At 42.2% G+C, this 60,948-nt stretch overlaps 15 protein-coding genes across 15 annotated transcripts; 7 read left to right on the top strand and 8 right to left on the bottom strand.

Annotated features, from left to right (window-relative positions):
* The first annotated feature begins 2,664 nt into the window (after positions 1-2,664).
* Positions 2,665-3,096, top strand: LOC133448410 (histone H2B-like). The gene has a single exon (XM_061726909.1). The coding sequence runs from the start codon at positions 2,666-2,668 to the stop codon at positions 3,038-3,040; it is 375 nt and encodes a 124-aa protein (XP_061582893.1). The 5' UTR covers position 2,665; the 3' UTR covers positions 3,041-3,096.
* Positions 3,097-5,376: 2,280 nt separating this feature from the next.
* LOC133448358 (histone H2A-like) lies at positions 5,377-5,830 on the top strand. Its single transcript, XM_061726804.1, has one exon. The coding sequence runs from the start codon at positions 5,377-5,379 to the stop codon at positions 5,761-5,763; it is 387 nt and encodes a 128-aa protein (XP_061582788.1). The 3' UTR covers positions 5,764-5,830.
* Positions 5,831-7,688: 1,858 nt separating this feature from the next.
* LOC133443681 (histone H3) lies at positions 7,689-8,099 on the top strand. Its single transcript, XM_061720861.1, has one exon. The coding sequence runs from the start codon at positions 7,689-7,691 to the stop codon at positions 8,097-8,099; it is 411 nt and encodes a 136-aa protein (XP_061576845.1).
* A 2,190-nt stretch (positions 8,100-10,289) lies between these two features.
* Positions 10,290-10,956, bottom strand: LOC133448030 (histone H1-like). The gene has a single exon (XM_061726519.1). It carries the CDS (start codon positions 10,954-10,956, stop codon positions 10,342-10,344), a length of 615 nt encoding a protein of 204 aa, XP_061582503.1. The 3' UTR covers positions 10,290-10,341.
* A 4,332-nt stretch (positions 10,957-15,288) lies between these two features.
* On the top strand, positions 15,289-15,607 carry LOC133448548 (histone H4). The gene has a single exon (XM_061727178.1). The coding sequence runs from the start codon at positions 15,296-15,298 to the stop codon at positions 15,605-15,607; it is 312 nt and encodes a 103-aa protein (XP_061583162.1). The 5' UTR covers positions 15,289-15,295.
* Positions 15,608-16,411: 804 nt separating this feature from the next.
* Positions 16,412-17,888, top strand: LOC133443753 (histone H2B-like). Its single transcript, XM_061720989.1, has 2 exons — positions 16,412-16,450; positions 17,478-17,888. The coding sequence occupies exons 1-2, from the start codon at positions 16,412-16,414 to the stop codon at positions 17,820-17,822; spliced, it is 384 nt and encodes a 127-aa protein (XP_061576973.1). The 3' UTR covers positions 17,823-17,888.
* Positions 17,889-20,791: 2,903 nt separating this feature from the next.
* On the bottom strand, positions 20,792-21,202 carry LOC133448329 (histone H2A-like). The gene has a single exon (XM_061726752.1). The coding sequence runs from the start codon at positions 21,198-21,200 to the stop codon at positions 20,814-20,816; it is 387 nt and encodes a 128-aa protein (XP_061582736.1). The 5' UTR covers positions 21,201-21,202; the 3' UTR covers positions 20,792-20,813.
* Positions 21,203-31,419: 10,217 nt separating this feature from the next.
* On the bottom strand, positions 31,420-46,642 carry LOC133447918 (histone H1-like). The gene is made up of 2 exons (XM_061726511.1): positions 46,118-46,642; positions 31,420-31,539 (listed from the first exon to the last, which is right to left on the bottom strand). The coding sequence occupies exons 1-2, from the start codon at positions 46,640-46,642 to the stop codon at positions 31,429-31,431; spliced, it is 636 nt and encodes a 211-aa protein (XP_061582495.1). The 3' UTR covers positions 31,420-31,428.
* On the top strand, positions 34,757-35,126 carry LOC133448550 (histone H4). Its single transcript, XM_061727192.1, has one exon. The coding sequence runs from the start codon at positions 34,764-34,766 to the stop codon at positions 35,073-35,075; it is 312 nt and encodes a 103-aa protein (XP_061583176.1). The 5' UTR covers positions 34,757-34,763; the 3' UTR covers positions 35,076-35,126.
* LOC133448381 (histone H2B-like) lies at positions 36,394-36,772 on the top strand. The gene has a single exon (XM_061726841.1). It carries the CDS (start codon positions 36,398-36,400, stop codon positions 36,770-36,772), a length of 375 nt encoding a protein of 124 aa, XP_061582825.1. The 5' UTR covers positions 36,394-36,397.
* LOC133448318 (histone H2A-like) lies at positions 39,961-40,418 on the bottom strand. Its single transcript, XM_061726724.1, has one exon. The coding sequence runs from the start codon at positions 40,398-40,400 to the stop codon at positions 40,014-40,016; it is 387 nt and encodes a 128-aa protein (XP_061582708.1). The 5' UTR covers positions 40,401-40,418; the 3' UTR covers positions 39,961-40,013.
* On the bottom strand, positions 43,059-43,440 carry LOC133448467 (histone H2B-like). The gene has a single exon (XM_061727029.1). It carries the CDS (start codon positions 43,431-43,433, stop codon positions 43,059-43,061), a length of 375 nt encoding a protein of 124 aa, XP_061583013.1. The 5' UTR covers positions 43,434-43,440.
* A 5,886-nt stretch (positions 46,643-52,528) lies between the features above and the next one.
* On the bottom strand, positions 52,529-52,903 carry LOC133448475 (histone H2B-like). The gene has a single exon (XM_061727041.1). The coding sequence runs from the start codon at positions 52,901-52,903 to the stop codon at positions 52,529-52,531; it is 375 nt and encodes a 124-aa protein (XP_061583025.1).
* A 2,899-nt stretch (positions 52,904-55,802) lies between these two features.
* Positions 55,803-56,121, bottom strand: LOC133448570 (histone H4-like). The gene is given in 2 exon segments (XM_061727232.1): positions 55,803-55,991; positions 55,993-56,121. Coding segments are annotated over 2 exon segments (312 nt in total). The 5' UTR covers positions 56,116-56,121.
* A 995-nt stretch (positions 56,122-57,116) lies between these two features.
* LOC133448347 (histone H2A-like) lies at positions 57,117-57,516 on the bottom strand. The gene has a single exon (XM_061726777.1). The coding sequence runs from the start codon at positions 57,514-57,516 to the stop codon at positions 57,130-57,132; it is 387 nt and encodes a 128-aa protein (XP_061582761.1). The 3' UTR covers positions 57,117-57,129.
* Positions 57,517-60,948: the final 3,432 nt, after the last annotated feature.

The following is a 60,948-nucleotide window of genomic DNA, read 5'->3' on the forward strand; positions in this document are numbered from 1 at the left end:
AGTTATTTCCAAAATGTGCTGCTATATGAGCAACCATGAAACAGCGAGTTACAGTTTCAGGTTCAGTTTTGCAGAAGGTACATTTGTTATCGATGTCAAGGAATTTTGAGATATATGTGTTTGTGGCAGGGTGGAGGAGCTGCAGCCACTCAGGCTGATTAGGGCACAGGTGGGCCCAATCAGCCTCTCCACCCTGCCAGCCTTCATAAGGCAGAGCTGGACAGCAGCAAAGGGGCCGATGGAGCTGCTGCTGAGGAGGAGCTGTGTGTGCTTCGGCACTGTGTGTGGTGTTGGTGAACTGGTGTAATAAAGGGTCTGCACAAAACTCCATGTCTCTCCATCCTTCGGGCGGGCCCCCGTAGCATCCACCCTGCTACATCTGGCACCCAACGTGGGGCCCGAAGAATGGACGAGAGAGGCACGGACCGGGCCCTGGACGTACTCGCCCGGGCCATGGCGGGCATGGCGGCCGCCTTCCGGGACCAGGGCGAGCGGCAGCTGGCCGCCATAGAAGCCCTGGTGGCCGCGGGGCGACCCACCCCTGCACCCCGTCTGAGGGCCGCCGCAGCAACGCGGGAGGAGCTGGCGGCGCCGCAGCTGAGAGGCCGGGAGGCAGAAGCTGCGGGCCGCCAAGCGACGGCTCCCGAGGCGGGGGGACCCGCGGAGCGACCCATCCCTGCACCCCGTCTGAGGTTCGCCGCGGCGGCGCTGCAGCCGACCGGCCGTGAGGCAGTCGCTTTGGGCCGCCAGGCGACGGCTCCTGGGACGGAGTCGGCGACGGAGACGGAGGGGGAGTTGGCTGGGGAGGCGGCTGCGGAGGCGCAGCCGCCAGCGACGGCGGGTCCCGCGGAGACGGGGCCGGACCTGCGGCCAGAGCAGAGTGTGTGTGTCCGCCGCCGTCGTCAAGAAAGCTCTGGCCGCCGGAGGATACCAAGTGGACAAGAACAAAGCCTGCGTCAACACCGCCATCAGGAGCCTGGTGACCAATGGGACCCTGGTCCACACCAAGGGGACCGGGGCCTCCGGCTCCTTCAAGATGAGCAAGAACATTGACACAAAGGCCAAAGCTCCCGTGAAGAAAGCGGCTCCTAAAGCCAAGAAGCCCGTCGCCAAGAAACCCGCAGCAGCGAAGAAGGCGAAGAGCGCAGCAGCCAAGAAACCAGCAGCGACCAAGAAGAGCCCCAAGAAGGTGAAAAAGCCTGCAGCTGTCAAGAAGACGGCCAAGAGCCCCAAGAAGGTCGCCAAGAGCCCCAAGAAGGTGGTATATAAAAAAGCCATTCGCAAAGCCAGAACAGCTTATTATTCAACGTTGATAGAGGATAACAAAAGTAACCCACGTTTTCTGTTCAGCACTGTAGCCAGGCTGACAAAGAGTCACAACTCTGTGGAGCCGTGTATTCCTGCAGCTCTCAGTAGTGAGGACTTTATGAGCTTCTTCAACAGTAAAATCACGAGAATTAGAGAAGAAATCAACCAGCCGGTTGTGGGCGTTTCTTCAGCTTTAGCGACTTCTGACTTAACTCTAGACTGTACGGATTCGGGGGTTAAACCAACTAACCGTTTCAACCAAACAACGGCCCTTTTCAGGGCCACCCACTACAACCATAAGGGCTCATATACCGCTATACTTTAATACTTTATAATATTTATTACATCGGAATATGGTCGTCTATAATAAACATCAAACACGTTAAATTACATCCTCTGGCCCACTATAAACATACGAACTTTGTTCCTTTCCAAGTGCTCACGGCAGCACTTGTGTAACTTCACCACACGAGGCCAAGCAGGTAGAAAGATACTGGTCCTGCAGCGGCGAGTCCAACTCCACAAACCATGACTGACTCTCGTTTGAACCAGCAGTTCCTGGTTACGATGAGTTTAGCACCAAGTTTGATCAGCATGTGACACAGTCAACCAAACACCGCTGGGTCATTTCAGTCCATTTCCACTTTCTCCACATCCTGTTCAGTCTGGCTCTTTACATCTGCTGATTTAAGTATTTACTGTTTACTGATCTACGTTAGGAGCACAATGTCATTAAAATAGAAACTGCTCTGATGTAATGGTCCAAACATCACATAAAACTGAAAACGAATAAAAGTCAAATGAGAGTAAATACAGTATAAAATAATTAGGAAGGCGTGCAGGTGTTGTATCCTGGAAATATTTCATTTAGATTATTATAGTTTTTCAAGTGTTGGATAAAAATACTGAGAGTATTTTATTCATTGATTTAATGTATTTTCTTTGTCCACGCTATGAGGGTTTACATCAGTGAATAGCAGGAAAAGAGAAGAAAAGAGACTGTAACGTAACGGTCGGTTGTGTGTCGATACCCAGCTGCTCCAGAGAGAACCGTAAAAACAAATACCTGCAGCGTGGGGCAAATAAAGTTGCAAAACAGAAGACGGAACACACTATTAAAGTATTGTGAATAAAATACATATAAGTTAAACATACTAGGTGTGATAAAAGCAGCAGCTTCGATAGCGGCTGTGCTGCGTCACCTCCCCATCTGCCGCCGTCCAATCACCGACATGCTGAACAACCAGCGGAGTCTCGACCAATCACAGAGGAGCGACGGCGCAGCGCGGTTTGCCTGCAGCTGCATAAAAGCAGCCTCTCTGACCGAAGCAGTTCACTCGTTTCTGAAGGAGGAAACATGCCTGAACCCGCCAAGTCCGCGCCCAAGAAGGGCTCCAAGAAAGCCGTGACCAAGACCGCCGGGAAAGGCGGCAAGAAGAGGAGAAAGAGCAGGAAGGAGAGCTACGCCATCTACGTGTACAAGGTGCTGAAGCAGGTCCACCCCGACACCGGCATCTCCTCCAAGGCCATGGGCATCATGAACTCGTTCGTCAACGACATCTTTGAGCGCATCGCCTCTGAAGCGTCTCGTCTGGCTCACTACAACAAACGCTCCACCATCACCTCCAGGGAGATCCAGACCGCCGTGCGCCTCCTGCTGCCCGGGGAGCTGGCCAAGCACGCCGTGTCCGAGGGAACCAAGGCCGTCACCAAGTACACCAGCTCCAAGTAGACCAACACCCAATACAAACCAACGGCTCTTTTCAGAGCCACACACCCAATCTGGAGAGCATAAAACTTCCTTCAGCCATTTAACATGAATAGTAAATAATCATTAGTCTGGGGTTTGTAACAATTTGCTACATACATATACGTTCATTGGAACTATTATTTTACATTGCCAGAGAGTTGCTACCATGCATGAACAGGTTGGGCTGTTATCTTATTGACTCGTGTGTTAAAACTATAATAAATAATAAACTATAACCCACATGGGTTGAAATAAGAAATTCTGTAGTCGGTGACTCATGAAAGACAATTGTAACAGGGTTAAGAATAAACTCTAAAATTATAAATCCACAAAGGTGCAAGTAATGCATGACAGAAATAATTTATTCCATTCAGCATTGTTAAAGCACATCAAATAACTTCTGACATGGTTGAGCTGAATGATTCTAATTAAAATAATTGTACCGGACAGTAAAATTCATTACTTTTTTTTTTTCAAAAAAATTGTAAGATGGTTTATTTGTTGAACACCAGCATTAATTTGTATAATTTTAAGTTACTTAAAAATGTCTTAACTCCAATGACTGCTTGACTAAACTGTTTGCGAGGTTGGACTTTGTTCCCTCTGAGTCTAATTGAAATGTGTGTTTAGGACATACCTGTCAAATCTCCCATTTTGGCCGGGAAACTACTGTATTTTACCTCTTTCCCACCGTCCTCCCGTATTAGTAACTTCTCGTTTTATAATATTTTTAAAGAGCATTCCTGTGCCTCTCCTAACTGAATTGTAACCGGCCACGTGACAACTGCAACCTGCTGTAGTTTGGTTCTGGCGAGGTTAGTGGCAACAACTCAGAGATGGATGGATGTAACCAGAGAAGGCTAGTGCCAAAAAAGCGAAGACTTTTTTAAATATCTCTGAAAATGGGATACCAAATGTACTTCCTTAAAGAGGAGCAAGATGGGGCAGAGAGCCACATGAGTTAAAATGACAAATTAAAAATTAAGTGTTTCACTTGAAGACAATCAATGTGTATATTAATTGAGAATATTTAAAATAAATAAATGTGATTTAATTCCCTTTGGTGTTTTCATTTTGGCTCTATTACAGGAATAAGAATGTCCACAGCATTTCAGTGTCAACAAAAGTCGGCCTATCAGGCTCTGAGCACATCATTGTAGTTTGTAGATGTTTGACAGGTCGTTATTTTAGATTTCTTATAAACCTGTCTCAAAATGTAACATACTGGACCTCTGTTGGGATGGAGGGATTGCTGGCAGTGGAAAATGTCCCTTATTTTTAAATCCAAAACTTGACAGGTATGGTTTAGGATGTGTAAATACACGCGTGCACACAGACGGCTTCGCGGCGGCGAGACAGCAGCAGCAGCTGCCTGACCCGGTTCTGCACAGGTAAGCATCAGGACGTTTGGCGCTGGAGTGAACGGATGAAAGACTTCAAAGCTTCCTGAAGCTTCACCTGCCCATCACAACCAGCATCTTTGCTGGTACCGTATATGGTATATTTGCTGTGTCGTATTGGGTTCAACCAGCAAACACAGAAGCCCCCACATCTCCATATCAGTCTTAGTTTAGTTCTTTCTTTTCATTAAACGCATGTTTATTGATCCATTCATTAAGAAAAAACTTATGTCAACATGACCACCTTTTCCCAGTATGTTTCTATTCATTTTATGAAATGTAATTAAAACTTTGGAGGATTTGGCACAGAAAAACAATCTTGTAATCCAGTTTTGATTATTTTCCACTGGACCTGATAGAAGGTGGGATGGGAGGAAGTTTCCTTTTACATTTTTAAAAGAGAAAAATGTTTCACAATTTAAAAATTGTGATTAATATATATATATTTATTTACATAGGAGACTGTCACTTCCAAATTCAAGATAACCAAGCAGTTATATTTAAAACAAAAAACAAAAAAACAGGCTATATCCACAACTTTTCTTCTCATAGAATGGAAACCAAGCAAGACTCAGGTCTTTTATTTTCTAAACATGATGAATTTTACTGTCGATTTTTTAACCGTATAAATTAGTTTAGTTACTCCAATCCAAAGTGTGTGACTCGGTGACGCGGTTCAGACCTCTGCTGCTCCTGATTGGTGGATTCTGCTCTGCAGCGAGGCCCCGCCCCCATGAGCGAGGCCCCGCCCCCCATGCTCGCTGTTTATTGGATAGAATCTTTTCAAAACTCCCGCCTCGTTTCTCTCTGTCCTGATTGGTGCGGCAGGACTCGTCCTGCGCTCTCCGGTATTTAAGGAGGTTTTCCGCTGCTGGAGACAGTTTCTCTTGACACCAGTTCCATACAGACATTATCAACATGAGCGGCCGCGGAAAGACCGGAGGGAAAGCTAGAGCGAAGGCCAAGACCCGCTCCTCCCGTGCAGGACTGCAGTTCCCAGTGGGTCGTGTCCACAGACTGCTGCGTAAAGGCAACTACGCTCAGCGCGTCGGTGCCGGCGCCCCCGTCTACCTGGCGGCTGTGCTGGAGTATCTGACCGCTGAGATCCTGGAGCTGGCTGGAAACGCTGCCCGCGACAACAAGAAGACCCGCATCATCCCCCGTCACCTGCAGCTGGCTGTCCGCAACGACGAGGAGCTCAACAAGCTGCTGGGGGGGGTCACCATCGCTCAGGGCGGCGTGCTGCCCAACATCCAGGCGGTGCTGCTGCCCAAGAAGACCGAGAAGGCCGCCAAGGCCAAGTAAAGCTGCTGCTGCTGAACCCGAAACACAACGGCTCTTTTAAGAGCCACACACTCCTCTGAGAGACACGATTACCGAATAACAATTTATATGGGATTTTTGTGCTTGTTGTTTTCACACATGTCGCTTTGGATAAAAGCATCTGCTAAATGACAGTATAATACCACTAAAGATCAATCCACTCATACAACGAAACAAACTTTAAAGCACAAAAGGTTGTATGGAGCAGTAACATCTGCTGTTACTGGAAACTAAACTGTCTCAGAACAAACGACCAATAACTACGTCTAGAGATGCGAGATGACTGAGTGCAGATTGTTTAAAAAAAGAAACATTTTAACATTTTCGATTATAGCACTAACTACTTCATCGGTTGTTTGCTGGTTGAAGTGAAGCTCTGTAAGTAATAAATGATTTTCAGAGGTAATTAAATATATGTGTGTGTATGTATATATATATATATATATATATACATACATATATACATACATACATATATGTAAATGGCGGTAAATTGTTTTCACTGCCACCTGGTGGTCAGTTTTCACCAGTGTGGTTTAGTGGAGGTGCAAAGGTAGAAAGGGGAGGGGATGATTCTGCTGCGTAATCTCCACACCTGCTGCATCTCAGCTGTTGTCTCCCGTGGGTCGGTTTGGCGTCGTGCTGCTCCGTTTCTTTTGTTTGTTTTATGACCTTTATTCAAGTAAGTGTGAATTTGATGGCGGGTCTTAATTAAAATGGTACTTATTTTATGGGTTTTCTTTCTTTGACATTAATCTGGGTTTTTTGTTGTTTATTTTCAAGTTTGATTGTCGGGATGGTTCCCTGAAGGCATCAATCACTGACACGTTCCAAACAAGCACCCTTGGTAGTGGAACGAGGTATTTGTATTTTAAATCTTTCGGATGTTCTGTTTAATTAAAGGATGCTGCTTTTGCTATTTTTCTAATATTAATAAATTTAGAATTTTAATAGTGGTCATTGATTGCGTTCTAATAAATGTATCTTTTATATTTGTGTTCACGGATGGCATCATGGAATGTGATGTATGTATGTATGTGATGTTTAATTGTGGAATGTTTGTTAATTTACATTAATCCCCCCTTTTTCCTTTTTTTTTTGTATCTTCCCGTCAGTTTTCATGGTGCCCGGTATGGAAATAAAATTTGAGCACCCGTACGAATCTCTCCGCCTTTTTATTGGAACCAAGGGTCCGCTATATATATATATATATATATATATATATATATATATATATATATATATAGCTATAGCATATAAATAGCATTTTTGTGAAATTATTTACTTTCTCTATAAAGGAAAATGTGTTCACTGGTGTTGCTTCAGAAACTTAGAAGTGACCTTTTAAAATATAAAAGTCTGTCTGTTAATCTAATGTGGAAGTACGTAATAGCTCTTTTTTTAAATAGGAACTGATAAAAGGAAATTATTAAATATATAACTACCGATTTTTCAGCAGATGGCTCTAACACACTGAACAACAACATCCATTAAGGTGGAGAAAACCCGTCCCTGTTCTCTAACACATCCTCCACAAAAAGTACACATTCTTTTTTCCTTACCAGTTTACACACTATAACTGCTACCCAGCTACTGGGGGTTGGTTTATAGTGATTGGAGTAAATAAATTAATAAATAAAATGGATAAATAAATTAACTAACTTACACAACCGGGACAGAGAGACAGCAGGGGGCGGGGCTCCGGACTAGGCGGGAGTTTTGAAAAGATTCTATCCAATAAACGGCGCACATTGAGGCGCGAGCTCGCTCCCGGGGAGGGGCGGGGCTGCAGAGCAGAATCCACCAATCAGGAGCGGAGGTCTGGACCGCGTCACCGAGTCACACACTTTAAGAGCAGCGAGTCTCGCTTCTCCCAGCATTATCGTCCTGATCTAGAACCAGTCGCCATGGCCAGAACCAAGCAGACCGCTCGTAAGTCCACCGGAGGCAAAGCCCCCAGGAAGCAGCTGGCCACCAAGGCCGCCCGGAAGAGCGCCCCGGCCACCGGCGGAGTGAAGAAGCCTCACCGCTACAGGCCCGGTACCGTGGCTCTGAGGGAGATCCGCCGCTACCAGAAGTCCACGGAGCTGCTGATCCGCAAGCTGCCCTTCCAGCGGCTGGTGAGAGAAATCGCTCAGGACTTCAAGACCGACCTGCGCTTCCAGAGCTCCGCCGTCATGGCCCTGCAGGAGGCCAGCGAGGCTTACCTGGTGGGGCTGTTCGAGGACACCAACCTGTGCGCCATCCACGCCAAGAGGGTCACCATCATGCCCAAAGACATCCAGCTGGCCCGCCGCATCCGCGGGGAGAGAGCTTAGACCGTCTCCCCTGCAACCACAACGGCTCTTTTAAGAGCCACCAACATCACCACTAAAGAGCTGCTTCCAGCAATCTCATTACTGTAAAAGTTGATACATTGTCACTAAGCAGAACATGATTCCCGCAATTAATAGTTTATCTCCTCTTCCACTAATTATTCAACATCTAATATGAGCAGTATAAGATCTTAAAGGTATTGTGACATCATTTTTAACATGCTTTTAACACTATTAAAAGTCTTGGCCAACATCCCTCAAATGTGTCTAAAAGAGTGTAACAAGAAAAACTTCACTCTTAGTACTCCATTCCTGGCTTTTTATTACAGTGTTTTTTTGCGCCGTGAAAAATGCTTCCTTTTGCCCCTTTCCTGTCAATCATTGCTCCGCTCCTCCTCCAAACCTCCTCCTCCTCCAGCCATACGCTCACAGCGGCGTCGGAGCGACAGGCGAAGCATGCACGGAAAAGCAGCACGGCGAACCACAGCAAACAATCATAAAAATAAAGGCATGCAAGCAGCAGTGTCACCTTATCTTAAGTCCAGTCAGTGGCCGCGGGTCTTCTTAGCAGTTTTCCTCCGGTGATTAGAACAAAGGAGGCTCTAAACAGCTCCATGTTAAGCCTGATTTATGGTTCCGCGTTAAATCGACGCAGAGTACGCCGTAGGGTTCAGCGTACGGTGCGCGTCGCCGCGTAACCCTACGCCGTAGGCTCTGCGTCGGTGTAACGCGGAACCATAAATCAGCCTTTATGGTGCACTGGAGAGGAGAGGAGACAGGGAGCTGGGTGGAGGGGGCGGTGATTTAGCGGATCGTTACGTAACGATCCGCCACCAAACCACATGCGCCGTTTTTGCATAGTTATGCGGAAAATCCCAGAAAGCACACAATACACTGAATGTTAAAAGTTCGTTGTTTTTTGGGTGTAATTGATGTCAAGACACCCAACAAAACACAAAAAATCAAGAAAAATGTGTTTTTCATGTCACAATCCCTTTAAACATACCCTAGTATAGTTAATTTTTATAACCTGTATTCCCTGCATCTTCCATCTTTCAGCCCTTTGGAAATTTCCTCTCTGGGGGACTATTAAAGGATTTCGTATCTTATCTTTGTTTTACATATTTATGTAACAAAAGACATTTTCAAGTTTTAAATTATGTAAATTTCACATGAAAGAAATATCAGAATCATAAAAAATTTACATTCATTTGAGTTTAGTGGAATTTATTAATAATTGGAGGATGAACAATAGTGAAAAACATTTTCATGTTTATATTTATCCATTTTTATACCATTCCATCTTTCCGAAACCTTTTTCTTTTCCCCTCTACACACATGTACTAATCCAGTAGGTTTCCACTGCTGTACTCTGACATTTGGGTTAAATAAACTTTTTTTTTTTTAACCAAAACATTTAAAAAGTACAAAAATTGACTACATTTGATTCAAAGTGCTCAAGATATTAAGACACTGATGGACTGTTTCAAATTTATGACTTGAACTGTAATCAAGAAAGAACAGGAAATATCAGCGTTGCAAACCAAATGACAACTGACAGGATACATAACTGACTTGAACTTATAAAAATGTAATCAATAACACATTTGCAGTTGCATGAGTACCACAATATTTTCTTGTAAGAAAACAATATTTCTTATCTGACACAATTTGCCTTTTAAGGAAGATGTGGTGGCTCTTAAAATACTGATACTCTTTAAATACTAAGATACTGCAAAACGTGTCGTTATCTGTTAAGCAGTTAGAACACACAGTGATATTGAATAACTGCCAGATCTTGAAAGTTGAAGTTATCTTGGGAAAGGAATGGGCAGGAACACTGATTCTTTGCACATTTGGCAATTCTACAGCCATAAAAATCAAAATAAATCCAGGCGGCTTGAATGTGATTACAGTAGTAAAAGGGTTTATAAACCACATTAATAAATTCTGAAGCCCATGAGTGAATTATTGATTAAGATACTCTGAAATGTAGTGGATTAAAAAGTCAACTACAAATAAAAGAGAAAGGGGTTGAAACCTGGTTCTTGTAAATTGTTTGAAACTGTCACTTTACTTTTGTGTAAAATAAAATATAGTACTGTTCCCTTGAATGTACATTTGATATATTGAGGGTAATTGTGCAATTTATTGTTAAAAAACCCCAAACTGATAGGAAAACAACTCTCAGGACGAGGTGGTGGCTCTTAAAAGAGCCTTTTTGATTTTGTCCAGCAGTGATGCTTCACTTCTTCTTGGGTGCTGCCTTCTTGGCTTTGGGCTTGGCCACCTTCTTGGCGGGGGACTTGTTGGCTTTGGGGGCCTTCTTCAGCACCTTCTTGGGGCTCTTGGCGACCTTCTTGGGGCTCTTTGCGACCTTCTTGGGGCTCTTGGCCGTCTTCTTGAGCGCTGCGGGCTTCTTCACCTTCTTGGGGCTCTTCTTGGCCGCTGCTGGTTTCTTGGCTGCTGCGCTCTTCGCCTTCTTCGCTGCTGCGGGTTTCTTGGCGGCGGGCTTGTTGGCTTTAGGAGCCGCTTTGTTCACGGGAGCTTTGGCCTTCGTGTCAGTGTTCTTGCTCATCTTGAAGGAGCCGGAGGCCCCGGTCCCCTTGGTCTGGACCAGGGTCCCCTTGGTCACCAGGCTCTTGATGGCGGTGTTGACGCGGGCTTTGTTCTTGTCCACGTCGTATCCTCCGGCGGCCAGAGCTTTCTTGACGGCGGCGGCGGACACGCCGCTGCGCTCCTTGGACGCGGCCACGGCCTTCACGATGAGCTCTGCCGCGCTGGGGCCGGCCTTCTTCGGCTTGGACACCTTCTTCTTGGCGGCTTTGGCCGGAGCCGGAGCTGGAGCTACTTCTGCCATGTCGAGCTGCTGCGAGAGTCACTTCTAATGATGAGAAGCCGGAGCTCCGACGGAACTTAAACACACCATGAGAACCGTGGAGACTCAACCCGCAGCGCCGCTCCCGTGTGCAGTCGGCGGAGTCCCACTTGTGTTTTCTCCTCGTCCTTTAACGGGTCAAAAATCTGTGTTGGAGCGTCGTTTCAGGCTGACAGAGGAGAAGCTGACAGCGGACTAGTTTCTCTTCGTGTCCAGATACTCTGGAAGTCCGATGTTCTCCGCAGTTTGTTTGTGGGGGTTTAAAACTTCGTGGAGTCGCCGCGGAGCTCGGGGCCGATCAGCAACTTCCCCCTCTTCTTTCTCTCCTAAAATGCTTTAAAATACACAAACTTTCCGAGAAAAACACGTTTATAGCTGAATCATATGTTTGTTCGATGAACAAAAAGAACAACAAACATCAGTTGACCCTAATGTTTCGTTAAAGTGAAGATAATGTGGCAGCAGCAAACACACTGATGGAGGAGGCTCTTGTGGCAGCGACTTCCTGTCAGGTTTCTGCTGAACTACAATGTGGTTCAGTTGTTTTTTGCAACTTCTTAACTTCAAAATCCTGAACTTGCACTTATAGATGTTGAAGTTAAATATATCAAGAGCTGTTTGACACGAAGCTCATTTTAAAACATTTCATACGCAGGTCATTATTCAATTCTTAAATCCAAATGTCCAAACAAGCATGAAACATAAAAAATACACGAGAACACAACATAAGACCAGCCCAAAGCTGTTGAAATAAATGTCTTATGTTTGCTACTTTGTAAGAAATTCAATTGTGTTAAAGCAATGTATAGAAGCAGGCAACGTCTTCAACAACCGTGGGTCTCCTGCTCTGATAGCATGGATGTGCGTGTCCCCCCCGCCAGCCTTTCACTAGGTCACCTGAGACTGTGAAGGGTTCAGGTGGTGGGGAGAGCTAAAAGGTCTGAGATGTTTGCAGGATAAATAATATGCATAAATAATACCACACTCAACCAGAAGATGGGATTCAGGAATAGGATGGTCTGTCTGAATGTCTCCAACATAATATGTGAACAAGGTTCCCGGCCTGGTAACGAGCCCTCATTTAGAAAATAGCGTCATGGCTTTGTTACGCCCACAGAGTGCAAGCTGACCCATAGGGTGACATATTTTAGAAAATCCTTTATTCTGAAATATTAAATAAAAACAGAAATGTGAGTCGGCTGATCGTCAGTGGCTTTTACTGGTCCCAGTGTTAACTGCAAACTGAACTTATTTGGACAAATGACAATATAACAATAACAATATAATTAAAAAAATCACAGTATTATATAAAAATCTCAATATTTCAAAATACGCTAATAACAATACTTTCACTAAATATTTTCATTTAAAATCAATAGGCTAATAGAATCACAATAAACATAATATAGGTGGTTATGAATAAACGTGGGCTATTAAAAATGATCAATTCTATATAAGGGTAATGAAAGTTCTCATCTTATATTTATATTATCTACAATTCTTATTATTATCTATATAAAACAATTATATTATTCCTGCATGGCTTTAATTACACAACAATTACATCAATAATATAATATCTCCCATTTATCATCTTATATTGAATAATTAATTTACTTACAATTTTAAAGTTGGTACTGCCAATACACCAAAGAATTAAATATTACCGATGTTAGCTAAAAGAAGAACAGGTCCTCTGTCTTTGGATACACAGAAAGACGTGGAAATGCTTCCTAAATAATATTGTTTAACAGAAGTAAGACACCTTGCGTGGCTATGTAAGATGTGGGAAATAATGAAGTAAATGAGGTCCTTACCGTCACCACAAAGTCCTTTGTAATAGCAGATAGAGAATTGTCCAAACTTCTGCAGACAACCTGGCTGGCTGCCATACCACTCCTGCATCAACCAAACAAAACTTTGGCTTTAAGTCTTAAAATAAATGTTTAAAAAAGTATATTCATTACGAAAAAGGTTTCCACCTTGATCATATAACCGGAGTATGTAATCAGTACACACACAATTATTATGTTTCAGTAGATTTTAATTTAGTTTAAGATAAATGTGATACTCACAAAATATGTGTTTTGTTAATGAATTATTACTTTTGTTGACTTTCGAGTCAATTTTTGGTATTAAAATGGTATTTTATCTTATTCTGTCTAAATTTATAATAAGCAATTACAGAGAAGCACACAATGACATGCGGTTTCATCTGGGACTCATTACTGGCGCAACAGACATTGGGCTCATTATCCAGTTGAATGGAGAATGAGCAACTGTTTTACTGCCTCACTGATTTTTTAAATAATATTTTCAATGTTTCCAGAAGATTATCAATACATCCGCCAGCGGAAACTTAACAGTGGACTGCTACATAAACAAAAAAAATAAATACTCTTTCAGTTTCCATCGAGGTATTATATTTTATTTGTATAAGAAACATTTGGGCCAACTTTTAACACTGCTCAAAAGTAATGGTAGAAATACAATTGATCAAGTAATACAGATGTATAAAATTACTTGATGTTCCCCTAGGTGCATAGAATTGTTAATTTTTTTTATTTTCTTTATTTTTCCTACATTGTAAGTTCTTGTTTTATCTCTACATATTTTCAATTTCATACTTTTGTTGCATGATTTCTGTATTGCCATAGTTCATTCCACATGATTGGTCAGTTTCAAATTCAGGTGTTCAGGTTGGGAGTCCTGGTTGGTTTTAACTTAGTAGACCAATGCCCTAAAATCTCCCCCTTCTTTTTTAGGGTTTAGGCCCAATCCCAATTCTCCTTCACTCGCCCTTCTTTTCTCCACTCGCACTTCTTTTCTTCCCTAAGCCCTAAAAAAGAAGGGGGAGATTTTAGGGCACTTGAGATCTAGGGCACTTGGCCCAGGTGCCTGTCCCAATTCTCCCCCTACCCCTCGTTTTCATTCCCTAACCTGATCAGGAAGCAGAGAGCCAAAAGCTGTTTTAATTTCAGCTGTAGCGCTGTTAATATGGCACTTTATTAAGTTTTAATATTTTTTCAGGCATAAAGGTAACCTTAAGATCCCCAACCGGGGCTCAGTTTATCCAAATAACGCCTGTTAAGAAATTTGACCCGATGTTTTCGGAGATGAGAAGAGCCGCCGGCCCCGGGGAGCAGCCTCAGCTCACAGCCCGAGAACAGACGTGTCCGCCGGCTCAGGCTGCTCCGTCAGTCCCGGGAGAGACACTCTCTCCCGGGACGCAGCTCTGTTGAGAATCACGCCGGCTGAAATAAATCATTTAGGAATATGTTGGTTTAATAGATGAAATCTAAAAGTTGTAGCTACGCCTGTTAAGAAATTTGCTCCGAAATTTAGAGATTTCTGTCTGCCGGGTCCGGAGCTTGGGTCCGCGTTAAATCGACGCAGAGCCTACGGCGTAGGTTGCGTAACCTCCGCCGTAGGATCTGCGTTGGTGTAACGCGGAACCATAAATCCCTTTATTCTGGCGTGATCTTCCGCAACTTTATCTGAAAGTGTGTAAATTACCCAGATAACAGCTGGATTACTTTGTGGTTTCTGAAGACTATTATATCAGAAACATCCAAAACAAATCTGACGAGTCACAGGATTATTTCTCTCTATTTCTCTGAGACCAGTCTGCCTGTTTGCCTTCGGTCGGCGAGTCAAATCGACGCAGAGCCTCTTTTTTTCATACCCCCTCGCTCGCCAAGTCAGCATCTGAAATCCCTCGATTTGAAGGGGCTATTCTCAGCCCCTAGCCCTCGTTATGCCCCCTCCCCCTAGGTGAAAAGAGGAATTGGGACACCACTACCTTCACGGGAACGCGCAAAAGTTAGGGTTAGGGAAGAAAAGGAGGGCGAGGGGGAGTATTGGGACGCAAAGAAAAGAAGTGCGAGTGGAGAAAAGAAGGGCGAGTGAAGGAGAATTGGGATTGGGCCCAAGAAGACAAAAGCTTGATGATACCTCCTATAAATTATTCCTTCACGGGAAATTGATATAGATTTTCGAAATGAAATGCTTGAAACTTAATAAAAGTAATGTATTTCTTCATTTGAAAGACCACTCCAAACGTTAAATGTACCAGATAATAAAAAATAAACAAAAATTATATTTGTTGAACGCAGCCATATCAGGATTTAAAATGACATGAAGTTACTAACTATTGTGTCCCAGTAAGTGGCGCTATAACACAGAACGATCTGGTATCAGCATCCTTTAATGAGTAGAAGAATATTAGGCCCGCCCCTGTCTTCAAACACGTCCTCAGAAAGGAGCTAAATAATTGGTGACCGTAGTTCCAGCTCAGTTGTTGACTAACTTCATATTCAACATGAGCGGACGAGGAAAAGGAGGAAAGGGTCTCGGTAAAGGAGGCGCTAAGCGTCACCGTAAAGTCCTCCGTGACAACATCCAGGGAATCACCAAACCCGCCATCCGCCGTCTGGCTCGCCGCGGGGGGGTGAAGCGTATCTCCGGTCTGATCTACGAGGAGACCCGCGGTGTGCTCAAGGTCTTCCTGGAGAACGTGATCCGTGATGCCGTCACCTACACCGAGCACGCAAAGAGGAAGACGGTGACCGCCATGGATGTGGTGTACGCGCTCAAGAGACAGGGACGCACCCTGTACGGATTCGGGGGTTAAACCAACCAAACACCAATCAACGGTCCTTTTCAGGGCCACCCACCTGATCTGAGAGCAAATTACCAACATTTCTACGCACATGATTTTGGATAAAGGTTGTCTTGATTCATTTATTTGATCCCAGGAAACAACCAGGACAAACATTTTCTATCAGACTTGATCAAGTCTACCTCTTAAATCACTCGGGTATGTTGAAAGATAAGCATCCAAATGGGTTCATTTTCATTGTCTTTGCATCTATTGATTAAATTAAAGCGATTCACGATCGACAAGAGTTGTGACTATTCTGTTGGTCCACGAAGGTTTACCTACTTTTATCTGCTTGTTTACAAAGATTCATAATGTGGAGTTGCTACAGTGTTTTAAATGTTGCGTTTTCCAGTGCAGGTGGTTTTAAACGGCTTTATTCAGTTAAATGTAATAAAGGACAGTTAAACAATGAAACTCCTTTTTTGTTGCTCGTTCAGCCTGGTCATATTAACGAGCTCTGCAGTACAAATGAGACTCTTAAACTCCATGGATTCATTTGTCACTTTTTCACAACCTTGTGAAAACAATCTCACAATACAAAGATTGTATTTATAGATGTATTTGCTAAACAAACGGCGCCTTACGACAGTTTCCCGCTCGTCTTTCTCTCCACTGAGAGCCGCCCACCAGTTTAAATGAAGACAAACTCAATCAGTGACGTCAGAGACACTGGACCAATCACAGACGGGAGACTGCGCTGTTGTTTTTGCATGTGAAGGGAATGAAATCAGCCTCTCTGACCGAAGCAGTCCATTCGTTTCTGAAGAAGGAAACATGCCTGAACCCGCCAAGTCCGCGCCAGTGTTGCCAGGTGTACGATAATTATCGTATTTGTACGATAATTTTGCCCTCTGTACGATGTACGATCAATAATCCCCAAAAAGGCCAAATATACGATAATTTGACCATTCTGTGAATGTGTGTATGTAATCGGTTGTAATCAGCCTTTCGCAACTGTCTGTCGGATTTATTTGTGAACCCTGAAGGCATCTCTGTCCATGTGACAAGTTTCAAGCCAATCCTGCGGTTCTAAATGTGAGCTTGCTTCAGAACAACGGTAATTGGCTGAATAGTACGCTGCGCCCGCCCCATGAGTGAGGAAAAGAAAAAAAAGAAAAGAAGAAGCAGAGCCGGCCCAGTCTGAAAGAAGCGCGGAAAAGAAAATAAGAGAACCTGAAGGGGAAGGAGGAGAAGGAGAGGCTAAGAAAACGGCTTATTATATACCCAGGTTATATATGCACTTTATTTTATTTATTTTTTCCACAATATCTTTGAGTTTTAAGCAGGATAGCAAAGAGAAATACTTTGAAATTCAGAACAGAACATACGGTAAAACAAAAAAAAATCACAAAGAAATGCACTTTATTTTAAGTTGCAATTATACCTTTTCATAAGTCATAAGTTTGCGATTTTTTGTTATGAATTGTTGTCATTTTGAGGACAGAGATGTTGTTTCCCTGAAAATAAAATTTCAATATAGAGCCAGATCTTCATTTTATTTTCAGTTATCATGAATACTATTTACCATTTAACCCTATCCTAACAGTAGGTGGCCTCCAGGCCTCATGATTTAGCTCATTAGTTCCCACCTGTCATTGTTTGTGGGGGACACGTTAACCTAACACAACTGTGGGGCTGCTGATGAATCCAGACGTTCTTTGATCCCTTCTGTACTGACGCAAAAGCCGTGAGTCGCTATTCAACACTAGAGTGACCACCAATAGACTTGTTAGTTTGATTATGACGGGTGTACGATAATTTTCCTCAAAATACGATAATTTTATGTCTCTGGTACGATAATCCTACATTTCCCACCTGGCAACACTGGTCCGCGCCCAAGAAGGGCTCCAAGAAAGCCGTGACCAAGACCGCGGGGAAAGGCGGCAAGAAGAGGAGAAAGAGCAGGAAGGAGAGCTACGCCATCTACGTGTACAAGGTGCTGAAGCAGGTCCACCCCGACACCGGCATCTCCTCCAAGGCCATGGGCATCATGAACTCGTTCGTCAACGACATCTTTGAGCGCATCGGCTCCGAAGCGTCTCGTCTGGCTCACTACAACAAACGCTCCACCATCACCTCCAGGGAGATCCAGACCGCCGTGCGCCTCCTGCTGCCCGGGGAGCTGGCCAAGCACGCCGTGTCCGAGGGAACCAAGGCCGTCACCAAGTACACCAGCTCCAAGTAGACCAACACCCAATACAAACCAACGGCTCTTTTCAGAGCCACACACCCAATCTGCAGAGCATGAAACTTCCTTCAGCCATTTAACATGAATAGTAAATATTCAGTAGTCTGTGGATTGATAATTCTAAGGTTTATTCTTAAACCCAAAGTTGTGTGACTGAATCATTTATTCATTAAAATAGCTTCTGACATGGTTTAGCTGAATTATTTTAATTAGACAATTGTATCAATATCACAGTAAAATTCATTTGTTTATCTTCAAAAATTGTCCGATGGTTTTGTTTTCACAACAGCATTGAGTAATTTTTATAAATTTTAAGAAGTTTCAACTTCAATGACATATTGTTGACTGCTTGACTAAACTCAAATATCCTGATCTGACACCAACGCGCTTGACTCATCAAGCATACAACCAGTGAGTTGATATTTATGAGAAAGTGAATGTCATTTTCAAGCATTCTTATTTTTTTTTAATTTTCTGGTGGCGTTTTATCAAAAGTGTTTCATTTACATGGCAACATGTTTTTTTTTGTTTTAATATAATTCTAATTCCCGGACCCGCCACCCCACTCTACGTCACATTAACTCACATCCTAGGTCACCTTTGTACAGAATCACTACTCCGGCACTTTAAAACCAACATGTACATTTTTTTTATTTTAACATTATTTGTTCTTTTGCACAATCACCACAACAAATTCCTTGTGTTGTGTGTACTTGGCATAAACGTCTTTCTGATTGTAATTCTGATTCTGTAATATACCCACATTATTATTATGTATATGTTTAATATTACTTGCATTAAGTTTAGCTCATGATTGTGTTGAAAATATGTGTGTTGTCTGATAGGAAAAGGTTCGTTTATTGTTTGACAAAGGTGGTGCTGCAGTGTCTAACTCTTGTGTGTGTGTGTGTGTGGTGTGTCAGAAGAGATTTGCCGTTAGACAATGTTTGATGTTTAAGAAATATATGTTTGAGAAAAAGCAATACAGAACTGGACGCTGATTAAGGAGCATCGTGTCTGTGTGTCTGTTTCACACCCCCTTTTTTAGGGGTATAACATATGTAATGCATTAATATAACTTTTCCATCCACTAGACATGAACCAAATATAACAAATAAATGAATAATATCAAAATAAGATTGTACAGGCGCTGACTGGCTGGGCTTTACAGGCTTTGTAAAGAATGTTTAATCGTTGTATTGCTCACTGATCGGGTTTTGATTGGTCGTGCCTGCACTTCCCGTTAGAGGTGGAAACGCACTGTTTTCATACCCCTTTAGAGGGTATAACAAATACATAAGTTAAGATAGATACGTACCGTAATTGATTTGGTTAATGTGATCATTTTGGTAGAGATTAGATTTTATGTTGTATTTGTGGCACACAGAGTCATCAGTAGGATGATCTACATTTATATTATTTACATGTTTAATTTATACTTTATTTAGTACAGCTCAGGTCCAGTTCATGTGATAGTTAGATAGTGTTTTCTGTTAAGGTAAGAGGTTGGTTTATTTGGTGAATAATGTAGTTATGTGGCAGTACCATGTCTAAGTCTCACCAGCAGTCGCTACACGGTGCGTTCAGGGACAACAGAAGTCTGGCGTTAATACTCCAGAGAAGAAGAGCACGCACTTGAGTGTAAAGTTGATGTTTGTGTAGAAAACTGTGAAGATTAATACGACATCAAAGAAAGTTCATATTAAATGTGTGGTGGAAACTGGTTCAGAAAACATAACGGTTCAGAATCAGCTGGTAGTACTCGTTGCCTAGCAACCACGTAAGACTGGAGAGAGAGCTATTAGCCGGTTTGTAGAGCCCAGACTGCTCATTTATAGTTAATAAATAAATAAGTTTATATACATAATTGACTGGTCTGAAAATACAATGTAACTGTTGTGATTATTGTTTAAATGTTGTGCAGATGTTCCTAATTTATCTATCTTATCTTATATTACATTGTGAGAACAAGAACACACACTTGAAGTGAAGATGTGTGACGTAACGATGATAATGTAACGACCGAGAAGAAAGTGGCAGATATCGCTCTGTCAATCAACTATAGGACTGTCTCAGAAATTAGAATATTGTGATTTTCTGTAATGCAATAACAAAAACAAAAATGTCATACATTCTGGATTCATTACAAATCAACTGAAATATTGCAAGCCTTTTATTATTTTAATATTGCTGATCATGGTTTACAGCTTAAGAAAACTGAAATATCCTATCTCAAAAAATTAGAATATTCTGGGAATCTTAATCTTAAAGATTCTTCCCTCTGAGTCTGATGAGTCTTAATCTTTCACATATCACAATATTCTAATTTTCTGAGACAGTCCTCTAATCACAGGTCCAGTCAGGCTGGGCTGGTGTGGCATGTTGGGGGCAGACCAGGGGGTGCATGAGGAAGTTTGCCAGCTTTGACTGTCATGAATGAGTATTTGTGCCCAATAAAACAAAAAGGGCCGCCCGGCAACTGCCTGTCTCAGACGCCTCTGATTATCCATTATAATAAGATTTTAGCATTTACACAAACAAGGTTTGAAGCAGTAAAACTATTCTTATAAAGAACACAGAAAAAATGTTGAGCAAATTAAAATGATACAATGAGATCTAATTTATGGATAAGTGAATAAATATTTCTCACTATGGAATTGCTTCCATCTTACTTTTCATAATGATTTTAGAACAGCAGGGATCACCTTTGAGAATCTGTTAGTCGGCAGAAACCACGACAAAATCATACAGCAACTAAGCGAAAAAAAACAGCCACACATTTCCTAGCAACCCTCACACACAGTCCGCTCCCTTTCTTATCCACTCACACACAATAGTCACAATTGAGTCTAGTTGCAGGAACGCTACAATATATAAATCATTTTCTCCTCAAAACTTTGTTTACATTGTATAAAGACGGATCACAGCTCTTGAAGACAGATGTGTGGCTCTTAAAAGAGCCGTTGTGTTCCGGGTTCAGCAGCAGCTTTACTTGGCCTTGGCGGCCTTCTCGGTCTTCTTGGGCAGCAGCACCGCCTGGATGTTGGGCAGCACGCCGCCCTGAGCGATGGTGACCCCCCCCAGCAGCTTGTTGAGCTCCTCGTCGTTGCGGACAGCCAGCTGCAGGTGACGGGGGATGATGCGGGTCTTCTTGTTGTCGCGGGCAGCGTTTCCAGCCAGCTCCAGGATCTCAGCGGTCAGATACTCCAGCACAGCCGCCAGGTAGACGGGGGCGCCGGCACCGACGCGCTGAGCGTAGTTGCCTTTACGCAGCAGTCTGTGGACACGACCCACTGGGAACTGCAGTCCTGCACGGGAGGAGCGGGTCTTGGCCTTCGCTCTGGCTTTCCCTCCGGTCTTTCCGCGGCCGCTCATGTTGATAAAGTCTTTCTGGAACTGGTGTCAAGAGAAACTGTGTCTCCAGCAGCGGAAAACCTCTTTAAATACCGGAGAGCGCAGGACGAGTCCTGCTGCACCAATCAGGACAGAGAGAAACGAGGCGGGAGTTTTGAAAAGATTCTATCCAATAAACAGCGAACATGGGGGCGGGGCTTCGCTCCTGGGGGCGGGGCCTTGCTCATGGGGGCGGGGCCTCGCTGCAGAGCAGAATCCACCAATCAGGAGCAGCGGAAGTGTAGCTACAACGGTTCAACAAAGGCCACGATTCAAACTGATGTCTTGATTTTCATTCTTTTATTCTTCTCCTCCGATAGCAAAATCATAGAACACTGTGAAAACTACAAAAAAAAGCAGAGAGTCCATTGTTACTAAACACTGACCCAACGTCAACAAATAAACCCATGAAGTGTCCACTTTCTGCTCAAAGCATCTGTACACAACCACAAAAAAACACATGTAAAATAAAACACAATTACCGTTTGCGCCTCTTGAACGCAGTGTAATTATTCCATCACGTGTCACGCCTTCCTGCCTCCATTGTCTGTGGTCCCGCGTTTTTCTATTGAACCTCAGTTGACCTTCACGACAGACCAGGGGATGTGACCACAAACTTTCAAAATAAAATATCCTAAACTCTCTTATTAATCAATTTAAACACTTCATGAACTTGGATATATTTGTGTTTTTTATAAAATGTAAAATGTTATAAAATGAACTCTGAACAATGAACTCTGTGTCACAGACAGTTACACTCCTACCAATGACTATGATTTATGATCACCTTTGATCCACAGCACCTTTTGTTTTCATCACTGTGTTTGATTTTTCTGACTCTTTTGTATTTGTGATGAACACATTGGCTTTTGTCTGCTTCATGTCTCTGGAAGGTCTTTCTTCAAGTGATTTCAATGCATAGAGGGATGTTACAGGGTTGCATGCTACATTTGCCTCATGAGCCAAAAACTTGGCAAACTATTTGAAATTGTTTTTGTCTGTTGTTTTATTCTGTTAGTTTCCTATATATTGCTTTCTAGACATACTTTTAGGAATTTATCTTATGTAATACTTTTTAAACTATTTTAGTGTATCTTATCCTGCTTTAGTGTAGTTTTTAGCTACAGTGTTTCCTCATGGGGAGCCTCCATGCTGGGAGTGACTCTGGCCTGCAGGGGGTCGTTCTGGGGGTCGTTCTGGCCTGGATGGGTCTGGAGCTCTGCACCACGGCTTCACCGCTGTGGTGTGGACTCCTCTATCCGTCCGGGCCGGGATGGTCTCTGTGGAGCCCCCTCCCCTTGTACCTGCGGGTTATGAGACCTCCTGGCGTGGACGGCTCCCTGTTCTCGTTTCCTCACCTGGATCCTCGGTGCTCAGCCATGTCTACACCGTGTGTCTGCATGTGTGTCTGTGTGTAACTTGGGTGAATTGTGATGTGCTTGTGTCTGTCTGTGTGTGTGCAGGGAGGGGGGGAGGGCGCAGGGCATTAATACGTTTTATGTTTGTATTGGTTTTATGTAAAGCACTTTGTTCTGCATTTCTATGCATGAAAGGTGCTTTATAAGTTTGATTTGATTTGATTTGATTTGATTTGATTTGATTTGATTTGATTTGATTTGATTTGATTTGATTTGAAACTCAGATTTTCATGTGTTTCTTGCAGCTGTTTTGTTACATGACGATTCCAGCGAGATGTCACCCAATCAGGGAGTTTTTGTAGCATCCTCTGATTTTCTTCCCAATCATTTAACACTTGAAGACCTTTAATGTGTGGCATGGCATTGCTGCAAGCAGTCAGAAAATCACTGTATTGTCTGAGTTTAATCAGAATCAGAATCAGAATCAGAATCAGAAAAGGGTTTATTGCCAAGTTTGTTAACACACACAAGGAATTTGTTGTGGTGATTGGTGCAATACAATAAAAATATAAAAACAAACAAATATATAATAGATAAAATAAACAGAACAGAGATGTACAATATGAGGTTTTAAAGTGCCGGATATGAGTCTTTACAAAAAGTGACCTTGGATGACTTAGGACAGATAACGTGTAGAAATGTACAATATGGGGTTTTTAACGTGCCGGATATGAGTCTGTACAAAGTTACGGGATTGGAATATTTACGTTAATGTAACGTAGAGTGGGATGGGGGGACAGTCCGTAGTAGTCGGGGGAGAGGGGGGACCGGGGCCTTGTTGATGAGGACAGCTGCAGACGGGAAAAAACTGTTTTTGTGGCGTGAGGTTTTGGTCCTGATGGACCACAGCCTCCTGCCAGAGGGAAGAGTCTGGAACAGTTTGTGTCCGGGGTGGGAGGGGTCTGCTGCAATCTTTCCTGGTCGCTTCAGGGTCCTGGAGGCGTGCAGGTCCTGGAGAGATGGAAGATTGCCACCAATCACCTTCTCTGCAGAGCGGATGATACGCTGCAGCTGCTCCTGTTCTTTACAGTGGCAGCAGCGTACCAGACGGTGATGGAGGAGGTGAGGATGCACTCAATGATGATCAGTCCCACAGACTGATGACTGGAGGTGCAGCTGTTGGTGTACAGAGAGAAGAGCAGAGGAGAGAGAACGCAGCCTTGAGGGGATCCGGTGCTGATGGTCCGAGGGTCAGAGACATGTTTCCCCAGCTTCACCCACTGCTTCCTGTCAGACAGGAAGTCAGTGATCCACCTGCAGGTGGAGTCAGGTACGTTCAGCTGGGAGAGCTTGTCCTGGAGCAGAGATGGGATGATGGTGTTAAAAGCAGAGCTGAAGTCAACGAACAGGATCCTGGCGTAGGTTGCTGTGGAGTCCAGGTGCTGGAGGATGAAGTGCAGGGCCATGTTTACAGCATCGTCTACAGACCTTTTGGCTCTGTAGGCGAACTGCAGGGGATCCAGTAGTGGGTCGGTGATTTTCTTGAGGTGTGGCAGCACAAGGCGCTCAAAAGATTTCTTTACCACAGAGGTCAGGGCGACGGGTCTGTAGTCGTTAAGTCCTGTGGTCCTTGGTTTTTTGGGGACAGGTATGATGGTGGAGGTTTTGAAGCAGGCAGGCACATTTCATGTCTCCAGGGAGGTGTTAAAGATGTCCGTGAACACGGACATCTGCTGCTCTCAATCCTAAATACAAAATGCTCTCCAGGCCCACAGTTAAAAGAAGAATCGCAGAAGCTGCTGCTGAAATGAAGACAAAGTTGATATCACACCTTGTTAACATCAATCATGTTGCTACTACCACCGATTGTTGGTCTGCACACCAAAAAAGCTACATAGGTGTCACGTGCCATTGGATTGATGGGGAGACTTTCGAGAGAGGATCTGTCGTGTTGGCATGCAAGAGGTTAAAAGGGTCACACACTTTTGATGTGCTTGCAGGTGTCCTGGATGATATCCACTGCCAATACAAAATAAGAGGGAAAGTGGTTAGAACCACCACAGATAGTGGCTCAAATTTTGTGAAGGCCTTCTCTGTTTTTGGTGAGCAGAGCCAGTCGGAGGATGATGATGCCGGATCAGGTACAGACCAAGAAGGTTCAGAATCGGATGATGATGTTGAGTTCCAAGACACATTCAGCATCCTAGAGCAAGACAACGGCCTGGAGTACCAGCTCCCCAAACACCAGAGATGTGCATGCCACCTACTGAACTTAGTTGCCACGACAGATGCTGACCTTGCTGAAAAGAAGAACGACACCTACAAGAGGCTTTCACGTGCTGCCTTTGGCAAATGCCAAGCTCTGTGGAATAAGTCAGGTCGCTCGCACACTGCAGCAGAAGCTGTGGAAGACAAATGTGGTCTTCAGCTCATTCGACCCAACAAGACACGGTGGAATTCAACATACATGGCTGTGGAGAGAATCATTCACATCATAAAAGAACAAGGGGAGGATGCCATCAGGTGTGTCTGCGAAAGTGAAAATGTGAGTTTTGGTTTTTCAATTTTTAAATATTTAATTAGCATATATAACTTAACATTTGTCATAATTCATAATGAATAAACAGTTCTGATTCAACAGTATAAAATACACAATATATGATATAATACAATTTTATATGATGTAAATGTTATTTTGTTGTTTATGGTTACAAAGTCCATATCCTTTTATGTTAATAAACAAAACTTAATTATTGTTTTTTTTTCATTTATTTATCTCGTGCAGGTTCAGTCAGGCAGAAATTGCCTTTCTGGATGAGTTCTGCTGTGTGATGAGACCAGTGGTAAAGGCCTTGAATATTCTTCAGTCAGAGAGCAACACACACCTTGGGTGGCTGCTTCCAGTGATCTCTGAATTACAGTCCAAACTGAGAAGGCATGAAGCGTCGGTCAAGATGTGCCTTCCACTCATCTCGGCACTACAGCAAGGGGTACAGAGGCGCTTCAGAGTCATGATGGAGGACCGAGAGCTTATCTCAGCAGCAATCCTCCTACCCAAATTTAAGATGGGCTGGACTGACAAAGCTGAAGTCACTGAAGCAGGTATGACTCCATTGTTCAATATCACAGCAATCAGGAATTTATTTTAGTCTTGTTCATTAGTTTTTTATCAAGAAATACATGTTAACAACATTTCAATACAGAATACAAGGAGTTGTATTTGCCACATGCATAGAAATACTAAAAAAGCATAAAATGAGGTGAAATTACAGTTAACCATCTGTACTGTGCAGGCGTGTTTGTTAGTGGGAGCTGGGGTATTAAAGTGCAATAGTGCCAACGTGCATACTGCAATATGTCATCTGACTTAGCTGTCCATAGTACTCTTTAAGAACAAATAGCTCAGTACTACGCTGTCTGTCATTAAACAGGACTACAATATGTGAGGCATCACCTTGACCAGATTCAATTCAATTCAATTCAATTTTATTTATATAGCGTCTAATACAACAGATGTTGTCTCTAGATGCTTTCCAGAGATCCAGAACATGAACATAAACATAAACATAAACATGAACATAAACCCCCGAGCAATTATTATATAAACAATGGCAGGTAAAAACTCCCATAGTGGGAGAAAAGCCTTAAGCCAAACAGTGGCAAGGAAAAACTCCCCTTTAGGAGGGAAGAAACCTGGACCAGGACCAGGCTCATAAGGGGGGACCCTCCTGCCGAAGGCCAGACTGGGGGAGTCAGGGACGTCGACAGCACACAGCAGGCAGGTGGAAGCAGCAGCGGGATGACCAGAGGTGGGGGGGGGGGGGGGGGGGCGTCAGCAGCACACAACAGTCATGTGGAAGCAGCAGCGGGATGACCAGAGGGGGGGGGGGGGGGGGGTGGGGGGGGGGGGGGGGGGGGCGGGAACACAGGCCAGAACGCAGCTCCCGAGGCTCCGGCCTGCAAACATACACAAAAGAGAAAAAAGGGGGGCCGGCACAAGAAACTACAGGAACGATGGATAAAAACGATAGCTATGAGATATTTATAATAAATAAAAATGGTAATGGAGAAGAGAGGCAGGGAAAAGGAGAGGAGAAGAAGGGTGAGAGGCACCGCCCAGCGGATCATGTCGGTGCCCCCCTGCAGCATAAGCCTATAGCAGCATATCTACCGCAAAGCTATATTTGAGACTAACTATTATAGTTTTGTTCTATAGCTGCGACTATGACTACTGACTCTAACACACTAAAGTTTACACTACCTAGAGATTTACCAACACCAGCTAGAGGTTTACTAAACACTAACTATAGGCTTTACTAAACAGAAAGGTTTTAAGTTTAGTTTTAAAGGTGGAGGTGGTGTCAGCCTCCTTAACCCAGATTGGAAGTTGGTTCCAAAGTAATGGTGCCTGATAGCAGAACGCCCGCCCTCCAAATCTACATTTAGATACTCTAGGAACTACGAGTAAACCTGCACCCTGGGAGCGGAGAGCTCGGCCAGGAACATAAGGCACTATCAAATCTTGTAAATACTGCGGAGCTAAGCCGTTTTGGGCTTTATATGCAAGTAATAAAATTTTAAATTGAATTCTGAATTTTACAGGTAGCCAATGGAGCGACGCTAACACTGGAGAGACGTGGTCTCTCCTGCTGATTCCTGTCAGCACTCGTGCTGCTGCATTCTGGATCAGCTGGAGCCTATTCAGCAAATTACTTGGACATCCTGCTAACAACACATTACAGTAATCTAGTCTAGAAGATACAAACGCATGAACTAGTTTTTCTGCATCCCTCTGCGAGAGGATTTTCCTAATTTTTGCAATATTACGGAGATGGAAAAACGCTATTTTACAAACCTGATTAACATATGGTTTAAACGACAAATCCTGATCGAAAACAACACCAAGGTTTCTCACAGTTGCACTGGAAGCCATCGCAACACCATCTAGTCCCTTCCTAAAATGCTCTGGACCAAGAATGATAACCTCTGTTTTATCTGAATTTAGAAGCAAGAAATTTCTGGACATCCAGTCCTCGATGTCCCTAAGACATGCCTGAAGTTTAACCAACGGTTCTGTCTCATCCTGCTTCATAGACAAGTAGAGCTGCGTATCATCAGCATAACAATGAAAGTGTATGCCGTGATTCTGGATTATACTTCCCAACGGCTGCATGTATAAACTAAACAAGATTGGCCCTAGCACTGAACCCTGTGGAACACCATAACAGACCCTTGACTGTTCTGAAGAAACCTCATGTACATGAACAAACTGGAACCTGTCAGATAGATATGATTTAAACCAACGTAGAGCTGTCCCTTTAATCCCAAGTGGGTTACTTTTGTTATCCTCTATCAACGTTGAATGGACCCAGCCTCAGATGGCTGAGGCTGAGGTGAAGCAAGGCACGCTCAAGGAGCATTCGTCAGACGAAGACGACTATTTCTCCACGATGAATTCCCGCAGGTCCGAGGGTTCTGGGGAATTGGAGGGGTACCTCGCCTGTGTTTCAAAGAGCATGGACCTGCTGAACTCCTTCCCAAACATTAAGGAACTGTCTCTGAAACTCAACACAGGCCTTCCAGCCTCAGCCGCCTGTGAGAGACTTTTTAGTTCTGCCGGGTTGCTCTTCACAGCAAAGAGAGCAAGACTTACAGCAAAAAACTTCCAAAATCAGCTGCTGCTGAAATTAAACAAGAGCTTTTCCAGTCTAAAGTTGTAGATTGTGGGCAGTATTGTGGGATCTTGTGTGCATTTTATTTTGGTTTATTGTGAATAGCAGGATCCTGCGGACATTGGGCACTTTATTTTGTGTTTTAATATTTTGATTCTGGTTTTAGTGTTGTCGGTTGGACAATATGTTATGCGGAAGTAAGAGCTTTAACAAGTGTTGATGTGTACTTTAAAATGCCTCGAAGTTGATTAAAACAAATTGTGCTGGATTTGATTCGTGACTCATTCTTTTTTTGCATTAAATAATTGAAAGTAACTTTTACTCAAATTACATTTTAAATGAACCTTACTCGGGTACATTTTTAGATGAGTGCTTTTACTTTTACTTTGAGTAGGATTTAAGCAAAGTAAAAATACTTTTACTCAATTACAATTTTTCAGTAATTTTTCCACCTCTGGTTGTCCTTATCTCTTTGATTCACTGTGACCGGAAAAAGTCGGATAAACCATTCAGAATTGCTTGCTTGCTTGCTTTTGGCAGATTCACTTCTGGTCTGCTCTGTAGTCATTTACTCTGTTCTGTAACATGTTTAAAATGTTTAAATAAAAAGTTTAAAAAAAATAAAAAAATGTTCACACAGTTGAAGGTTGGCACTCAAATCAATACTCCCTGCAGAGCTGCTCTGCAGAAGGCTGGAGACCGCGCCAGCTGAAGCAGGTAAGGATATGAAGAGCTGTAGCACTCGCTGGAAAACGCTGCCCTCTGGTGGTCAAGTCGCGGTACTTCGTGATCAGCGTTCCCGTCGTCTCTCGGCAGCAAGCCGTGATGAAGTCGCGGCTTGCTGCTTCATATGTTCATCAGTAATAACTTACAAACTTTTAAAGCAGTCTGCAAAAATTGAGAAAAATCCAGGTTTCACATAATCCAGGGACTAATGAGTAAATAAGGTAGATTTGTGCCATTTATTTAACTGTACGACAGAAAGAGCTGCTTCCATGAATCTCATTACTGTAAAAGATGCTACATTAAATGTCACAAAGCAGAACACGATTCCCTCAATTAATAGTTTTCCTCCTCTGGCACTAATAATTAATAGTCAACATCTAATATGAGCAGTATAAGATCTTAAACATACCCTAGTATCAGGTTTTTTTGTACTTTTATAACCCATGTTCCCTGCATCTTCCATCTGTCAGTCCTTTATTTTATCCCACCAAATACCAACAATGATGTTATTTAGTGCACACGTTGTATAATTCCATAATACAGCATTTTATCTCTATTTAAGCTTGTTCTTAGTTGCCATATCTTTCAGGGATCCTTCTGGTCAGGCCTTCACTGGGAATGGAGTCAGCATTTCACATAGTTGAAGCTGGGTGTTTGAAGGCAGCTGTTATGTAGCATCATCCAGTCATAAATGATGTTCATTTACTGGATCCACTTCTGTTGCTTTTTCTCTCCTGACCCACAAATGGTCCCACAGATTTACTGCTTACTTTGTCTCCATGGCTTCATCACTGAGACAAATATTTATATATATTCTACATATATTTATGGAAAAAAAGACATATTTTCAAGTTTTACATTGAGTAAAATTCACATGAAAAAAATAACTATATATTATAACAATAATCATAAAAATGGTACATTCCCAAACTGCCCCCCAGTCTCGTCATGTGAGTTTAGTGGAATGTACTAATAATAATGATAGTAATAATAATTGGAGGAAGAACAATAGTGAAAAACATTTTCATGTTTATATTTATCAGTTTTAGTTTCCACTGCCATACCAAAACGTTTTTGTTTTCCCTCTACAGACATCATGTAGTAATCCAGTAGGTTTCCTTGTACACTGACATTTGGGTTAAATACAAATTGTTTTAGAAATATTTTTTTTTTATTTTTTTTTATCAAAATATTTCATCAGTAGAAAATGACTAAATTTGATACAAAGTGCTCAATGAATTGGTTAACCAAAAAGAAAACACATTGTATGTAGTACTACATTGTTACGGTGTCACCTCCACCTAACACTCACCCTCCACAACAACCAGCCTGCCCCACCCCCACAGCTCGTGCACTGCGTGCTCTTCGCCGCAGGTGATGTGAGTTGTGGGTGATTGGGGAAGGAGCTTCCAGCCAGGTCCAGCACAGCTGCAGCCACTCCTCATCAGATCCCTCTGCCTACTTAAACCCCGGTTTTCCAGCCACTCATCGCCAGATCTTCCCTAAGAATGGCCTGGCAAGTATCTCGTCTGTGTTTGTCGCATACATAGCTGCTCGTTATATGTTGACACTCCTGAAGCTACCTTTTGTGATTTTTTGATAACTGCCTCCTTTTTGTTTGCTCCACAGTTTTTGCCCTCACCGTTGTGCTGCAGTCTGGCTTGACCCCTTACCCACCTACTCCACTCCTTCACCCTGCTGTCACCCCAGCCTGCCTTGGATCCAGCCCGCCAGGCCTCAACCCTTTTCCCCCACAAACAGCAATAAAGGCCCTCCCGGGCATTAAACCAAATCTCTGCCATCCTGTGTCGTGCACTTGAGCCCAACGCCTACCGAGACATAACACTACATGATGTGTGAGGCTTGTTTGAGAGTTAGATTAGATTTGTTTATTTGATGACTTAAACTGTAATCAAGAAAAAAACATGAAATATCAGCTTTGCAAACCAAATGACAACTGATAGGATACATAACTGACTTGAACTTATAAAAATGTAATGAATAACAAATTTGCAGTTGCATGAGTACCACAATTTTTTTCTTATAAGAAAACAATTTCTTATGTGACAGAATTAGCCTTTTAAGGAAGATGTAGTGGCTCTTAAAATACTAGATACTGCAAAATGTGTCCTTATCTGTTAATAAGCACCATTAAGAAATGCTGAAGTCCATGAGTGAATTATTGATTAAAATACTCTGAAATGTAGTGAATTAAAAAGTCAACTACAAATAAAAGAGAAAGTGGTTGAAACCTGGTTCTTGTAAATTCTTTGAAACTGTAATTTGACTTTTGTGTAAAATAAAATATAGTAATGTTCCCTTGAATGTACATTTGATACATTGAGGGTGATTGTGAAATGTATTGTTGAAAAAACAAATAGATAGGAAAAGAACTCTCAGGACGAGGTGGTGGCTCTTAAAAGAGCCTTTTTAATTTCCTCCAGCAGTGATGCTTCACTTCTTCTTGGGTGCTGCCTTCTTGGCTTTGGGCTTGGCCACCTTCTTGGCGGGGGACTTGTTGGCTTTGGGGGCCTTCTTCAGCACCTTCTTGGGGCTCTTGGCGACCTTCTTGGGGCTCTTGGCCGTCTTCTTGAGCGCTGCGGGCTTCTTCACCTTCTTGGGGCTCTTCTTGGCCGCTGCTGGTTTCTTGGCTGCTGCGCTCTTCGCCTTCTTCGCTGCTGCGGGTTTCTTGGCGGCGGGCTTTTTGGCTTTAGGAGCCGCTTTGTTCACGGGAGCTTTGGCCTTCGTGTCAGTGTTCTTGCTGATCTTGAAGGAGCCGGAGGCCCCGGTCCCCTTGGTCTGGACCAGGGTCCCCTTGGTCACCAGGCTCTTGATGGCGGTGTTGACGCGGGCTTTGTTCTTGTCCACGTCGTATCCTCCGGCGGCCAGAGCTTTCTTGACGGCGGCGGCGGACACGCCGCTGCGCTCCTTGGACGCGGCCACGGCCTTCACGATGAGCTCTGCCGCGCTGGGGCCGGCCTTCTTCGGCTTGGAAACCTTCTTCTTGGCGGCTTTGGCCGGAGCCGGAGCTGGAGCTACTTCTGCCATGTCGAGCTGCTGCGAGAGTCACTGCTAATGATGAGAAGTCGGAGCTCCGACGGAACTTAAACACACCATGAGAACCGTGGAGACTCAACCCGCAGCGCCGCTCCCGTGTGCAGTCGGCGGAGTCCCACTTGTGTTTTCTCCTCGTCCTTTAACGGGTCAGAAATCAGTGTTGGAGCGTCGTTTCAGGCTTACAGAGGAGAAGCTGACAGCGGACTAGTTTCTCTTCGTGTCCAGATACTCTGGAAGTCCGATGTTCTCCGCAGTTTGTTTGTGGGGGTTTAAAACTTCGTGGAGTCGCCGCGGAGCTCGGGGCCGATCAGCAACTTCCCCCTCTTCTTTCTCTCCTAAAAGGCTTTAAAATACACAAAGTTTCCGAGAAAAACACATTTCTAGCTGAATCATATGTTTGTTCGATGAACAAAAAGAACAACAAACATCAGTTGACCTTAATGTTTCGTTAAAGTGAAGATAATGTGGCAGCAGCAAACACACTGATGGAGGAGGCTCTTGTGACTTCCTGTCAGGTTTCTGCTGATTACTACAATATTATCAGAGTTGTTTTCTGCAACTTATTTTTAAATATATTATACTTCAAAACAAACATTTTCATTCTGTTTTCATTTTTGTAACTTTAAAATCTTGAACTTATCGTTGCACTTATGGATGTTGAAGTTAAAACATAAAGAGCTGTTGGACATGAAGCTCATTTTAAAATATTTCATTTACTTACAATTTTTAAGTTGGTACTGCCAATACACCAAATAATTAAATATTACCGATGTTAGCTAAAAGAAGAACAAGTCCTCTGTCTTTGGATACACAGAAATACGTGGAAATGCTTCCTAGATAATATTGTTTAACAGAAATAAGACAACTTGCGTGGCTATGTAAGATGAGGGAAATAATGAAGTAAATGAGGTACTTACCGTCACCACAAAGTCCTTCGTAATAACAGATAGAGAATTGTCCAAACCATACCACACCTGCATCAACCAAACACAACTTTGGCTTTAACTCTTAAAATAAATATTTAAAAAAGTATATTGATTAAGAAAAAGGTTTCCACCTTAATCATATAACCGGAGTATGTAATCAGTACACACACAATTATTATGTTTCAGTAGATTTAAATTTAGTTTAAGATAAATGTGATACTCACAAAATAAGTGTTTTGTTAATGTATTATTACTTTTGTTGCCTTTCCTCTAAGAGTCCTCTTTTGGTATTAAAATTGTATTTTATTTTATTCTGTCTAAATGTATAATAAGCGATTACAGAGAAGCAAACAGTGACATGCGTTTTCATCAGATGGACACTTAAGTGGCTGCACAGCACTGGGACTCGTTACTGGCGCAACCGACGTTGGTTCATTATCCAGTTGAATGGAGAATGATCAACTTTTGTCCTGCGTCACTGATTTTTTGATAATATTTTCAATGTTTCCAGATTAGTTACTTATTTTTTATGTGACTACAGATGTTTATGAGCTAATATGAATCCCCGGTGATGTGTGGTCTGTAAGCTTAAAGTGTATTAAGTGTGTAAATCTGACGGTATGTGACTTTTGTAGTTGAAAAAAAGGTGACCAACGTCCAAAGCAGTTGTGTGTTTCTAATACAATGTTAGAAATGTAGTCAGTTAATGGTTTGTGTTTTTATAGTGTAAATGTAACATAGTTTAACTGCAAACAACATTTATTCTGTTATCAAAAGTGAACTTGCTGAGAGACAAAGACATGTGTATAAGGGAGAAGTGCAGACATGATTGATGATAGACAGAATGTGATTTGAATAGTAAATGTTTATCTTTTCTTATAAAGATTTTAATAAGTTTATTTTTGGAAAATATGTAAGGAGATATTTTTGTGAAAATAGACCTTTGAAGAACATATTGTCTTGATGTTATCCAAATGTGGATATAACCTGTGCTTCAATGCAAAGCAGACAAAATAACAGAAAATAATTCATGGTTTCAGTTAAAAAGTTAAATGATAATAAACAATAATCTGGTTGAATGGTAAATGAGCAACTGTTGTCCTGCGTTGCTGGTTTTTGAATAATATTTTCAATGTTTCCAGAGGATTATCAATACATCTGCTGCCCGGAAACTTAACAAAAAAAAATAAATACTCTCTCAGTTTCCATAGAGGTATTTTATTTTATTTTCATAACAAACATTTGGGCCAACTTTTAACACTGCTCAAAAATAATGGTAGAAATACAATTGATCAAGTAATGTGTGATGATTTCTGTATTGCCATAGTTCATTCCACATGATTGGTCAGTTTCAAATGCAGGTGTTCAGGTTGGGAGTCCTGGGTGGTTTTAACTTAGTAGAGCCAGAAGACAAAAAAAAAAAAGCTTGATGATACCTCCTATAAATTATTCCTTCATGGGAAATTGATATAGATTTTCGAAATGAAATACTGGAAACTTAATAAAAAGCATTTACTTGTTCATTTGAAAGACCACTCTAAACGTCAAATGTACCAGATAATAAAAAATACACAAAAATTATATTTGTTGAACGCAGCCATACCAGGATTTAAAAATACATGAAGTTCCTAACTATTGTGTCCCAGTAGGTGGCGCTATAACACACTGAACGATCTGGTATCAGCATCCTTTAATGAGTAGAAGAACATTAGGCCCGCCCCTGTCTTCAAACACGTCCTCAGTGAGGAGCTAAATAACGTGGTCAAAGTAGTTCCAGCTCAGTTGTTGACTAACTTCATATTCAACATGAGCGGACGAGGAAAAGGAGGAAAGGGTCTCGGTAAAGGAGGCGCTAAGCGTCACCGTAAAGTCCTCCGTGACAACATCCAGGGAATCACCAAACCCGCCATCCGCCGTCTGGCTCGCCGCGGGGGGGTGAAGCGTATCTCCGGTCTGATCTACGAGGAGACCCGCGGTGTGCTGAAGGTCTTCCTGGAGAACGTGATCCGTGATGCCGTCACCTACACCGAGCACGCAAAGAGGAAGACGGTGACCGCCATGGATGTGGTGTACGCGCTCAAGAGACAGGGACGCACCCTGTACGGATTCGGGGGTTAAACCATCTATCAACCAAACAGGCCCTTTTCAGGGCCAACCACCTGATCTGAGAGCAAATTACCGACATTTATACATACACGACTTTGGATAAATGTATTGACTTAAATTATTTACTCCAGGAAATGTATCAATAACCAGGTCAGACATGATCACGTATTCCTATGAATCACTAAGGCATGTAGACAGAAAAGCATCCAACTGGGTTCATTGTCGAACTGAGTCTTTATACCTACTGATTAAATTAAAGCAATATATGACTGACAAGAGTTGTAACTCTTCTGTGGCTCCACGAGAGTTTACCTACTTTTATCTGCTTGTTGACAAAACTGTTCATAATGTGGAGATGCTACAGTGTTTTAAAAGTTGCGTTTTCCACTGCAGGTGGTTTTAAACGGCTGTATTCACTTAAATGTAATAAAGGACAGTTAAACTGTCTTTTTTTGCTGCTCGTTGACCCTGGTCAGAATAAAGAGCTCTGCACTTCAAATGACTCTTAAACTCCACAGATTAATTTCGCCACTTTTATACAACCTTCGGAAAACAATCTCACAATGCAAAGATTGTATTTAAATATGTATTTTTCTAAACAAACAGCGCCTTTCGGCAGTTTCCCGCTCTTCTTTCTCTCTACTGAGAGACGCCCACCAGTTTAAATGAAGACAAACTCCATCTATAAAAAACACAAAAAACACTACATTTTATATGTGAGTTGGACAAATGCAACATTACTGACTCACTTATGTTAAATGCAGAACAATCGTTTGCTATAGATTGTTTCTAGACCCTTTACATATTAAGATAAACCGACAAAAGGACAAGTAAAGTTAGATTCAAGAGCTGTGAAGCTTCATCCAGAGTTCATGGTTTGAAAATGTAATCAGCTGGACAGCCATAGTTGGATTCGGCTGACTGGAGTTGTTGTAAATGTTATGTGTAATTGTGAATGTGCATTTACACCTCAAATGTTTTCAGTTTTGACTTCTTCTTGTAGGTGAGACAGAGGACACAAAAGGAGCTCTGTAGTTCAAACACTACAAACAATCTTTTCCATTGTTTCACAGCTTTCAGAAAACAATTTCATAATGTTGCATTTCATAGATTTAGATGGTAAAGAGTAAACAAAGAGGGTTTCTGCAGTTTCCCGCTCTTCTTTCTCTCCACTGAGAGACGCCCACCAGTTTAAATGAAGAGAGACTCCATCTGTGACGTCAGAGCCACTGGACCAATCACAGACGGGAGACTGCCCTGTTATTTTTGCATGTGGAGGGAATGAAATCAGCCTCTCTGACCGAAGCAGTTCATTCTTTTCTGAAGAAGGAAACATGCCTGAACCCGCCAAGTCCGCGCCCAAGAAGGGCTCCAAGAAAGCCGTGACCAAGACCGCCGGGAAAGGCGGCAAGAAGAGGAGAAAGAGCAGGAAGGAGAGCTACGCCATCTACGTGTACAAGGTGCTGAAGCAGGTCCACCCCGACACCGGCATCTCCTCCAAGGCCATGGGCATCATGAACTCGTTCGTCAACGACATCTTTGAGCGCATCGCCTCCGAAGCGTCTCGTCTGGCTCACTACAACAAACGCTCCACCATCACCTCCAGGGAGATCCAGACCGCCGTGCGCCTCCTGCTGCCCGGGGAGCTGGCCAAGCACGCCGTGTCCGAGGGAACCAAGGCCGTCACCAAGTACACCAGCTCCAAGTAGATCAAGACCCAATACAAACCAACGGCTCTTTTAAGAGCCACACACCCAATCTGGAGAGCTCCTTATCCTCTTTTTTTTTTTTTTTTTTTTTTTTTTTTGGGGGTAAATCCCCCAGCACTGAGCAAAAAACCAGAGTGTGAGTAAATGAAACTAAAACTATTAAAATAAATGAGAATAATAAACAAAAATAAGTAGTTCCTACCAGCAGCATGTCATTTAGACCAAATCTGAATAGTTTACTTTTGTCCGTATTCTTGTTAGTGATATACATTACCACAAATGACTGAAGAATCAAATCAAGATTTAACTGATCAATGCGTGTTTGGTCAAATCAATGTTTATTGTAGCAGGTTAATAAACTCCTGAACGTCAGAGAAAGACTCAAGTTTCATCAGTCATCTTCCCTCATTCTTTAAATGATCATCATTGTGCTGTGGATTGTTGAAAGATGAATAGAACCGTTTTCATCTTATCCCTTTTTTAATTACTTTACTACTTTCAGGTTAACTAAACAATTTGATTTAATCCAAATGGATTTTCAATCTTCTCACCACTTATTTTCTGTACTTCCACCCCAATGTTTTTACCATAAAGTGTAACGTTTCATTCTTTTTGGGATTTCTTACAAACGCTGGTGTTAATTTCCCAAGTAAGAATTTGATTTCTATATATTAATTGTCCTGTGGACATTTAACATATACTGCTGCATGACCTGAGAAATTATCAGAACGAAAACAAACAAGACTTTACAGACAATCTGAAACTTAGCTATAATCTGCATTTCCGGTGGTAAACATATGTGAGAAATAACTGTTGTGGAAATACTTCTCTTCATCACAGCAAGCACCTCAACCAGAAGTTATATTCATGAGACTTAAATAGTAAAACAACTCCCATTAGTATTTGATATTATCTATCTACAGCCCGAATCCAGAATGCAAAACAACAAAATACTTTATTTTGGCACATGGCAGCAGATCAAATTAAAGCCAAACTTGAAAGATGGATTTAAAATTGATATAAACTACCTTGTTGCAGCTATCCTTGTCCAGTTTTTGATATTATGTTTTGCCTTTGTTTTATTGTCTTTTTGTTTTATCTTTTTTCTTTAATTGTTTTCATCTAATGCTGAGGTCCAAGGGGTGGGTTTGGAAGGGGATGAAAATATGTGTATAATGTTTAACATCATTATGGATGCCACAGTTTATAATAAAATGTTGAAATATGAATAAAAACATTTGATCACAAAAAAAAGTAAAACTAGAGAGGGGACAGAGCAACTCTCATTCTGCAGAACGACGTGTATCTTTAGTGTTTCTGCAGAAACAGATGTGACAACGGTTATATCGGTCATTACTAGGCAACAGCTTTATTCAGTCTGTTTTAATCTATTCTTGTATATGTATAACTGATGTTTCCTATAAGAAATAAGGGTTGTGTTTATAGTTATGTTCTTACTGAGGGAGATGGGTAGTGTGATGTATGAATGTGACATGGAAACCACATTTCCCAGCATACCATAGTCAGGAGCATGCGCAGTAGCCCCGCGGCAGTCGGACACGAGGTACGCTGACAAAATGTCGTGGCTGTTTATTAAAATAAAGCGTCAAAGATAACGCCTCGTTTGATAATTATAAACACAGGACAGACCAAGGTAGATGTTCATTTTTCACGTTATATACTAAAAGGAAAACTAGCTCTTTAGTGGTGATGTTGGTGGCTCTTAAAAGAGCCGTTGTGGGTTAGAGGGGAGACGGTCTAAGCTCTCTCCCCGCGGATGCGGCGGGCCAGCTGGATGTCTTTGGGCATGATGGTGACCCTCTTGGCGTGGATGGCGCACAGGTTGGTGTCCTCGAACAGCCCCACCAGGTAAGCCTCGCTGGCCTCCTGCAGGGCCATGACGGCGGAGCTCTGGAAGCGCAGGTCGGTCTTGAAGTCCTGAGCGATTTCTCTCACCAGCCGCTGGAAGGGCAGCTTGCGGATCAGCAGCTCCGTGGACTTCTGGTAGCGGCGGATCTCCCTCAGAGCCACGGTACCGGGCCTGTAGCGGTGAGGCTTCTTCACTCCGCCGGTGGCCGGGGCGCTCTTCCGGGCGGCCTTGGTGGCCAGCTGCTTCCTGGGGGCTTTGCCTCCGGTGGACTTACGAGCGGTCTGCTTGGTTCTGGCCATGGCGACTGGTTCTGGATCAGGACAATAATGCTGGGAGAAGCGAGACTCGCTGCTCTTAAAGTGTGTGACTCGGTGACGCGGTCCAGACCTCCGCTCCTGATTGGTGGATTCTGCTCTGCAGCCCCGCCCGCCCCGGGAGCGAGCTCGCGCCTCAATGTGCGCCGTTTATTGGATAGAATCTTTTCAAAACTCCCGCCTAGTCCGGAGCCCCGCCCCCTGCTGGCTCTCTGTCCCGGTTGTGTAAGTTAGTTAATTTATTTATCTATTGTAGTTATTAGTTTATTTGCTCCAGTCACTAGAAACCAACCCCCAGTAGCTGGGTAGCATTTATAGTATACTGGTAATGAAAAAAGATTGTGTACTTTTTTGGAGGACAGGGACGGGTTTTCTCCGCCTTAATGGATGTTGTTGTTCAGTGTGTTAGCGCCATCTACTGAAATATCGGTAGTAATATATTTTATCATTTTATCCTTTTATCAATTACTATTTCAAAAAGAGCAATTACGTATTTCCACATTAGATTAACAGACAGACTTTTGGATTTGAACAGGTCACTTCTAAGTTTCTGAAGCAACACCAGTGAACACATTTTCCTTTATAGAGAGAGTAAATCATTTCACAAACATGCTATTTATGCTATATGTATATTTAATTATCTCTGAAAATCAGTTATTACAGAGCCTCATTTCAACCAGCAGACAACCGATGAACTAGTTAGTGCTATAACACAAAATGTTTAAATGTTTTTTGTTTTTTTTAAACAATCTGCACTCAGTCATCTCGCATCTCTAGATGTATTTATTGGTCGTTTCTTCTGAGAAGTTTAGTTTCCAGTAACAGCAGATGTTACTGCTCCATACAACAGTTTGTGCTTTAAAGTTGTGTCGTATTAGTGGATTGATCTTTAGTGGTTTTATACTGTCATTTAGCAGACGCTTTTATCCAAAGCAACTTATGTGAGAGAACAAGCACAAAATCACATAATAATTGTTAAAATACTCGGTAATCGTGTCTCTCAGAGGAGTGTGTGGCTCTTAAAAGAGCCGTTGTGTTTCGGGGTTCAGCAGCAGCTTTACTTGGCCTTGGCGGCCTTCTCGGTCTTCTTGGGCAGCAGCACCGCCTGGATGTTGGGCAGCACGCCGCCCTGAGCGATGGTGACCCCCCCCAGCAGCTTGTTGAGCTCCTCGTCGTTGCGGACAGCCAGCTGCAGGTGACGGGGGATGATGCGGGTCTTCTTGTTGTCGCGGGCAGCGTTTCCAGCCAGCTCCAGGATCTCAGCGGTCAGATACTCCAGCACAGCCGCCAGGTAGACGGGGGCGCCGGCACCGACGCGCTGAGCGTAGTTGCCTTTACGCAGCAGTCTGTGGACACGACCCACTGGGAACTGCAGTCCTGCACGGGAGGAGCGGGTCTTGGCCTTCGCTCTGGCTTTCCCTCCGGTCTTTCCGCGGCCGCTCATGTTGATAATGTCTTTCTGGAACTGGTTTCAAGAGAAACTGTGTCTCCAGCAGCGGAAAACCTCCTTAAATACCGGAGAGCGCGGGACGAGTCCTGCCGCACCAATCAGGACAGAGAGAAACGAGGGGGGAGTTTTGAAAAGATTCTATCCAATAAACAGCGGGCATGGGGGCGGGGCTGAGCTGCAGAGCAGAATCCACCAATCAGGAGCAGCGGAGGTGTAGCTCCACTGACTGTCCCCTAAAGATCTGAGTCTTGCTTGGTTTCCATTCTATGACAAGAAAAATTGTGGATTTAGCCTGTTTTTTTTTTTTTGTTTTTTTAATATAACTGCTTGGTTATCTTGAATGTGGAAGTGTAGGCTATATAGGTCAGAACTGACAGTCTCCTATGTAAATAAAGATATATTAACCACACATTTTAAATTGTGAAACATTTTTCTCTTTTGAAAATGTAAAAGGAAACTTCCTCCCATCCCACCTTGTATCAGGTCCAGTGGAAAAGAATCAAAAATGGATTACAAGATTGTTTTGCTGTGCCAAATCCTCCAAAGTTTAAATTACATTTCATAAAATGAATAGAAACGTACTGGGAAAAGGTGGTCATGTTGACATAAGTAGTTTCTTAATGAATGCATCAATAAACATGCGTTTAATGAAAAGAAAGAACTAAACTAAGACTGATGTGGAGATGTGGGGGCTTCTGTGTTTGCTGGTTGAACCCAATACGACACAGCAAATATATACGGTACCAGCAAAGATGCTGGTTGTGATGGGCAGGTGAAGCTTCAGGAAGCATTGAAGTCTTTCATCCGTTCACTCCAGCGCCAAACGTCCTGAAGCTTCATCTGCTAGCAGGACATCTAGGGGACGCAAAAATATCAGTTGTCATCAGGTTGAAGTGTGGCATTTTGCAGAAAGCCTGTAAATAAAACTGTCAGCAAAATAAAGAGGGATGCAAAACATGTAGGCTTGAAATGGTGGCAGTACTGTGTGTGTGTGTGTGTGTGTGTGTGTGTGTCTGTGTGTGTGTGTGTGTGTGTGTGTGTGTGTGTCTCCAGACGGCACATCTCACTTACATCGTCTCCTTACATCTTTGTTTTCTTGTGCACCCAGAATGCACTTCTAGTTCACACTCTTTCCTTCCTGTGGAGCCGCTAACCAGCTGATCCACTGGCCTCATCATTTCCACGGGGACGTGTTCCTGCTGAGACACCACCAGCACGATGTCTGGAGGAAACGCTGCTCTTCCATCCTCTCCTCGCCCTGTAATCTTTCCCTGTGCAGAACCGGGTCAGGCAGTAGCTGCTGCCGCTGTCTCGCCGCCGCGAGGCCGTCTGTGTGCACGCGTGTATTTACACATCCTAATCCATACCTGTCCAGTTTTGGATTTAAAAATAAGGGACATTTTCCACTGCCAGCAATCCCTCCATCCCAACAGAGGTCCAGTTTGTTACATTTTGAGACAGGTTTATAAGAAATCTAAAATAACGACCTGTCAAACATCTACAAACTACAATGATGTGCTCATAGCCTGATAGGCCGACTTTTGTTGACACTGAAATGCTGTGGACATTCTCATTCCTATAATAAAGCCTAAATGAAAACACAAAAAGAAATTAAAGCACATTTATTTAATTTAAATATTTTCAATTAATATATACATTGATTGTCTTCAAGTGAAACATTTACATTTTTAATTTGTCATTTTAACTCATGTGGCTCTCTGCCCAATCTTGCTCCTCTTTAAGGAAGTAAATTTGGTATCCCATTTTTAGAGATATTTAAACAACTTATTCACTTTGTCGGCACTAGCCTTCTCTGGTTACATCCATCCATCTCTGAGTTGTTGCCACTAACCTCGCCAGAACCAAACTACAGCAGGTGGCAGTTCTCACGAGGCCGGTTACAATTCAGTTAGGAGAAGCACAGGAATGCTTTTTAAAAATATTATAAAACGGGAAATTACTAATACGGGAGGACGGTGGGAAAAGGGTAAAATACAGTAGTTTCCCGGCCAAAACGGGAGATTTGACAGGTATGTCCTAAACACACATTTAAATTAGACTCAGAGGGAACAAAGTCCAACCTCGCAAACAGTTTAGTCAAGCAGTCATTGGAGTAAAGACATTTTTAAGTAACTTAAAGGAGACCTATTATGAAAAAGAAGTTTTTTCTTGCTTTAACATAAAGTGGTCTCCCCTGCCAACTCAGAGAAGTACAGCAACCAAATTCTGCACTGTCTGTTCAGCCGCCCGGATGAGACGTCCAGTGTGATGTGGCTTCTATGAGCCGTTCAGCCGTCCCCTTTAAAATTATACATTACTCAACTCAATGCTGATATTCAACAAATAAACCTTAATCTTACTATTAAAAAAAAAAAAAAAAAAAAGAATGAATTGTAGTGTCTGGTACAATTGTTTAATTAGTCATTCAGCTGAAGCATGTCAGAAGGTATTTGATGTGCTTTAACAATACTGAACGAATAAATGAGTCCTGTAATCACATTAACCTTTGTGGATTTATAATTTTTAAGTTTATTTTTAAAACCAGCCTAATGATTATTCACTATTCATCTTAAATAGCTGAAGGAAGTTTTATGCTCTCCAGATTCAGTGTGTGGCTCTTAAAAGAGCCGTTGTTTTGTATTGGGTCTGTGTCTACTTGGAGCTGGTGTACTTGGTGACGGCCTTGGTTCCCTCGGACACGGCGTGCTTGGCCAGCTCCCCGGGCAGCAGGAGGCGCACGGCGGTCTGGATCTCCCTGGAGGTGATGGTGGAGCGTTTGTTGTAGTGAGCCAGACGAGACGCTTCGGAGCCGATGCGCTCAAAGATGTCGTTGACGAACGAGTTCATGATGCCCATGGCCTTGGAGGAGATGCCGGTGTCGGGGTGGACCTGCTTCAGCACCTTGTACACGTAGATGGCGTAGCTCTCCTTCCTGCTCTTTCTCCTCTTCTTGCCGCCTTTCCCGGCGGTCTTGGTCACGGCTTTCTTGGAGCCCTTCTTGGGCGCGGACTTGGCGGGTTCAGGCATGTTTCCTTCTCCAGAAACGAATGGACTGCTTCGGTCAGAGAGGCTGATTTCATTCCCTCCACATGCAAAAATAACAGTGCAGTCTCCCGTCTGTGATTGGTCCAGTGTCTCTGACGTCACAGATGAAGTCTCTCTTCATTTAAACCGGTGGGCGGCTCTCAGTGGAGAGAAAGAAGAGCGGGAAACTACCGACAGGCGCCGTTTATTTGGCAAATACATCTATAAATACCATATTTGTATTGTGAGATTGTCTTCAGAAGGTTGTGAAAAAGTAGCGAATGAATGTAGTGCAGAGCTCTTTAATCTGACCAGGGTCAACGAGCAGCAAAAAAGGACAGTTTAATTATTTAACTGTCCTGTATTACATTTAACTGAATACAGCCGTTTAAAACCACCTGCAGTGGAAAACGCAACATTTAAAACACTGTAGCAACTCCACATCATGAATCTTTGTAAACAAGCGGATAAAAGTAGGTAAACTTTCGTGGACCAACAGAAGCGTCACAACTCTTGTCAGTTGTGTATCGCTTTAATTTAAATAGATGCAAAGACTAAGTTTGAAAATTGAATCCAGTTGCATGCTCAATGTCTATTTATGATTTAAGATGTAGAGGTAGATGATCACATCTGACATAGAAATTGTTGTCCAGGTTATTATTTCCTGCATCGAATAATTAATTAATTATTATTATAATTATTATTAATTATTATCAAGACATTTACACAAAATCATGCGTAGCATCACCTGGAACCAGAGAAGTCTCAAAAACCATCTGATTTATTTGTCACTCTTCCAGCACCATGAAACTAAAAGTATGATACAAATAAGACAAAATGCATATAATACAAGATACATCAATTACGTGCTAAAAAAAGTAATTAACAATATGCCCACATAAATGCAATGGGCTACAATAAAGCAAGTATTTACGTTAAATTGTCAAGTTGCTAGTTTGTATTAATCAATTCAAACACAAAAACATTGCAAATATTGTATACATTGCAATAACTGAAATGTTACTGAATTTCATACCTCGCTCCACTTTCCAAGGGAGCAAACTAGCACTTCATTCAGCAGTGGGTTGCGGGTGACAGTTGACGATAGACTGAACACGAACATATAGATAAATATATAGATAAACGCTTACATTAGCCGTTCGATTTCAAAATAAGAGATTCGGGAAATATGCGGTCATTTGCAATGTGTGCGTATAAATGTCGGTAATTTGCTCCAAGATCAGGTTGGTGGCCCTGAAAAGGGCCGTTGTTTGGTAGAAAGGGTTTGATGGTTTAACCCCCGAATCCGTACAGGGTGCGTCCCTGTCTCTTGAGCGCGTACACCACATCCATGGCGGTCACCGTCTTCCTCTTTGCGTGCTCGGTGTAGGTGACGGCATCACGGATCACGTTCTCCAGGAAGACCTTCAGCACACCGCGGGTCTCCTCGTAGATCAGACCGGAGATACGCTTCACCCCCCCGCGGCGAGCCAGACGGCGGATGGCGGGTTTGGTGATTCCCTGGATGTTGTCACGGAGGACTTTACGGTGACGCTTAGCGCCTCCTTTGCCGAGACCCTTTCCTCCTTTTCCTCGTCCGCTCATGTTTGCTGGTAGAATTGCTGGTTCAAAGTGTCTCGAGTCTACTGAATGCTGCTTATAGCTCTTTTCTGAGGACGTGTTAGAGAACAGGGGCGGGCCTGCTCTTCTTCGCGTGGTGTAAACGGTTGTTGGTGAGTAGTTTGTGTGTTAGCGCCCCCTACTGAAAAACAACTGGTAGAAAACTCGTGTTTTGTTGTTTCGACTGAACGAGGGTCCATTTCACAAATAAAATAGGGTTATTTTATACATTTTAAAATACAAACATACATTTATATTTTACTTTCATAATATTCGTGACTAAATTTGAGGAAATATCAGCGTTGCATACCAAATGACAACTGACAGGATACATAACTGACTTGAACTTATAACAATGTAATCAATAACAAATTTGCAGTTGCATGAGTACCACAATATTTTCTTATAAGAAAACAATATTTCTTATTTGACACAATTTGCCTTTTAAGGAAGATGTGGTGGCTCTTAAAATACTAGATACTGCAAAAAGTGTCCTTATCTGTTAAACAGTTATAACACACAGTGATATTGAATAACTGCCAGATATTGAAAGTTGCAGTTATCTTGGGAAAGGAATGGGCAGGAGCACTGATTCTTTGCACATTTGACAATTCTACAGCCATAAAATCAAAATAAATCCAGGCGGCTTGAATGTAATTACATTAGTAAAATAAGGCACATTAAGAAATGCTGAAGTCTATGAGTGAATTATTGATTAAGATACTGTGAAATGTATAGTGGATCAAAAAGTAAGTTACAAATAAAAGAGAAAGAACCTGGTTCTTGTAAATTCTTTGAAACTGTCACTTTACTTTTGTGTAAAATAAAATATAGTACTGTTCCCTTGAATGTACATTTGATAAATGAGGGTAATTGTTCAATTTATTGTTGAAAAAACAAGCTGATAGGAAAACAACTCTCAGGATGAAGTGGTGGCTCTTAAAAGAGCCTTTTTGATTTTGTCCAGCAGTGATGCTTCACTTCTTCTTGGGTGCTGCCTTCTTGGCTTTGGGCTTGGCCACCTTCTTGGCGGGGGACTTGTTGGCTTTGGGGGCCTTCTTCAGCACCTTCTTGGGGCTCTTGGCGACCTTCTTGGGGCTCTTGGCGACCTTCTTGGGGCTCTTGGCCGTCTTCTTGAGCGCTGCGGGCTTCTTCACCTTCTTGGGGCTCTTCTTGGCCGCTGCTGGTTTCTTGGCTGCTGCGCTCTTCGCCTTCTTCGCTGCTGCGGGTTTCTTGGCGGCGGGCTTCTTGGCTTTAGGAGCTGCTTTCTTCACGGGAGCTTTGGCCTTCGTGTCAGTGTTCTTGCTGATCTTGAAGGAGCCGGAGGCCCCGGTCCCCTTGGTCTGGACCAGGGTCCCCTTGGTCACCAGGCTCTTGATGGCGGTGTTGACGCGGGCTTTGTTCTTGTCCACGTCGTATCCTCCGGCGGCCAGAGCTTTCTTGACGGCGGCGGCGGACACGCCGCTGCACTCCTTGGACGCGGCCACGGCCTTCACGATGAGCTCTGCCGCGCTGGGGCCGGCCTTCTTCGGCTTGGACACCTTCTTCTTGGCGGCTTTGGCCGGAGCCGGAGCTGGAGCTACTTCTGCCATGTCGAGCTGCTGCGAGAGTCACTGCTAATGATGAGAAGCCGGAGCTCCGACGGAACTTAAACACACCATGAGAACCGTGGAGACTCAACCCGCAGCGCCGCTCCGTCATGGCGGACGGACGGCTCCGCTTGTGTTTTCTCCTCGTCGATAAAGGAGGAAAACTGAGTGCTGGAGCCGCGTGAGACGCCGCCGTGAACAGAGAGGACGGCGGACTCGTGTCTCCGGGGGTCCAGCTCATGTCCAGCTCGGATGTCTCTGCGGTTTGTCCCGGGAGACTTCAGACGTCCCCGAGTGGCCGCGCTGCTCGACACATTTCCTCTCTTATTTTTGTTTTAAAATGTCGTGAAATACGTAAGGGCACTTAAAAAAGGCTTTTTCCCAATGACCAAATGTACGTCCCCAGATGTGAAGTAAGAACAATCCCGTGTTGGTGTTTATTTCTTTATAAAGCTGAGATAAAGTGTGAGCAGCAAACACACTGGTGCAGGTGGAGGCTCGTGTCTTTCCCTTTGGTCTTCAGCAGGAATAATGTTGACAATCAGTGCAACTCTGTTCTCCACAGAGCACACATTGGTGATGTGGCTGTATCCTGGCCTCTGACATTAACCGTTGGATATACAACATGGGTCAAAAGTGACCCGGATGATTTTTTTTTTTCTATATCTTTGCAATAAATTAATTTCATAATTCTGTCTTCAAGGCAGTGGTGTAGTCTACTTTTTTGTAGTGGGTATAGTGTCCAAACTCATCCATCCCACCCGTCCAACACCTCATAAGCACCATCCCCACCTCTTGTTTCTGATGCTGCCTCCTAACATGTTGATATAACTGGTCTTTAACATTTATACTGTAGGCTGAGCTTTAGTGAATGGGATTCAGATTCAAAGCTTTTTTTGTTCATGTAATGACAAACCTCTGAATAAACATTTCCATTTGGTGATTAATAAAGTCATACCAGACGAACAAGCTTTCCTTGAATATACATTTTTAAATTATATTCTTTTTAGAAACAAAAACAAATTTTTTCCTGAGCAGGATTTAAAGCTCCAAATTAATAATATTGAAACCCAACAAGTTTCATGTGTAAAATTTCTTGGTTTACTAGTGGATGAAAGATTGTCCTGGGGAAAACATATTGAGTATGTATGCAAAAAAATGATGAAGTCCTATGGTATTATTAGAAGAGTTTCTTTCTTAGTTAATCAGTCCTGTCTCATGATATTATATTATAGTCTAATTTATCCATACTTGACATATTGCAACATTGTTTGGGGCAATTCTTATTCTTCGTACCTTAACCAATTATTTTTAATTCAGAAAAGATTTTTGAGAATGATTTCATATTCTACTCATCAAGCACCTTCTGCACCCTTATTTAGCTGATTTAAATTATTATCAATGTTTTCTATTAATATGTTTTAAACATGCCAGTTTATGTTTAAGTTCATTCATTTCAAACAAGACATTCCAGGCACTTTCCATCATTTTTTTCTGTTATCATCAGATATTCACTCTTATTCAGTTAGAGGTGGAAGAACTTTCATTTACCTCTTTGTCTTTTACCTGCAGTCACAAATCCTTTATCAAATTTCATGGCCGGCAACTCTGGAACTCTTTAGATCGCTCTCTTAAGTTTGCATTATCCTTAAAAATGTTTAGGACCAGCTTGGTGGGGAATCTCTTATCTAGGCTAAATTAATAGGCTATTCTAATTGAAATGAAATTTGCCATTTTATGGATATTTTTTGTTTGTGTTTATTGTGTTTTTCTTTGTTTCTTTTACCTTTTCTTTTTTCCTTTCTATTCTTTTTCTATTGATTGATTTGTTTTTGTGATTTTTTATTGAGGGGGAGGATTTTTTATAAGCCCCTCTGGCTTCTTTTCCTCTCCTGCACAATTATTTGTCCTTGTATGTTAAAATAATTACTATGTTATCATTGTGCATATGAATAAAAAAATAAAAAATAAATAAATAAAAAATACCTATTTTTTTGTTAATTTATTGTATGCATCACAATACTTGTAACAATCAATGAATGAACAATAATAATAACTTAGGCTCATCAGTAGTAGTAACAATGAACATATTTTAAATGAACAAGAAAACACCTTAAATTGGCTTCAAACCAGACAAAACCAAATATTTAACAAATAAACTTCACCTGAACAAAGTAAGGTTCAAAAAGATAAAATATCCATACTTTTTCACACTCTGAAGCAAACAAAACAGCTGACCCATCAGTCGGCTGGACAGCAAGCTGAAGAGAAGGTAACGACACAAAGGCCTAAACACGGTGAGGAAAACAGGACTTTAAACTTTAAGGGCTATCAGTGAGATCACTTTTGAACTCTTAAATACTCTGGAGCTTTTTATTTTGGCTGAAAATGTATCTGTGTTGCTCTGATGGCTAGCATATTCTGTGTTCTGGATAAAGTTTAAATAAAACCTTTATCTACATATATTTACCTTTTTACCTAAATTAACTGTATTTACTACATTATTACTTATCTGTGGCTCATAAGCAGTTTCTTTTCCGAGCTGTTCTGTATTGTTTAAACTGAACAAAATAGCACGAAACACAACTGCTTACCCTCCTACTGATTTGAACTGGGACATTTTGCAATGAACGTAAACAGAAATGATTTTATATTAAATTTTTCTTTTCCACTGACCACCTGCAGTACCGTCACGGACCACTGGGTAAACGCAAACCATGGACATTTTCTAGTGGGTAAACGGCGTAAACCTGCGTATCACATAGACTACACCACTGCTTCAAGCTATACCTCAATTCACTTGTTTCTAACCATGAAATATCTTTATTTTTGAATAAAATCCCTTTTTTGAGTCACTACCTTTCTAATGCACAATATGGGTCAAAAATGACCCATATCCACTTGTTATTTTATTGTTATTTTATGTATGGCTGAGTGTTTGATATACCTTTCATTATTCCATTTATGCAGTAAATGTCTGGATTTTATTGAGCATAAATACTCTTCATTTTTTGTTCTTACTTCTTACTTCATGAACCAACACAGCTTTTGTATCTCTACATCAAGTTTCTTCACACATTTTCCACACTGTTTGGTGACAGCTGGAGACGTTTCAGACGCTTCACAGCGCAGCATTCTGCATGATGACAAAGCCGTGGGTGACAGCACTCTGGGAGAAACCAGAGCGCTGTTTCACTAAAGTAGGATTCAGAAATCCAGGATAAAAGATAAATCCAGGCTTCACATCTCGCCATCAGTTCATCCTGGATTCATCCATTTCACAAAGACCAAACCAGCTCAGCAGGCGCGGCTTTGTTCAGCCAGGTGCCAGTAAATCAGGTAAATGCGCATCTACAGATTTCTTCATGAGATCGATCACGAATTCACTGATTTTACAACAGATAAATTGCTTCACACCAAATGAGCAACATCTTTTGATGGAGGGTTATGAAGAAATAAATCACAAACTAATAAAGAAAAGAAACACTGTTGCTGTTATAAAGGAGCAACAACGTCTGAACGCCTAAATAGCCTAAAACACACATTTTCTAACCACTACTCTTAAGTTACAATCATATCATTCATGGATCTACCAGACATTTGCTCAGATTAACAACTTTAAAGTTGTTAACCTTCTTTGGTGGAAGTCTATAATGTAATGTGTAAATCTGACAGATGATTAATCTGTTGTTTTTTTTTGGTGACACATTTTATCAATATTACAGTAAGAACATGACTGGAACAGACAGGATTTGGCAACAGGTCCAGATTAAGTATAAGAACATTTTGCAGACTGGTAAGTATCTGGAAATAAATGTTTACTTCCCTGTACAAATGACTGGTCCTGATTTAGAAGGTGCTGCTCAGATTTAATCCCTGTATTTATTTTAGCTGTTAAAAAAAGACTCATGTGTCTGGCACAGGACTCATTTTTGACCCATGTTGTGCATCCGAAGGTTGAATAAAGTCTCATCGGTGGACGGATATCACTTTGCACAACGCCCAAGGCTATTCAGCGCTTCTTAATGCCCCCTGGTGGCGTAACGCAGTAACTGTTTCTACTATAGTTTGAACACAAAATACAACTGAAACAGGCCTTTTAAATGACTAAAACTAAACTCAACTAAAACCAATACAACAATTGTGCATATACACTTGGGTATCACACCAAGCATACACTGTTCATTGTCAGTTTAATAAAAAAAAAAAAACACTATCCAACTCCTGATATATCAGTAGTATACAGTTTTTTTAAAAACATTGATTCCCCTCACACACCACATCCGCAGGAAATGTAATTTAGCTGTGTTAGCTGTGTATTGTGTGTGTGTGTGTGGGCAGGGCAAAGGTGGCCTGTTACATGACTGACTCCTGGCCTGAAAAAGTTTCCCAGTCCGGCCCTGCCCACATAGAAATGGCTCCTGCACCTATAATAGAGCCTAAATGAAAATACAAAAGGGAATTAAAGCACATTTATTTATTTTAAATATTTTCAATTAAGCGGGTATAGATAATGGATGGATGTTCAATTAATATACACATTGATTGTCTTCAAGTGAAACATTTACATTTGTCATTTTAACTCATGTGGCTTTTTTTTTAACTCTCTGCCCCATCTTGCTCCTCTTTAGGGAAGTAAATTTGGTATCCTATTTTTAGCACTAGCCTTCTCTCGTTACATCCATCCATCTCTGAGTTGTTGTTCAGAGTTTGTTCCCGTTGTTACCACTAACCAAACTACAGCAAGTGACAGTTCTCACGAGGCCCGTTACAATTCAGTTAGGAGAGGCACAGGTATGCTTTTTAACAATTATATTATAAAACAGGGAAATTACTAATACGGGAGGATGGTGGGAAAGAGGGGTAAAATACAATAGTTTCCCGGCCAAAGGATTTGACAGGTATGTCCTAAACACACATTTAAATTAGACTCAGAGGGAACAAAGTCCAACCTTGCAAACAGTTTAGTCAAGCGGTCATTGGAGATGAGACATTTTTGGCACTTTCCCAGTAGTATCGGCTCAGCGCGGCTTTACACGGCTCCACACGTGTGTTTTCGCACTGCCAGGGGAGAAGTGGGCAGGTTGTGGTGAAGCTGCTGTGACGTACTCGATTGCGCAACCGCTTTGTTCATGTCGGCGCTGATCAGAAATCAGCTGGAGCCGGGAGCGGCTGAGAAAAAAACAGCCCGTCTACATCGCTTTTTTTATTTTTTCTCGACAGCCACCAGGTTTATGAACATCTGCACCTCAGAGTTGGATCACCAAACAGACGTTTTGCGCTTTATAATAAAATCGCTGCGAGCCGCGAGTCGCTCTCGCGCTGACTCCCGCTTCCTGATTCAAACGTCTGACGGCCCCGCCCCCCGACCAATCGGTGGCGAGGAGGTGGTGACGTCAGAAATAGTCCCTGCTCAGCACGCTATAGTATAGAACCTCGCAGAAATGGTTACAGAAAAAAGTATCGACTTGGAGCGGCTCTACTCGTCTCAGCCCTAGTGCGAAAGCGCAAAACGGGTAGAACCGAGCTGAAGTAATACTAGTGCAAAAGCGCCATTATAAGTAACTTAAAATACATAGTACTCAACACTGATGTTCAACAAATAAACCATTTTAATTAAAAAAAATTTAAAAAAATTACTGTTGCTACAATTCTTTAAAATAATACAGCAAACTATGTCAGAAGGTATTTGATGTGCTTTAACAATACTGGATGAATATATGATTCAGTCACACATTAACCTTTGTGGATTTATAATCTTAAAGTTGATTCTTAAACCCAGACTACTGATTATTCACTATTTATCTTAAATAGCTGAAGGAAGTTTTATGCTCTCCAGATTGGGTGTGTGGCTCTGAAAAGAGCCGTTGTTTTGTATTGGGTCTGTGTCTACTTGGAGCTGGTGTACTTGGTGACGGCCTTGGTTCCCTCGGACACGGCGTGCTTGGCCAGCTCCCCGGGCAGCAGGAGGCGCACGGCGGTCTGGATCTCCCTGGAGGTGATGGTGGAGCGTTTGTTGTAGTGGGCCAGACGAGACGCTTCGGAGCCGATACGCTCAAAGATGTCGTTGACGAACGAGTTCATGATGCCCATGGCCTTGGAGGAGATGCCGGTGTCGGGGTGGACCTGCTTCAGCACCTTGTACACGTAGATGGCGTAGCTCTCCTTCCTGCTCTTTCTCCTCTTCTTGCCGCCTTTCCCGGCGGTCTTGGTCACGGCTTTCTTGGAGCCCTTCTTGGGCGCGGACTTGGCGGGTTCAGGCATGGTTCCTTCTCCAGAAACGAATGAACTGTTTCGGTCAGAGAGGCTGCTTTCATTCCCTCCACATGCAAAAATTACAGCGCAGTCTCCCGTCTGTGATTGGTCCAGTGGCTCTGACGTCACAGATTGAGTTTGTCTTCATTTAAACTGGTGGGCGGCTCTCAGTGGAGAGAAAGAAGAGCGGGAAACTGTCGAAACCCTCTTTGTTTACTCTTTACCATCTAAATCTATGAAATGCAACATTATGAGATTGTTTTCTGAAAGCTGTGAAACAATGGAAAAGATTGTTTGTGGTGTTTGAACCACAGAGTTCCTTTTGTGTCCTCTGTCTCACCTACAAGAAGTCAAAACTGAAAACATTTGAGGTGTAAAAATGCACATTCACAATTACACACAACATTTACAACAACTCCAGTCAGCCGAATCCAACTATGGCTGTCCATCTTACATTTTCAAACCATGAACTCTGGATGAAGCTTCACAGCTCTTGAATCTAACTTTACTTGTCCTTTGGTCGGTTTATCTTAATATGTAAAGGGTCTAGAAACAATCTATAGCAAACGATTGTTCTGCATTTAACATAAGTGGACCGTAAGTCAGTAATGTTGCATTTGTCCAACTCACATATAAAATGTAGTGTTTTTTGTGTTTTTTATAGATGGAGTTTGTCTTCATTTAAACTGGTGGGCGTCTCTCAGTAGAGAGAAAGAAGAGCGGGAAACTGCCGAAAGGCGCCGTTTGTTTAGCAAATACATCTTTAAATACAATCTTTGTATTGTGAGATTGTTTTCCGAAGGTTGTGAAAAAGTGGCGAAATTAATCAGTGGAGTTTAAGAGTTATTTGAAGTGCAGAGCTCGTTAATATGACCAGGCTCAATGAGTAGCAAAAAAAGACAGTTTAACTGTCCTTTATTACATTTAAGTGAATACAGCCGTTTAACCTTCGTCTGTTGTTAGGGTCGCCACCGACCCGTTCTCAGGTTTTAAATTCGTAAAACTACCACAAAAATGCGTTTCATCAAGGCTTTTTGACTTTGTCAGGAACCTTTATTTCAACAAAATAATATCCAACATTTTTTTTTCACTAAATTATAAAATGCTCTGGTTGAAATTGTTACCTTTTAAGTAAATGGGTCGAAATTACCCATAACACCATAGATGTTACTATAGTTAATAATATTAAAATGAAAAAATTAATTAAACAAATGTATCTAAGATATGTGTTCTAATACCTCTCTGTAACAAGCTTTTATTTATTCATATGATTCTCTTGAGGCTCATTTTACCAGTTTTTAAAATTGAAATTAAGGGTTAAACTGACAAAAAAAGGCCCAGAGTTCCCACACCAAAAATATTAAAACCAATATGTTCATGGATAAGGAAGCCTAACAATGTAACCAAGAGATGAGAAACAAATTGGATGATGGATAATTGCTTTTAGTGTATTTTAGAGATAATTTAAAACACGGGTCAAAACCGACCCGTTAACATCGGAGATGGTAACAGAAAGCTAACACCAGACAAAGGTTAAAACCACCTGCAGTGGAAAACGCAACTTTTAAAACACTGTAGCATCTCCACATTATGAACCGTTTTGTCAACAAGCAGATAAAAGTAGGTAAACTCACATGGAGCCACAGAAGAGTTACAACTCTTGTCAGTCATATATTGCTTTAATTTAATCAGTAGGTGTAAAGACTCAGTTCGATAATGAACCCAGTTGGATGCTTTTCTGTCTACATGCCTTAGGCCGCGTTCAGACTGCAGGCAAATCTGATTAATATCTGATTCCTTCTCATATCCGATTTTCAGGGCTGACTGTCCACACTGTTTTTAGCAAGTGTCCAAATCGCATCTGGCTCTGTTCAGACTGGGCCACATCATTGACTGATCTGACGGGTTGCCGTAGCAACGACGTCGGAGCGGAGGCGTCACCCAGGGCGTGTATTGTGTGAAGTCATGTATTTTTTTTTATATATAAAAAAATCCCAAAATATCTGTACCGTTTCTGATTGGGTCGGCACTGCGCATCATTTTTAGACATAACAATGAACGCATACCGCAAAAGTTGTGTCTCGGCGGAGGGACCCGGCGTCCCAGCAAAATGAGAAACAGAGAAAAGGTGTTCAGAACAAAACCACCAGCAAACTAACAAACCAACCAACAAAGCTCAGAGTTAACAAAACGAACCAGCAACTGGCAGCACAGCTCCATAACCTCTCCTCCTAGGAGGAGAGGTTACAGAGCGGGGCTGCAGGCTGATTTATGGTTCCGCGTTACACCAACGCAGACCTACGGCGTAGGTTACGCGGCGACCCGCACCTACGTGGAAATGCAGTCTTTTTTTCTGCTATTAAAACATGATTTGTAATGTGAATTTGCAACACTTAAACTACAAATAATAGTTTTTGACGTGACATCAGAGATTGTACATGCTCTCTGTGAAAGGATGAGTAGCTCCACAACTGGAAATGGGCGGGTGGTTTGGAGCGTCTGGGACAGTCATATCCGATCTGAGTGTTTGGAGCTGTTCAGACTGACACGCATCTGCCCAAATGCGATAACGATCGGATATGAAACTACCTCCCGGAGGTGGTTTCGATCTGGTTTGCAAAAATCGGATCTCATGCGGTTTGGGACTGTTCAGACTTAAAAAGAGTCATCCAGTTTCAATCTGGATGGGCTAAAAATCGGATATTTGCCTGCAGTCTGAACGCGGCCTTAGTGATTCATAGGAATACGTGATCACGTCTGACATACACAAAGTCCTGGTTATTGATATACTTCCTGGAGTAGAATTTAAGTCAATACATTTATCTAAAGTTGTGTATAATTGTCGGTAATATGCTCCAAGATCAGGTGGGTGGCCCTGAAAAGGACCGTTGTTTGGTGTTTAGTTGGTTTAACCCCCGAATCCGTACAGGGTGCGTCCCTGTCTCTTGAGCGCGTACACCACATCCATGGCGGTCACCGTCTTCCTCTTTGCGTGCTCGGTGTAGGTGACGGCATCACGGATCACGTTCTCCAGGAAGACCTTCAGCACACCGCGGGTCTCCTCGTAGATCAGACCGGAGATACGCTTCACCCCCCCCGCGGCGAGCCAGACGGCGGATGGCGGGTTTGGTGATTCCCTGGATGTTGTCACGGAGGACTTTACGGTGACGCTTAGCGCCTCCTTTACCGAGACCCTTTCCTCCTTTTCCTCGTCCGCTCATGTTTGCTGGTAGATTCTACTGATGAATGTGGCCAACAGTCACCAACTGTTGCTTATATATGCTTTCGGAGGACGTGTTAGAAGACAGGGGCGTGCCGTCTCCTTTTCACTGATTTATTGCCTATTAGTTATTTCAGTGTTTTAGCGCCACCTACTGAAAACCTGTTGGTAATATTTTATAATTTCCTTTCATAAATTCCTATTTCAAGAGCAGTTGGTTATTTCCACATTAGATTAACAGACATTTGATTTTTGGATTTAACAGGTCACATCTAAGTTCCCGAAGCGACACCAGTGAACTTACATATTATACGAATATGCAAATTAAAAAAGAACTATATTAAAAAGTAAAAAAAATAAAGTACAAATATATATATATATATATATATATATATATATATATACATACACACACATACATACATATACACATACACATATATATATAAATATATATATATATATATATATATATATATATATACACATATACACACACATACATACGTGTCTGTAAACAAAAGACAAGGCAGACCTCGCAGATCCACCAGCATATTCGAAAGGGAGTAGGATTGAAGTATATACTTATACAAACTTTCGTATGTTCATTTCCATTTACCCATTTTCCTTTATATATTTACAATATTTTCTGTAGTTTTATTTCCTGTTTGAAGTCAGCTGATATTTAATAACCTCCGGAATAGTTATTGATTATTACAGAGCACCTATCTAGACGTGTTTATTGGTCGTTTCTTGAGACAGTTTAGTTTCCAGTAACAGCAGATGTTACTGCTCCATACAACCTTTTGTGCTTTAGTTTGTGTCGTTGTATTAGTGGATTAATCTTTAGTGGTTTTATACTGTCATTTAGCAGACGCTTTTATCCAAAGCGACTTACATGTAAGAACAAAAGCACAAAATCCCATAGTAATTGTTATCTGGTAATCGTGTCTCTCAGAAGAGTGTGTGGCTCTTAAAAGAGCCGTTGTGTTCCGGGGTTTCTTCAGCAGCAGCTTTACTTGGCCTTGGCGGCCTTCTCGGTCTTCTTGGGCAGCAGCACCGCCTGGATGTTGGGCAGCACGCCGCCCTGAGCGATGGTGACCCCCCCCAGCAGCTTGTTGAGCTCCTCGTCGTTGCGGACAGCCAGCTGCAGGTGACGGGGGATGATGCGGGTCTTCTTGTTGTCGCGGGCAGCGTTTCCAGCCAGCTCCAGGATCTCAGCGGTCAGATACTCCAGCACAGCCGCCAGGTAGACGGGGGCGCCGGCACCGACGCGCTGAGCGTAGTTGCCTTTACGCAGCAGTCTGTGGACACGACCCACTGGGAACTGCAGTCCTGCACGGGAGGAGCGGGTCTTGGCCTTCGCTCTGGCTTTCCCTCCGGTCTTTCCGCGGCCGCTCATGTTGATTAAGTCTGTCTGGAACTGGTGTCAAGAGAAACTGTGTCTCCAGCAGCGGAAAACCTCCTTAAATACCGGAGAGCGCGGGACGAGTCCTGCCGCACCAACCAGGAACGAGAGACGGCAGAGCAGCAGGGGGCGGGGCTCTTCTTCTTCTTCTTCTTCTTCTTCTTCTTCTTCTTCTTCTTCTTCTTCTTCTCTCAGTTTATTGGCGGATCGCAAACAACTTTCAGGTGCATACCGCCACCTACTGTACAAGAGTGTGTAAAATTATTTCATTTAGCCCGTTTTAAATCCTGTTTATCAGCCTAGTGTCTTTTAGGAAATGAATTAGTGCCTTTCTGTTGATTTCACCCCCTCTCCCTCTGTTCCCAGTATCCCCCTCAAATTCCACTCACGTCCTGCCTCTCTGACTTTTCCCTGTAGCCGCTCTCTTTCTATTTTATACCTGTTACAGTGCATTAAACAACAATGGCGACCTACGAGTTAAATTATATTTTCAAATTTTATAAAAACGAAGACATCAAAAAGGTTTTTTATATCACATTGTTATAATTGATACCAACATTTATCTTTTAAGACCTACATGTCTTAATAGCCAGGGTTCCTTTTAATAATAATCAAGGTGAGGTCACATATAAACACACAAACCATGCTCACAACCACACTCACGCTCACACCTACGGGCAATTTAGAATCACCAATTAACCTAGCGTGCATGTTTTTGGACTGTGGGAGGAAGCCAGAGTACCCAGAGGGAACCTACACGGACGGGGAGAACATGCAAACTCCACACAAAAAGGCCCCTGCCGGGCCTGGGAGTCGAACCAGGGACCTTCTTGCTGTGAGGCAACAGTGCTAACCACTAAGCCACCGTGCTGCCTGTTAGTGGAGCAGGGAAATAAATTATATTTCTATTTGCAGATCAAGGATGAGATGGAGCAGGATTCTCGTCTTCCCAAGGAGAATCTGCGGAAAATGACATTTAAATAATCTGTTGATTTTTGTCTGTTCAAATAAATCGAATTGAATTGAAATGAGTAGAATTCCTGGGACCTGTGAGGGAGACACACACATTCAAATACATCCACTGTACTCTGATAAAAGAAAAGCAAGACAAGCAGATGATGACATATGCTTTTAAATCAAAAAGTGACTTACTGTAGCAAAGGGTAGTCACTTTGTTCCCATTCCTGGAGGTGGAGAAGGCATCGCTTTAGGAACAGCAAACCCTGCAAGAAGAAAACATGACTCACGTACACAACTAAGAAAAGGAACAGCCACAAAATTATTTTGCTGCTCATGTAATGTATAGCTATCCCACTTGTGGAGTCTTTTGACAGCAGAAACTTCACAAGGCTCTTTCAGGATTACCTTTAAAATAATTAAACTCAACATCCCATATAAACATGTAAAACCATTTGTACACTGTTCATGCATGTCTAATAAACAATGAAGACAACTTTTCTTAGCCTTATGACATGCCACAAAACCACTATTGTAAATAACCAGTAAACAGCTTGAATAGTCCAGAATTGAATTAAGACTAATGAAAAGATATCAAAATTGAAACATTTTACCTGATATGCTTGTAAGAAATTTATCAAACTACCATCAGAAAAAACATGTAATCATCTCAAGCTGTCCAGCACAGCTTTACGGTATGCTGCTACTACTACTAATAATAATAATATTCATCATTTATTTCAGCCAATCAGGTGTTGGGATGTCTACCGCTCACGCTCTACCACTGTAAAGATATGCTTACCAAGATACATTGAATGAAACTCGAAACTTTGATCGTCCAACTCAGCTCCGGAAAAAACATATGAAAACGTAAAAATTGGAAATTGGGTAGTTTTTTTTCCTATGAAAAACATTTCAGAAATTAACATAAAAGTATTTTTTTGGCCATTGGGCAATCAAATCAAAATTAAAACAACTTGAAGGTGGGTCCAGGTTTACGATGTACATGGAACGTTGCATCACATCAACAGACTTCGCAAGCCTATTACTTCCCTGTTCTTTCAACGACTGTAGCAAAGAAGAAAATACAGTAATCAAAATAATAATAAAGAGAGTCACAACATCAGGGGATTTTGGCAGGGCAAAAGGGGAGCTTCAATGAGCCTCCACTTTGAAGAGAAGAGGTTCAACTACTCTCGTAGGAGCCATGTGTGTCGTGTATTGGGTTACGTAGGTCACGTGATGGGGGTAAACAGGAAGTGTGTTAATATAGAGACCGCAGGTGACAAACAAAGTTAAAGTTAAAGAAATTTAATTTAAGTTCATTCATAAATTCTATCCTACAAATGATCAAGTTGTAAAAAGATTCAAAAGAAATATCGATTCAAAATGTACTTTTTGTTCTGCAAATTCTGAAACAATGACTCACTTATTCTGGCTGTGCCCCATTGTTCAAACTTTTGAGAGGGACCTGGCTGCAGGCAAGACGGCCAACAAGGGCGCGGCCATACTTCCATCCATACCGGAAGTCCATACCGGAAGTTGGTCTTCTTCATGTATATTATTCAATTTTTTTTTCTTTTAATTTAACATTTGCAAACAGTACAATGATAACAAAACTTCACATTATGCAATTTCACGTTGAATTATAACATATTACTAAACAGAAAGGTTTTAAGTTTAGTTTTAAAGGTGAAGGTGGTGTCAGCCTCCTTTACCCAGATTGGAAGTTGGTTCCAAAGTAATGGTGCCTGATAGCAGAACGCCTGCCCTCCAAATCTACATTTAGATACTCTAGGAACTACGAGTAAACCTGCACCCTGGGAGCGGAGAGCTCTGCCAGGAACATAAGGCACTATCAAATCTTGTAAATACTGCGGAGCTAAGCCGTTTTGGGCTTTATATGCAAGTAATAAAATTTTAAATTGAATTCTGAATTTTACAGCTAGCCAATGGAGCGACGCTAACACTGGAGAGACGTGGTCTCTCCTGCTGATTCCTGTCAGCACTCGTGCTGCTGCATTCTGGATCAGCTGGAGCCTATTCAGCAAATTACTTGGACATCCTGCCAACAACACATTACAGTAATCCAGTCTAGAAGATACAAACGCATGAACTAGTTTTTCTGCATCACTCTGCGAGAGGATTTTCCTAATCTTTGCAATATTACGGAGATGGAAAAACACTATTTTACAAACCTGATTAACATATGGTTTAAACCAGGGGTTCTTAACCTTTCTGACCTTGGGGCCCAATTTTTTCAGTACAGAGTGGCCCGGGGCCCATTAAATATTAACACTGTATAGCAGGGGTATTCAACTAAAACTTTAAGAGGTCCATTTAGAGAAAATTTACTCAAGCGAAGGTCCAGAACATCATTATATATATATATATATATATATATATATATATATATATATATATATATATATATATGTATATATATATATATATATATATATATATATA

The sequence above is a fragment of the Cololabis saira genome, chromosome 1 (genome assembly GCF_033807715.1).
Source record: "Cololabis saira isolate AMF1-May2022 chromosome 1, fColSai1.1, whole genome shotgun sequence".
NCBI classification, from domain to species: Eukaryota; Metazoa; Chordata; class Actinopteri; order Beloniformes; family Belonidae; genus Cololabis; species Cololabis saira.

Bases quoted from the DNA above. Each gene is read 5' to 3' on its own strand.
- LOC133448347 (XM_061726777.1), bottom strand. From the start codon at position 57,516: ATGAGCGGCCGCGGAAAGACCGGAGGGAAAGCCAGAGCGAAGGCCAAG.
- LOC133448550 (XM_061727192.1), top strand. From the start codon at position 34,764: ATGAGCGGACGAGGAAAAGGAGGAAAGGGTCTCGGTAAAGGAGGCGCT.
- LOC133448030 (XM_061726519.1), bottom strand. From the start codon at position 10,956: ATGGCAGAAGTAGCTCCAGCTCCGGCTCCGGCCAAAGCCGCCAAGAAG.
- LOC133448381 (XM_061726841.1), top strand. From the start codon at position 36,398: ATGCCTGAACCCGCCAAGTCCGCGCCCAAGAAGGGCTCCAAGAAAGCC.
- LOC133448467 (XM_061727029.1), bottom strand. From the start codon at position 43,433: ATGCCTGAACCCGCCAAGTCCGCGCCCAAGAAGGGCTCCAAGAAAGCC.
- LOC133448329 (XM_061726752.1), bottom strand. From the start codon at position 21,200: ATGAGCGGCCGCGGAAAGACCGGAGGGAAAGCCAGAGCGAAGGCCAAG.
- LOC133448548 (XM_061727178.1), top strand. From the start codon at position 15,296: ATGAGCGGACGAGGAAAAGGAGGAAAGGGTCTCGGTAAAGGAGGCGCT.
- LOC133448358 (XM_061726804.1), top strand. From the start codon at position 5,377: ATGAGCGGCCGCGGAAAGACCGGAGGGAAAGCTAGAGCGAAGGCCAAG.
- LOC133443753 (XM_061720989.1), top strand. From the start codon at position 16,412: ATGCCTGAACCCGCCAAGTCCGCGCCAGTGTTGCCAGGT. The intron at 16,451-17,477 runs GTACGATAATTA...TCCGCGCCCAAG, and splicing joins CCGCGCCAGTGTTGCCAGGT to AAGGGCTCCAAGAAAGCCGT.
- LOC133447918 (XM_061726511.1), bottom strand. From the start codon at position 46,642: ATGGCAGAAGTAGCTCCAGCTCCGGCTCCGGCCAAAGCCGCCAAGAAG. The intron at 31,540-46,117 runs GTGCTGAAGAAG...AGCCCCAAGAAG, and splicing joins TCGCCAAGAGCCCCAAGAAG to GTCGCCAAGAGCCCCAAGAA.
- LOC133448410 (XM_061726909.1), top strand. From the start codon at position 2,666: ATGCCTGAACCCGCCAAGTCCGCGCCCAAGAAGGGCTCCAAGAAAGCC.
- LOC133448318 (XM_061726724.1), bottom strand. From the start codon at position 40,400: ATGAGCGGCCGCGGAAAGACCGGAGGGAAAGCCAGAGCGAAGGCCAAG.
- LOC133443681 (XM_061720861.1), top strand. From the start codon at position 7,689: ATGGCCAGAACCAAGCAGACCGCTCGTAAGTCCACCGGAGGCAAAGCC.
- LOC133448475 (XM_061727041.1), bottom strand. From the start codon at position 52,903: ATGCCTGAACCCGCCAAGTCCGCGCCCAAGAAGGGCTCCAAGAAAGCC.